Source organism: Triticum urartu, chromosome 6 (genome assembly GCF_003073215.2).
Source record: "Triticum urartu cultivar G1812 chromosome 6, Tu2.1, whole genome shotgun sequence".
In the NCBI taxonomy this organism is placed as follows: Eukaryota; Viridiplantae; Streptophyta; class Magnoliopsida; order Poales; family Poaceae; genus Triticum; species Triticum urartu.
This window is the reverse complement of record NC_053027.1, coordinates 213,879,978-213,952,066: the sequence shown is the minus strand read 5'-3', so window position 1 is coordinate 213,952,066 and position 72,089 is coordinate 213,879,978. Positions and strand designations below refer to the sequence as shown.

The 72,089-nt window shown below is 46.8% G+C and overlaps 1 pseudogene; it reads right to left on the bottom strand.

The window, feature by feature from the left end:
• Positions 1-47,443: 47,443 nt before the first annotated feature.
• On the bottom strand, positions 47,444-48,316 carry LOC125516706 (annotated as a pseudogene).
• Positions 48,317-72,089: the final 23,773 nt, after the last annotated feature.

Genomic DNA, 72,089 nt, shown 5'->3' with positions numbered 1-72,089 from the left:
CCAAATCAGTCATGCATATGTGCGAAGTATTCTATGGTTTGGTAGATTAATTACCTCCACTCCATATGTGTTCCTAGCACACTAAGCCACTGATTGACCTGTTCCAGCAAAAGGAGTTGTTGTGCTATCCTAGGTCATTCACAAGATTTCGATATCCTCAATGATGGTTCCCCACCAGAACTCGGTAGTGTTTTATTATAAGACTACTATGTGGTCATACTTGTCTGGGACAACGTGTTCACATGTTGTAGCAGAACCAGCTCATGTTTTGGAGCTTGCTATCGTAGTTCATTCCCCGAGAATCTCGCAACGTCATCTCGTCGATTTGTGCTGCAAAATTCATTTTTCTTTCTAGACTTGATGAGTCTAGAATATCCTGACACCAACCAGATCTGAATCTCAGGCAGACATGATGGATGGAACATTCCCAAAATTTGCATTTTGTTCCCAGCTTGCATCCCGTCGTGCCAATTTTCCATGGGATGCCCTTCTCAGCAGTTACTGTCCAGGATCATCTTCAACAGTGGTCCTGTCATGGGTCCCATCCATTTCCGGTGATAAGAAAAAGTCATCCATTGCGTTGTCTTCAACAAGGTAGTCCACATCATCCATTCTGGCATGGGTATGCCATTCGTTCGAATTCGTTCACACGATCATTTGTGATTGCCTTAGGCTGGTATAAAGAATTTCAATGATCTTTGTATCAAAATTAATTCTTTTTTCCACTTAAGGGAATACTTCTGCGAGTCACCTTCCATAAGATGTCTCGTTATGGTATCATGGCAACTCAACTCCTCGCTACATTGACAACTGTTCACCACCTTCTTAGGTGTGGAATTGTTGCCTATCTAGTGAACCTTTGTCATGTGTTTCACTCCATCCCTCTGGACGTATGCTTCGTGTCTCAGCTCGAGAGTTGTTTCAGTGTCTCGCTCCATGAGTTGATCTTGAGTTGTTCAATCTTCGATAAGATCGATCCCTCTAGAGTTTTCTCTTTCCTCTCATTGTCATGTTAGTTGGAGTTCTCGGGGCAAGACATCGAGACAATGATGGTGATCGAATCAATGCTCTAAAAGCAGTGCAAGTTGGATCGAGAAGCTTGTGTTAGCTTTGTGTTCCCTCTGTCTTCTTACCCCACGTCTTGAATCTCGGGACGAGATTCTGGTTTAGTGGGGGTGAGCTGTCACAGCCCCAGTTCTGGCCTTGCCTGTCATGCATTAGCCTCCATGCATCATGTCTAAATTTTTATGAAACTTTGAAATGGGGGCTGATAAAGCCTAGCAGCAAATGAAATGCAACTAGGGTCCAAATAAATTCATTTTCACTGAACCCAAAATGCCCTTCTAAAATGTTCATCATCTTTGCCTTGGTCCAGAACCCCCGACAAAAATGGTGCACATTTTACTAGGACAATAGAGGGTCACTAAATTAAATCATATAATACTTGCATTTGGGCATTTAAATAATATAGAATATTTCAAATGCCCAAATATTCATGAATTGAAATGTTTGCTGTAGGATATATCCCCAACAGTGGTCATGAGCAGTTTCATGAATTTTGGGATTGTTTCAATATTTTAAATAAAGCCACAAAGTTGCAGAATAATAGAAAATAGGAAATAATTAAAAGAGAGGAACCTACCTGGCAAAGGCACCTGGCCTGGTATTGTAGTGGCCCAGCTCCTCCAGCCGGCCCAGCCCACCTGGCTAGTGCCAGTCGTCTTCAACCTCTGCCAGTAGGCAGAGGCGAAAGCGGGCACGGCGCGCGCTGAGGCTGCCACCTCCTCCCTGCCTGCCTCACGCTCCTGAGGCTCTCTCCCAGCGCCACGGAGACGGCCACGGACCCCCGCTCTTTCTCTGGGTCTCTCTCCCTCTCGTTCCTCCTCATGACCGAGCCGGCCATGAGCACACCGCCGCCGTTCGCCGTACCCAAGGCCACCGACCACCCCTCGCCCTGCCGCTGAGCCTAGGCGCTCCGCCGCGTCTGCCTTGCCCTCTCCACCGAGATACGCGACGCCTGGAGGCCCTGCTTCGTCGCCACCGTCGTCTTATTCACCGACGGGCACCGAAGATTGCCGGCCCCGATTTGGCGCGTCCAGAGCTTCCCCGACTTCGCCGTCTTCCCCGCTAGCCCCCCCCCCCGGTGAGCTCTCCTACGTTCCCCCCTCTCCGTTTTCCCCTCGAGCGCTGTAGCCATCGCCTCACCTGCAACCGAATGTCGGCGCCGCCCCGAGCTCGTCTCCAGCGAGCTCCGGCCGTCCCTGCTGCCACCACTTGTCGCGCTAGATGCGGGTGAGCTCCAGCTCCCCGTAGCTGCCCTCGGCTGCTTGTTTGGGCGCTGGGGGAGCGAACCCGAGCCCCTCCGCCACGGCCTGTGGTCGCCGGCGTTTAGCCGTCGGTTAAATGCGTCGTTAGGCACTAATTACCCACCTTAATTACCCCCCTGACCCACTTACAGACGGGCCCCACCCGTTAATTAACCATAGGGTTATTCCCTGTTTAATTTAAGCTAATGGCCGTGGCCCCACCGGTCTGTTTGACCTTGCCACCTCAGCGTTGACCGACCCCACTAGTCAGCCTCTGCTGCTGCCACTGTTACACTGACATGCGGGACCCACTGGTCAAGGTTGACCTGGGTCAGCGCTGCTGACCTACTGATGCAGGCATGACGCAGTGCTGATGCAGTAATTGACTTTTGGGTTTTAAATAAATTAGGAAATTCCAGAAATTGCCAAAACTTCTAAAAATCATAGAAAATTATCTATGGCTCCAAATTAAATAAATTATATATGAAAAATTATAAGAAAAATCCAAGGAATCGGAATATGGCATTTTCATGCATGTTTGAACAACTTAACCTCACTGTTTAGTCCAAAACATGATAATGCACCATTTGAATTCATAGTTTGAATTTGAATTTGAACCTAGTGTTCAAACCAACTTCATTTAAATTGTTACTAGTTGCATTAGCTCAAATCACAACATATTGTCATGCCATGATCATGCATCATATTGTGCATTGCATTGATTGTGCTCGTCCTTGTTTGCCGGTAATTGTCCCCTCTCGGTAGACGCTGCTCCAACGATGTGATCGTTGACACTGATGAAGACTCAATGTTATCTTCAGAAGTGTCAGGCAAGCAAAACCCCCTTGTTCATTCCAATACAATCCCACTCTCTCGCTCCTGCTCTCTTTTACTGCATTAGGACAACACCGATTCAACTTTTACATGCTGCGGTAGCTGAACCCCTTTCCTCTGCATGACCTGTCGTTGCCACTTTAAATAGATGAAACCCACTAGCATGAGTAGGAATTGTTTGAGCCCTGATGTGCCTACTCATTCATTCTTGTTGTCATTCCTGCTACTGCTTAGAGTTGAGTCCATTCTAATTCATCGGGAATGAATTGGAACATGGTGAACATGTCCTACGTTGAGAGCTAAGTGTGTGAACACGATTTGGTAAAGGTAGCGGTGAGAGGCCATATAGGAGTACATGGTGGGTTGTCTCATTGCAGCCGTCCATAGGAACTGAGTCCTGTGTTTGTGATCCATGAACAGTTACTACCACACATTGGGTTCCGGTAACTCGGCCCCTCTCGGCTTATTAATCAACTCGATCTCTGTCCAGGAGTTGCAACTAGTTTCTGGTGTTTGTAGGTAGTGTTAGTAGTCTACCAAGTGGCACCCGGTACAGGTGGGCTTGGGACAGACTAGGCACAGTGGCACGGTGTACCAAGTGGCACCCGGATGGTGGGCTTGGGAACCCTGCACACATCGTTTGGGGCCATGAGCGACACCCCGGCCGGATCTCCTTGCGGATGGAACCCGAATAGGCGATAAACCTGGACTAGAGACTTGTTGGTTAGTCAGGTCATGGCCGACTCCCTCGCCCGGCTTTCGCTTGAAGGTTGCCGAGGTACATGATGTGTACAGGGCAATTAGTGGCGAGAGCGTGTGTGAAGAAGTACACCCCTGCAGGGTTATCATTATCTATTCGAATAGCCGGATTCCTCGGATATGGAAACTTGGACCCCTTGCATAGTTCATAGACAAGTGAAAGTGGATACTCTAAAACTCGCAAGATAAGCGTGAGTGCTATGGATGGCCTTCTCGTAGGGAGACGGGAGCGGATCCATAGTGGCATATTGATATGGTGAATATGTGGACTCGTGTGCACCACCTCAAAGAGTTGCTTGCAGTCGTAGTTCAGGTTAGCCACTGAGTCAAAGCCGGCCTGCTGCAGTTAAACTCCAGCACCCCCCCTTTATTGTTACCAATGCATATGTAGATAGTCCTGATATAGGTCTTGCTGGGTACATTTGTACTCACGTTTGCTTATTTTATGTTTTGTAGAGAGACGTCAGTCTCGCTAGTAGATCCGTGTGGACTTCGACATTTAGCTTGATACCTCAGCTACAATCTTGTACCCTTGGCAGGGTCTGGTAGATAGTCAGGCTCCTCAGCCTTCTTCATTTTTAGTTGTCTGTACTCAGACAAGTTAAGCTTCCGCATGTGTTTTGGCTTGTATGCTCTGAATGTTGGGTCATGAGATCCATGTTTCTAATATCTCGCTCCTCGGAGCCTAATGAATAAATACTTGAGTCGTAGAGTTATGTTGTGATGCCATGTTGTATTCACACATATCGAGCATATTGCCTGTATGATTGAAATGCTTGGTATGTGTGGGATCCGACAACCTAGTTGTTTATCCTTGGTAGCCTCTCTTATGGGGAAATGTAGTCTTGTGCTTCCATGAGCCATAGTAGTCCGCTACAGCCCGGTTCACCGGAGTCCTGCTAGCCGAGCACTACTGCTCCGGAGCAATTGACTGGCCGGCATGTGATTCACTTCGTTCCTGTGTCTGTCCCTTCGGGGAAATGTCACGCGGTGACATCCGGAGTTCTGCCTAGCCTGCTACAGCCCGGGTTCCCGAAGTCCTGTTAGCCAGGTGCTACAGCCCGGGTTCACATGCTGCTGACCGACATGCTCGATGTTGATTCATGTATGCCTGTCCTCGTAAGTTAGTGCCGCTTTGGGTTCACGACTAGTCATGTCGGCCCGGGTTCTCTATCATATGGATGCTAGCGACACTATCATATACGTGAGCCAAAAGGCGCGAACGGTCTCGGTTCAAGACGTGGGGTAAGAAGACAGAGGGAACACAAAGCTAACACAAGCTTCTCGATCCAACTTGCACTGCTTTTAGAGCATTGATTCGATCACCATCATTGTCTCGATGTCTTGCCCCGAGAACTCCAACTAACATGACAATGAGAGGAAAGAGAAAACTCTAGAGGGATCGATCTTATCGAAGATTGAACAACTCAAGATCAACTCATGGAGCGAGATGCTGAAACAACTCTCGAGCTGAGACACGAAGCATACGTCCAGAGGGATGGAGTGAAACACATGACAAAGGTTCACTAGATAGGCAACAATTCCACACCTAAGAAGGTGGTGAACAGTTGTCAATGTAGCGAGGAGTTGAGTTGCCATGATACCATAACGAGACATCTTATGGAAGGTGACTCGCAGAAGTATTCCCTTAAGTGGAAAAAAGAATTACTTTTGATACAAAGATCATTGAATTCTTTATACCAGCCTAAGGCAATCACAAATGATCGTGTGAACGAATTCGAACGAATGGCATACCCATGCCAGAATGGATGATGTGGACTACCTTGTTGAAGACAACGCAATGGATGACTTTTTCTTATCACCGGAAATGGATGGGACCCATGACAGGACCACTGTTGAAGATGATCCTGGACAGTAACTGCTGAGAAGGGCATCCCATGGAAAATTGGCACGATGGGATGCAAGCTGGGAACAAAATGCAAATTTTGGGAATGTTCCAACCATCATGTCTGCCTGAGATTCAGATCTGGTTGGTGTCAGGATATTCCAGACTCATCAAGTCTAGAAAGAAAAATGAATTTTGCAACACAAATCGACGAGATGACGTTGCGAGATTCTCGGGGAATGAACTGCGATAGCAAGCTCGAAAACATGAGCTGGTTCTGCTACAACAAGCTCCTAGACAAGTATGACCACATAGTAGTCTTATAATAAAACACTACCGAGTTCTGGTGGGGAACCATCATTGAGGATATCGAAATCTTGTGAATGACCTAGGATAGCACAACAACTCCTTTTGCTGGAACAGGTCAATCAGTGGCTTAGTGTGCTAGGAACACATATGGAGTGGAGGTAATTAATCTACCAAACCATAGAATACTTCGCACATATGCATGACTGATTTGGGATGATTCCAAGGGAAACAAAACAATCCTTTCTCAAATTCATGGCGGCAACTTACACCTAATGCACGTGAACTTAGAGAAAGTCACTTTTTTCACCCAAAAATATACCTCATGAGCGGAACACGAAGGCAATGATTGCAAAAGTTCCAACACTAGCTCAATGTTCAACATGAATCATGGAGGAGACAAGATGCTGCTGATGGGCTCAACAGCAACTCATCAGAATTTCCATATCACTGGACTTCCACCATCATGTGAACATGGTGCTAACATTGGTCAGACCAAGGATGTAATGGTGTATGCTCGAGGGATCAAACATGAGTAAGACAACATTACGAACATCATTGGTTCTGATTTGACTTGACGATAGCCCATACTCCAGTCAAAGTTTTGACAAGACAATAGATCCAACAACTGATCACGAGGACCAATTGGTGAAGATATCATCTTTCTTCAACACACGCACAAACACAAAGATATCCCTTTAGAAAGAACCAAATTCGGCAAAGCCTTTTATCTTCCAACTCTCCAAGTTGTTGTTTAGCTTAACCAACTAGCTCAGGGGTATCCAACACAGATTCTTGGAGAAGGGGTGGTTTACAAGAAACCAACTTGATCACGAACTCAACATAGCGGTCAGGTGACAACCTGGTAACACTTCCGAGAAGATATCCGGAAAATCACGAACCACCGATATGTTACTAAGCTCGAGAACAATCTTGCTTTTCAGAGCAAGACAATATGATCAGATAAGCAAGGAATGGAATAATCCTCACTCATTGATTGAGGAGTGCACCAGAAATAAGGACTAGGTAGCATGATCAGTCCTAGGATGGTGATTCAATAACCAACACACTAACAATGGGATTATCGTCCATTAACTACCAAGCAACATGGTAGCTAGGAGTATGGATTTCACACATCACAATTCACTTGTCGGTATCCTGGTTGCAACAACACGGAACCGAGGAGAGAATGATGATGGCGAGAAGTATCACTGCGTCAAGAGTGCATAAGAGATGGTGCAATTCTCATGAAAATCCTGACATAAAGGGGGTAATACTCCAGGATAGAACAGAGCAAAAGCTGGATTGGCATTTGATCTGCAGAACAGAACACAACTACTTTGACCCAATCCTGGATATGGATGAGATACTGGAGTTTGTTTCTCCTAGTCATTCCGGAATAGAATGGCTTGACGGACCACAAGAATAAAAGGGCATTGATGAACACAAATGCACACATACTCTTTGCTATCAACTGATAGAGGATGGTCGGGATACAACTGAAGAGGAACAACTCAGGGAACATATAATTTTCTGAGTTGTGGATGCATAGATTAGTATGTCGAGCAAAGCTCAAAATTTCTTCCGGACAACCCATGCAGAAGGGTAGGAGTGGAAGATTCACAATGCAGAATGGAGAACTCATCAAGAGCACTCTGGTTGTGATCTTTTGGTTCAAAGAACTTCTGCCATAAGCGGTTCGTAGTATTTGGAAGAAGGAACTACCACGGACCTCGAGGACTAATGCAAAGGTTACTAATATCCTAAAGGAACTAGCAAACACTATCGACATGAGGTAAGTAGGGTGAATCTCGGGTTCAAAACCCAGGAGTAAAATACCTACTACTAAGTAACATCATTGGATGCTTTCAAGAAAAGTGGCCAGAATCATCACACTGGGAACACCAAACATGGCTAGCTTACGAACTCTAAGATACCCTAGTGTCATAATAACAACTCCAACATATACGCCGAGGCAACGGAGTACCTCACAGACCGTGTAGTGTGCTTAATCTGGCCCAAAAGGACATCGGGAACGGAAAGAAAGGATTTGCAATTGCATCAGACTATGTAGAGACTTGGGATGACTCGGACAACATAACGACTGTAAATGCTCAAAAGATTTGAGGCATCCTGCAAAATGCTGGCATAACCACTCAAAAGCACAAAATCAAGGTTTCGAGACCAACTATGAACACACGGAAGTAGTAGGAACTGAACTGAGGCTTAATCCATCAATCCTATAAGCCTCTATCATAGTAACTCGTCATCCTGAGAGATAGAAGAGAATCCTAGTTCTTAACCCCGTAGAAAAGAAGAGGATGACTCAGATCAGAAGGGCATAAGGTAAAGGAGTAAAAAGAGCCTTACGTTCTCTTCCACAATCAATTCCCTTATATAACTAAAGCATTTCTAGACTCAACTTCGACAAGTATGGCTTGGTAATCCTACAGGCAGTCAGGCTATGATACCAAAGCTGTCAGGACCCTGATTCCAAGTCACGTCGATCTAGCCGGTAACACCTCATCTCACTTTGTGGCCTCACGCACGGTATTCCCACGGGTGTCGCCTTACCATGGCCCGGGACCGTTTGCGTCTTTTGGCTCACGTATATGATAGTGTCGCGAGCATCCATATGATAGAGAACCCGGGCCTACATGGCTAGTCGTGAACCCAAAGCGGCACTAACCTATGGGGATAGGCATACATGAATCACATCGAGCATGTCGGTCAGCAGCATGTAAATCCGGGCTGTAGCACTGGGCTAACAGGACTCCGGGAACCCGGGCTGTAGCAGGCTAGGCAGGACTCGGGATGTCACTGCGTGATATTTCCCCGAAGGGACAGACACAGGAACGAAGTGAAACACATGCCGGCCAGTCAAGTGTCCTGAGCAGTAGTGCTGGGCTAGCAGGACTCCGGTGAACCGGGCTGTAGCAGACTACTATGGCTCATGGAAGCACAAGACTACTTTTCCCCATAAGAGAGACTACCAAGGAAAAACAACTAGTTTTTCGGATCCCACACATACCAAGCATTTCAATCATACAGACAATATGCTCGATATGTGTAAATACAACATGGCATCACAACATAACTCTACAACTCAAGTATTTATTCACTAGGCTCCGAGGAGCGAGATATTACAAACATGGGTCTCATGACCCAACATCCAGAGCATACAAGTCAAAGCACATGCAGAAGCTTAACTTGTCTGAGTACAGACAACTAAAAATGAAGAAGGCTGAGGAGCCTGACTATATACCAGACCCTCCCAAGGGTACAAGATCGTAGCTGAGGTATCAAGCTAAACGTCGAAGTCCACACGGATCTACTAGCGAGACTGACGTCTCTCTGCAAAACATAAAATAAGCAAACGTGAGTACAAATGTACCTAGCAAGACCTATATCAGGACTATCTACATATGCATTGGTAACAATAAAGGGGGGGTGCTGGAGTTTAACTGCAGCAGGCCGGCTTTGACTCAGTGGCTAACCTGAACTACGAATGCAAGCAACTCTTTGAGGTGGTGCACACGAGTCCACATATTCACCATATCAATACGCCACTATGGATCCGCTCCCGTCTCCCTACGAGAAGGCCATCCATAGCACTCACGCTTATCTTGCGAGTTTTAGAGTATCCACTTTCACTTGTCTATGAACTATGCAAGGGGTCCAAGTTTCCATATCCGAGGAATCCGGCTATTCGAATAGATAATGATAACCCTGCAGGGGTGTACTTCTTCACACACGCTCTCGCCACTTATTGCCCTGTACACGTCATGTACCTCGGCAACCTTCAAGCAGAAGCTGGGCGAGGGAGTCGGCCATGACCTAACTAACCAACAAGTGTCTAGTCCAGGTTTATCGCCTATTCGGGTTCCATCCGCAAGGAGATCCGGCCGGGGTGTCGCTCATGGCCCCAAACGATGTGTGCAGGGTTCCCAAGCCCACCATCCGGGTGCCACTTGGTACACCGTGCCACTGTGCCTAGTCTGTCCCAAGCCCACCTGTACCGGGTGCCACTTGGTAGACTACTAACACTACCTACAAACACCAGAAACTAGTTGCAACTCCTGGACAGAGATCGAGTTGATTAATAAGCCGAGAGGGGCCGAGTTACCGGAACCCAATGTGTGGTAGTAACTGTTCAAGGGATCACAAACACAGGACTCAGTTCCTGAGGACGGCTGCAATGAGACAACCCACCATGTACTCCTACATGGCCTCTCACCGCTACCTTTACCAAATCGTGTTCACACACTTAGCTCTCAACGGTAGGACATGTTCACCACGTTCCAATTCATTCCCGGTGAATCAGACCGGACTCAACTCTAAGCAGTAGCAGGCATGACAACAAGCATGAATGAGTAGGCACATCAGGGCTCAAACAATTCCTACTCACGCTAGTGGGTTTCATCTATTTACTGTGGCAATGACAGGTCATGCAGAGGAAAGGGGTTCAGCTATCGCAGCATGTAACAGTTGAATCGGTGTTGTCCTAATGCAGTAAAAGAGAGCAGGAGTGAGAGAGTGGGATTGTATTGGAATGAACAAGGCGGTTTTGCTTTCCTGGCACTTCCGAAGATAACATTGAGTCTTCATCAGTGTCAACGATCACAGCGTCGGAGCAGCGTCTACCGAGAGGGGACAATTACCGGCAAACAAGGAAGAGAACAATCAATGCAATGCACAATATGATGCATGATCATGGCATGACAATATGTTGTGATTTGAGCTAATGCAACTAGTAACAAGTTATATGAAGTTGGTTTGAACACTAGGTTCAAATTCAAATTCAAACTATGAATTCAAATGGTGCATTATCATGTTTTGGACTAAACAGTGAGATTAAGTTGTTTAAACATGCATGAAAATGCCATATTCAGATTCCTTGGATTTTTCTGATAATTTTTCATATATAATTTATTTCATTTGGAGCTATAGATAATTTTCTATGATTTTTAGAAGTTTTGGCTATTTCTGAAATTTCCTGATTTATTTAAAACCCAAAAGTCAATTACTACATCAGCACTGCCACATGCCTGCATCAGCAGGTCAGCAGCGCTGACCCAGGTCAACCTTGACCAGTGGGTCCCGCATATCAGTGTAACAGTGGCAGCAGCACAGGCTGACTAGTGGGGTCGGTCAACGCTGAGGTGGCAAGGTCAAACAGACCAGTGGGGCCACGGCCATTAGCTTAAATTAAACAGGGAATAACCCTGTGGTTAATTAACGGGTGGGGCCCATCAGCGGCAGGGCGAGGGGTGGTCGGTGGCCTTGGGTACGGCGAACGGCGGCGGTGTGCTCATGGCATTCTCGGTCATGAGGAGGAATGAGAGGGAGAGAGACTCAGAGAAAGAGGGGGGTCCGTGGCCGTCTTCGTGGCGCTGGGAGAGAGCCTCAGGGGCGTGAGGCAGGTAGGGAGGAGGTGGCAGCCTCAGCGTGCGCCGTGCCCGCCTTCGCCTCTGCCTACTGGCAGAGGTTGAAGACGACTGGCACTAGCCAGGTGGGCTGGGCCGGCTGGAGGAGCTGGCCACTACAGTACCAGGCCAGGTGGCTTTGCCAGGTAGGTTCCTCTCTTTTTATTATTTCCTATTTTCTATTATTCTGCAACTTTGTGGCTTTATTTAAAATATTGAAACAATCCCAAAATTCATGAAACTGCTCATGACCACTGTTGGGGATATATCCTACATCAAACATTTCAGTTCATGAATATTTGGGCATTTGAAATATTCTATAGCATTTAAATGCCCAAATGCAAGTATTATATGATTTAATTCAGTGACCCTCTGTTGTCCTAGTAAAATGTGCACCATTTTTGTCAGGGGTTCTGGACCAAGAAAGATGATGAACATTTTAGAAGGCCATTTTGGTTCAGTGAATATGAATTTATTTGGACCCTGTTGAATTTCCATTTGCTGCTAGGTTTAATCAGCCCCCATTTCAAAGTTCCATAAAAATTAGACATGATGCATGAGGCTAATGCAAGACAGGCCAACCCAGAACTGGGCTGTGACAGCTGGGTACCCGAGGATGGCGTTGTACGGCAGGCGGATGTGGCGACGTCGAAGTCGAATGACCTCGGTGCGGTAAGTGTTGCGTGCCCCGAAGTGACAGGAGCGACCTGCCCATCGGGACCGTGGAGCCGTCGGTGACTCCGAAGAAGGGCTTGGTTGCGGAAGCTGGGCGTAGGGCACTTGGAGATTGTTGAAACGTTTCCCACGGACAGGACGTTGAGCCTGGCCCGACCGTCGATGAGGGTCCTGGTGACCAGTACCATTGCTGATGGACTGGGGAGCAAAGCATCGGAGACCGGCTGTGGCCGCGCACTTGAGCTGATCCGCTGAGCTGAATGTGGGAGCAGGCCGACCACCTGAGAGGGCACGTTTCTTCAAGCCTGGGGAGGACTGCATTCACTTCGCGGAAAACTGCTTGAAGATGCGTTGTGATGCTGGGGCTTGAGCTCCGCCCAGATGCAGGCGATTGCGTGGCTCCTGAAGCCCCAAGCCCCTCGTCTCGATGCGGTCCTCGTCTCCTTGCTGAGGCGGCAGTGAGGGGGCCTGCGTTTGCCCCTGTGGGCGATCCTCACGAGGCTGAATCCCTCCAGTCCCCCTCGTGAGGCAGGTCTCGCTAGCGATCCTCGCGAGGTTGATCGCGCCACCCTTGGCGTGGGCCGCGTCTTCCCAGCGTCCTGCGATTCTTCTCCTCCTCGACCGGTAGCCCCGATCGGCGCATTCGGAACGACGCCGAATCCTTCCTTCTCACACGGCCACGGAGTCTTGGCAATTCGTTGCTGTTGTGGGTGTGGAGGTCGTGTACACACAGTACTACCGCCCCTGAAGGACTCGGCAGATCTTTTGCCCCGCTTGGTGTCTGTTCTTCGCGACCACGGCAGCCCCTTGCGCTTCACGTCCTTGGCTTGGCTCTTCTCTTCCTGGGTCTGCGGCAGCTGCTCGAGAGGGAGAGGAATCCCTCCTCAGCTAGCGCACTTGTCGCCAAAGTGAACAGCTCTAGAAGGTGCCAGGTCTTCATGCATCGCCAGCTCCTCCTTCATCTTGACGTCGCGCACACCATCGGAGAAGGCCGAGATGATGGCCTCCTCGGACACCTTGGGGATCTTGAGGCGCGCGCTGTTGAAGCGCTGGATGTACTTTTGCAGGGTCTCTCCGGGTTGTTGCTTGATGCGGCGCATGTCGCTCACGGCGGGTGGCCGGTCGCGAGTACCTTGGAAGTTGGCGATGAAGCGGGTGCGCATCTGGTCCCAGGAAGAGATCGTGCCTGGAGCCAGATTCAGGAGCCAGGTGCGAGCTCCTTCCTTGAGCGCCATTGGGAACCAGTTCGCCATGACCTTCTCGTCCCCGCTGGCAGCTTCGATGCCCAGCTCATAGAGCTGGAGGAACTCTGCAGGGTCAGTCGTGCCGTCGTAACGAGGAGGCAGGTCTGGCTTGAACTTGCCGGGCCACGCGACGCTACGCAGCTCGGTGGTGTAGGCACGGCAGCCTGCGGTGGCCACGAAAGGCTTCGGCTGGTGGAGAGCTCGGTCTTGAGGGTCCCCACCTGCTGCAGCTAGGAGCAGCGCGGGGTCTTGGCGTGCCGGAGCCGGAGCAAGGTCGCGGCGTGCCGGAGCAGGGAGCGCCCGGGCAGCTCCTTGCGGGCGAGGGACTTCTTGGCAGCTCCGTTCTTGCTGCGCTGGCACCTGACGGAGAGGGTTCCGCCCAGGGGCCACGCGCCTTGGGGCCATGGCGTCTTCTTGGAGAGGAGGCGGTTGGTACGCCCCCGGAGCTTCGTTGCCCGCGTGGGGCGGGGTGCGGCGCAGCGGAACAGACGGCGCGGGAGAGCCCCCCGCGGCACGGACGAGCTCGGCGACGCGGTCGAGCCACTCTTCGTAGACGTCGTCAACGGGATGGTAGCGCAGGAGCTCGTTTGCCGCGATGAGCGCAGCTCGAGCCTCCAAGGGTGCGCGGAGCGCGCGGGACGAAGAACCAGCTGGTGTGAGTGATGGAGTAGCGGTGCGGCCGTCTTGCCACACGGATGGATGCTGAGACGACGCTTGCTGCTCGCCCCCCGTTGGGCCGGTGGCGGCGTTGATGGCAGGTGACGGGGAACGATGAGGACGTCCGCCGACGGGCGCCGTCTGGGGGACGCGGGAAGCGATGGCGGCCCGGCGCTTGGCGTGGGCCTGACGAGCGTCGGACATGGACGCGACGGTCGGAGGAGAACGGTGCGGTGGAAGACGAACTCCGATGCACCCCTACCTGGCGTGCCAAATGTCGGATTTCGGGTTACGGCAGACCCTTAAGGTTCGAACTCTGGGGTGCGCGCGAAGATTACGTCTTCTACCTCTCCGTCTCGCAAGGATCTAAATTACTGAAAGAACTGCACAAGGGACACAAGGTTTATACTGGTTCGGGCCACCGTTGTGGTGTAATACCCTACTCCAGTGTGTGGTGGGTGGATTGCCTCTTGGGATGATGATGAACAATACAAGGAAGAACAGCCTCCCGAGGGTCTGCTCTTGGCTGGGGCAATGAACTGCTGGGAGGAGTTCAGCCACCTTTCTCTCTCTCTCTATGCTTCCAACTTCACTATCGAGCCTCCCCTTCCTTTTTTCCAACCCCGTCGCTCTGTGGGCGGCTGGTCCTATTTATAGAGGCCCTGGTCCTCTTCCCAAATATTGAGCGGGAAGGGAGCCAACAATGGCGGGCTAATTTGAAGGGGGACAGCAAGTATCAGCTATCCTGACAAAAGTAGTCTTCGCCTGCACAAAGCTCTGGTGATGACGCCATCTTGGGCTCCACGGTGACCTCCGTCTCGTAGTCCTCCTGGTCTTGGTCTCGTTGAACCGAAATGGCAACCTTTGCCTGATGCCTCGGTACTCCGCGGCTGCGCTTTCTCCCTTTGCACCAAAGAGGAAAGGAGGACGTTGCGCGGGCTGGCACCCGCCTGGTGCCCTGAGTCGTCATGGCTTGCGTCACGGGCACCTCGCGAGGTACCCCGCCTTGATTTCTCCGCCTCCTCGTGCAATCCAGCCTGATGAGGTCGTGCCTGAGGAAGCTCCACGTCGTCCGCCCCGCGAGGCTTGGCCCCTCGCGAGGGTCTTGAGTCTTGTGTTGGGGAAGATGGGCCGTGCCGGGCCCCCTTTGAGCCACGCCGCAGGCAGTAGGCAGGCAAGTCTGGGGACCCCCGTTCCCAGAACGCCGACACCCGTGCCGCGTCACCGTCTCCATGAACTCTGCCGTCGTCGACTACGTCGAGTAGGCCGAGCCCCAAGCACTCGCCCTCTCTGGAGTCGCCGCTGACCCTGTCTCCCCCAACTCCGGCCGCCAAGATCGCCATCGTCGCCCCACTCAGCTTCGGCCTTTCCCCAAGCCGTGCTTCGACACTTCCTCCAATCGCCGTGAGCCCAGCTGCGTCCTCCCCCTCTCCACTAACTCCCTCCTGCACCGTGTGCACCGCACCACGCTCACGCAGCACCTGCCTGCCGAGCATCGTCGCCGACGTGACTCCGGCCACCCACCGGCCACACCATTGCGACTAACGCACTCACCGCACTCACAGGAGCCCGTAGCACCACTCCACGTGCCTCGCCGTGCCCCGCCTCGGTTTTGACCTCGCCCGAACTCCGGCAACCGCCAAGGTCGTCGCGGCGACGTTTCCGGCCACCCCAGCTCCACCCACTGCCACCAAATGCTGCGGCTTGACTCCAACAACGCGTATGCTCTTCGCCGCCCTTTTGGTCGCCGGAACGCGTAGATGCACTTCCACCGCCGTGTCTGGCCTCGCCGGTGCTAAATGCCGGCGGGTTTGACCCGTTGACTTTGACTAGGTGGGCCCAGGTTGACTCCCCTGAGTCTATGACAAGTGGGGCCCCCTCTGCTAATTAACCCAGGGTTAGAACTAACTAATTTTAGTTAGTTTAGGTCACTGACATGCGGGCCCAGGCCCCACTGACAGTTTAGTTAGTGTTAACCTAACCCTGTTAATTACTTGTTTCACTGACGTGTGGGTCCCAGCCGTCAGGTTTGACCTGGGCTGGCGCCTTTCACTCGCTGACATCGCAGTGATGCAGTGCTGACGCAGTTATTTAATTTCTGGATTTATTCTTATATAGGAAATTCCAGAAAATAGCCAAAACTTCTAAAAATCATAGAAATTCAACCATAGCTCCAAATCAAACAAATTATATATGAAAAATGATAAAAAAAATTCAATCTTTCCATCTGTAATGGTTTCATGCATGAAAAAACAATTTAACCCTGTTGTTTAGGTGAAACAAGCTAATTATATAAGAACTGAGATCTGTATGCGTGATTCAAGATTCAACTACTACCACACATTGGGCCCTGAAACATGACCCCGCTCGACTTACTGACCCCTCTCATCCTCTGTCTAGGAGTTGCAACTAGTTTCTGGTGTTTGTAGGTTATGTTTTGGCGGCCGTGCGTAGCGCTGACCCTAGGGGTGGGCTATGATGCGGTAGATACACCATGGCACGGTGTACCGAGTCGCCCGTTTGGTGTCTCGGGAACCCTGCACACATCGTTTGGGGTCATTGAGGACACCCCGGCCAGATTTCATTGCGGATGGAACCCGAATAGACGATAAACCTGGACTAGAGACTTGTGCGGTTAGTCAGGTTGTGCTCTACACCCACGTCGGTTCTCGCTTGAAGTCTGCTGAGCACATGTCATGTGCACACGCTAAGTGGTGGAAACATGTGTGATGAAGTACACCCCTACAGGGTATAAAACTATTCGAATAGCCGCGTCCGCGGTAAAGGACTACTTGGTTGCCTATATAGTTCATAGTCAAGTTAATGGTTACTACTAAAAGACTCAAGATAAGTGTGAGTATCGAGGATGGCCCTCTCGCATGATGATGAGGGAGGATCCCCGGTGGAGTATTGTGTTGGTGATTAGTGGACTCGTGTGCGAAAACTATTTTACTAGTGGTGTCTCGTAGGATAGCTAGCCAAAGAGTCAAGCTGGCTTGCTGCAATAACTCCACCCCTCCTTGAGAATGAGCATGTATAGTAGTTTCTGTTGAAGACTTGCCTGAGTACCTTTGTACTCATGTTTGCTTTAATTACTGTTTCAGACAACAACACCGCCCCCCTCCGATGGGTTTATGTAAGACCTCGACGTCGATGAGTGACTTGCCACCCAGGTGGTGATCCTGGCCATGGGGCCTTATGTAGATAGACAGGCTTTGAGAAGCCTTCTTTCTTCTAGTGTCTGTACTCAACTATTTGCTTCCGCATGTGCTTGTATGCTTGTATGACTGAGTGTCGGGTCATGTGGACCCCTACCTGTATGAACATGTTATATGGCTCTCTAGAGCCTTAAATAAAGTACTTGAGTTGTAGAGTTTTGTTGTGATGCCATGTTGTATTTGCGCATATCGAGCATATTGTGTGTATGATTGAAATGCTTGGTATGTTGGGATCCGACAATCTAGTTGTTTATTCCTTGGCAGCCTCTCTTATGGGGAAATGTAGTCTAGTGGCTCCTGAGCCATAGTAGTCCGCTACAGGCCCGGTTCCACCGAGTCCTGCTAGCCCAGCACTACTGCTCAGGACACTTGACTGGCCGGCATGTTTTCACTTTGTTCCTATGTCTGTCCCTTTGGGGAAATGTCACGCGGTGACATCCGGAGTCCTGCCTAGCCTTCTACAGCCCGGGTTCCCCGGAGTCCTGTTAGCCCAGTGCTACAGCCCGAATTCACATGGTGTTGACCGACATGCTCGATGTCATTCATGTATGCCTGTCTCCATAGGTCTGTGCCGCTTTGGGTTCACGACTAGCCATGTTGGCCCGGGTTCTCTGTCATATGGATGCTAGCGACACTATCATATACGTGAGCCAAAAGGCGCAAACGGTCCCGGGCCAAGGTAAGGCGACACCCATGGGGATACCGTGCGTGTAGCTGCAATGTGATATGAGGTGTTACCGGCTAGATCGATGTGACTTGGAATCGGGGTCCTGATAGCGTTGGCATCAGAGCCGGACTGCCTGTATGTTCGTTGAGCCAAACTAGTCGATGTCGAGTCTAGAAATGCTTTAGTTATATGTAGGGGAATTGATTGTGGGAGGGAACGTAAGTCTCTTTTACTCCTTTACTTTATGCCCTCTGATCTGAGTCATTCTCTTCTCATTCTATGTGGGTTAAGGACTACGCTCTCTCTTTCTATCAGGTTCACGTGTTACTAATCCGTAGTAGCTTATAGGATTATTGTTACAAGCCTCAGTACAGTTTCTACTAATTTTAATATGTTGCCAGTTGAATCGAAACCTTGATATGATGTTGTTGAGTGGTATTGCAAACTGTTGTGGATGTCTCAAATCTTTTTCTGAGCATTTATAGCCGTTATGCTGTCCGATTTCCCCTAGAAAATTCTGATGCCTTTGCATTATTCTGTGCTTTCAGATGGCCACCCGTTCCCAGAACCAAGTGGTTCGTCTGACTCGGTTGATAGATGTGCCCGGCCACACGGCCATGTTGGTTCGAGTGATGGTCGAGTCAGGCTATCGGTGGTATCCGGAATATACCGTCGAGGAGCAGTTCAGAGACTTCAACTAGAGCCAGTACCTTTGTACCGTCAAGATATATCCCTCTTATCCTGGAGCCACTGAGCCCCTTCACTGTTCCTATGGACTTGGGGTCACTCTTGAGATGTCTGTGCAGGATGCAGCCTATTCAATGATGACTATCATTCGAGCCAGGACTGCCTTGCTTCGGAAAATCGATTTCCGCTACATGCCAGCCTCACTTCCTGGAGCATAGGGGTACTATCAGGCTTTGTACTATGACTCTACACATGAGGAGTCACTACTCCGCACCACTGCCAAGATGCTCGAGGATAAGGACCGCGAAAATCAGGCCTTCCGTATGGAGCTTTTCAACTCTCGTGCTGATCACTGGGCCACTTTTGACTCGGTTTGCACATGCTGTACAGGCAGGATACATGGACCTGAGGGACCTGTACCCTGTGCGGTCTGGACTGCCAGATTGTATGGAGTGGCGCGATGTAGGAGGCATCACCCCTCCTCGTGGTCCCCGTCTGCCACCGCCCGTGGGACCAAGGCCACATCCAAGCCCCTATGGTCCGCAGGCTCCGCAGGACCGTCTGTTCCCAGATGATCATGTTCCACTTACAGGCTTTGGTGGTGACTTTTATGAGGATTACTACGGAGCCGTCTGAGCTAGTAGTAGTTTCACTAGTACTGTAATAGATGTATTCTCCACAGTCCTGCGTGACCGTGGGATACGACTTGGTGTGTATCACGCTCCGGAGGTGTAGAAAAATAATGTATAGGAGCTTGGAATGCCTCCGATGAGATGTAATATCTTTCACCGTAGTTGTACTCTAGCCTGGGCTTGTACTAAACTATGTAAGGTGTGTATGACCAATGGTATATATATGGCAGTTTCTATATTACCATGTCGTGCAATGAACATCTTAGCATTCCATGTTATCCATTACATTCTGCACTTCCTTGCTAAGTTTGTGCCATCCTTGTCTAAACCGTTGTCTTGTTTTTCCTAGGATGGTCAACACCCGTAGCAACCCCGCTGCCCCGGAGCAGGGAGAAGCCAGTGCAGCGAGGGGTGAAAATCTTCCTCACCCGCCTTCTCTGGCCGAAGTTATGCTGGAGGCGGAAAGAAACAAGCGTGTGACTAACCGCTTGTTGGAGCGGATTGAGCAGAACACTGCACGCCATCAGCAAAATGACTTGGTGTCAATCAATGACTTCATCAAGTTGTACCCACCAAAGTTTAATCATTTCGTCGAGCCCCTCGACGCGGATGACTGGCTCCGCAGGATCACACACAAGCTACGTTCTGCCAACATAGCCAAAGCTGATAAGGTTACCTATGCTGCCTATCACCTCGAAGGCACTACTAGCCTTTGGTGGGAAAACTTTGAGGCTATGCGCCCGGTCGGCCAAATCACTACTTGGGCTGAATTCAGTGAGGCTTTCTGTGAGCATCACATCCCGGAATATCTCATAGATCGGAAGAGGGAAGAGTTCTGCAATTTCACCCAAGGAAGACTGACTGTGGATGCATATAGTCGTGAATTTGGGAATCTGGCACGATATGCTCCTGAAGAGATATCCACCGACGCTAAGAAGCAGGCAAGGTTCCACAAGGGACTTAGCCCCGAGCTTCACCACGATCTTCGTCTGCACGAGTGCACCTCCTTTCAGAAGGTTGTCAATAAAGCCATCAGTGCTGAGACAGGACAGTCTGACTAAGACGCTTCACGCAAGCACTCTTGTGATTTTGGTTCTTCATCCCACTCTGGATCTCAGAAACGCCGGGTGTGGATCCCAAGAACGGCACTGCCACCCAGGTTCATTCTGAGGCCATCTTTTGAGGCGCCTCGCCCCAACCAGCAGTTTGCACCGTCTAAGCCCTATGGTGGCCCCGCTGCTAATGTTGCTCCACGCCCCAATGTTGTGACATGTTTCAAGTGTGGAGATCCGGGTCACTATAGTCGAGAGTGTCCCCAGAACAACAACCCCAATCAGTCTGGAAAGTCCGTTGTCCGTGGTAAGCCAGCGGGAAAGACCTTCTACGCCAAGCCAGCCACCACTGCATGTGGCCATGTCAACTATGTCTCAGCTGAGGAGGCTCATGAGGATCCTAATGTCGTCCTTGGTACGCTCCTTGTTAATTGCCATCCGGCATCTGTTCTTTTCGATACTAGAGCATCTCATTCATTCATATCTGAGAACTATGCTCGATTGCATAACACGACATTCTGTGACATGCCCACTTCCATGGTAATTCAAACTCCGGGTTCCAAATGGAAAACTTCTAGAGTAAGCCATGGGAATGAAATTCTAGTCGATAGAATTGTCTTCCTTGCATCCTTAATAGCTCTCAAGTCCTCGAACATAAACATCATCTTGGGTATGGACTGGATGTCAGCTCATTATGCTACAATTGATTGCGCCACTAGAACCATTCAACTTACTCACACATCGGGCAAGACAGTCAATGTCTTAACTCGAGTGGCCAGGCGCCAACTTTACTCCCTAAATGCCAACCCCCTTCGAGACCATGAAGATATTCTGGTAGTCCGGGACTTCCTGGATGTCTTTCCAGAAGAACTGCCAGGTGTTCCACCTGACAGGGATGTCGAGTTTGTGATAGACCTTGTTCCAGGAACCGTTCCAATTTCTTGGAGACACTATAAGATGGCAACCTTAGAACTAGCCGAGCTTAAGAACCAACTCGATGAGTCCTTGAAAAAGGGTTTCATCCTTCCTAGTTCCTCTCCTTGGGCTTTCCCCGTCCTCTTCGTCAAGAAGAAGGATGGAACGGATCGGATGGTTGTAGATTACCGACCTGTCAACTTGGTCACTATCAAGAACAAGTATCCGCTCCCCAGGATCAATGATCTGTATGATCAGCTCGCTGGATCCTCAGTCTTTTCCAAGATGGATTTGAGGTTGGGCTACCATCAAATCAAAATCAGAAACGGGAACATTCCAAAACGGCCTTTGTTACTCGTTATGGCCAATACGAGTACACCGTTATGTCCTTCGGTTTAACCAATGCCCCAGCCACCTTCTCTTGGTTAATGAACTCGGTCTTCATGGAGTACTTGGATAAATTCGTCGTAGTATACCTTGATGACATACTCATCTACTCCAAGAATGAAGAGGAACATGCCGAACATCTAAGGCTGGTATTGACGAAACTTCGAGAGCATCGCCTTTATGCCAAATTCTCCAAGTATGAATTCTGGTTGCCAGAAGTGACCTATCTAGGCCATGTAATCTCTGGTAAGGGTATTGCTGTCAATCCCGAGTGAGTTCAAGCCATCCTTGATTGGACTCCACCTGAAATGATCAAGCAAGTTCGGAGCTTCCTTGGCTTAGCGAGTTATTGCCAACGCTTCGTCGAGAATTTCTCCAAGGTTGCTAAACCTCTAACTGAACTCCTCAAGAAAGATAAAAAGTTCGAGTGGACCCCACAGTGCGAGTTCAGCTTTTAGGAACTGAAAAGACACCTGACGTCTGCTCCCGTACTGGTACCACCAGATTTCTCCAAGGACTTTATTATCTATTGCGACGCCTCGCGACAAGTACTAGGTTGCATACTCATGCAAGATCGTCAGGTAATTGCCTATGCTTCACGGCAATTACACCCCCATGAGGAAAACTATCCCACACATGATCTAGAGCTTGCAGCTGTAGTCCATGCACTCAAAACTTGGCGACATTACCTTCTCGGTAATCGTTGCGAGATCTTCACCGATCACCAAAGTTTGAAATATATCTTCACCCAACCGGATTTGAATCTCAGGCAAAGACGTTGGGTCGAGTTGGTCTTGGATTACGACTTTGGAATAACTTACACCCCGGGCAAAGCCAATGTCATGGCTGATGCGCTAAGTCGTAAATCCTATTGTAACAACCTAATGTTACAACAAAGTCAACCACTTCTCCATGAGGAATTTCGTAAGCTTAATCTTCACATTGTTCCTCGAGGATTCCTATCCAGCCTGGTGGCGAAGCCTAACCATACGGATCAAATCATAGCTGCCTAGAAGCGTGATAAGGACATATCCCGAATTAAGGAAAACATTACTAGCAGAGTTGCTAAATGTTTTTCCATGGATGAGCAGGTGTTGTCTTCTTCGAGAACCGCTTGGTGGTTCCCAAGAAACAACGTCTACGCCAGTTGATTATTAAGGAAGCTCATGAGTCCCCTCTCACCATTCATCCCGGTAGTACTAAAATGTATCAAGACCTACGCCAGAGGTTTTGGTGGACTAGGATGAAGAGAGAAATTGCTCAGTACATTGCTAGTTGCGACGTCTGTCGTCGTGTTAAAGCAGAGCATCAACGGCCTGCTAGCACCCTTCAACCTTTGGCTATTCCTAAGTGGAAATGGGATAAAATCAGTATTGATTTCATTACTGGGTTTCCCAGGACCAAGAGAGGGAATAATGCTATCTTCGTCGTGATCGATTGTCTTTCCAAAGTAGCCCATTTCCTACCTGTTCATGAGAGTATCACCGCTAGCCAGCTAGCTGATTTATACATCTCCCGAATAGTGTCTCTTCATGGTGTCCCATTGGAAATTAACTCAGACCGTGGGAGTCTCTTCACCTCTTGATTTTGGGAAAGTTTCCAAAATGCTATGGGAACTCGTCTGTCTTTTAGCACCGCCTTCCACCCCCAATCAAGTGGTCAAGTAGAGCGAGTAAATCAAATTCTGGAAGATATTCTCCGAGCTTCTGTTATCTCATTTGGAATGGATTGGGAGAAATGCCTTCCATTCGCGGAGTTTGCTTATAACAATAGTTATCAAGCTAGCTTGGGCAAAGCTCCTTTCGAAGTTCTCTATGGACGAAAATGTCGAACGCCTCTTAACTAGTCAGAAACCTGGGAAAGACAACTCTTTGGCCCGGATATGATTCAGGAAGCAGAAGAGCAGGTTCACGTTATTCGTGAGAAATTGAAAACAGCCCAATCTCGTCAAAAGAGCCAATATGATCGTAAACATAAGCTCATGACTTATGAAGTTGGCGAGAAGGCTTACCTTCGGGTTACTCCATTAAAGGGAACCTATCGTTTCGGTATCAAAGGCAAATTGGCTCCTCGTTACATAAGACCATTTCGCATTCTTGCCAAACGAGGAGAAGTTGCCTACCAATTGGAACTACCTCCGCATCTTTCTAGAGTTCACGATGTCTTCCACGTTTCTCAACTCAGGCATTGCTTCACGGATCCTATTCGTGGAGTGGACCACGAAACGCTTGATCTACAAGATAACCTCTCATATCGGGAATATCCCGTTCGTATCCTTGATCAAGCCGAGCGTACCACTCGACACCATAACATCAAGTTTCTCAAGGTTCAATGGTCACACCATTCCGAAAAGGAAGCCACTTGGGAAAGGGAGGATCGTCTTCGACTCGAGTACCCCACCTTCTTCCCAACAGATCCTAAATCTCGGGACGAGATTCTTTTGAGTGGGGGTGAGTTGTCACACCCTAGCAAGTTCATGCATTAGAGTGTTTGCATCATGTGTTTTTTCTCCCAGAAAGATGAAATGGGGATAATAGAACCCCCAGCACCCCCCTTAAACCAACTAGGGTTTACTAAAATTGGCTTCAATGAACCCAAAATGCCCTTCACAAAATGTTCATCATTTCTGGATTGGGCTAAAACCCCTGGCAAAAATGGTGCACTCTTTTCTAGGACATTCTGGATTTTTTGAATCAGATCATAAGTATTTGACTTTGGACATTTAAATGCTATAAAATATTTTAAATGATCAAATAATTCTAGAAATAAGTGTGGGCTGTTGGAAATAATCTAAACAGACCCTATGATTATTTTCAAGATTTTTGTAAGTGCCTAACTATTTTTAATAAAGCCACAAACTTACAGAAAAAAATAGAAAAAGAAAAACAAAGCAAGCAGAGGCTTACCTGGCGCCCACCTGGGAAGCCCACCTGCCGGCCCAACCCAGCCACCGCTCCAGCGAGCTGCTTGGCTTGGCCAGGCAGGCAGGTAGGTGCTCGACGCCGGCGCCTGCGCACGCCACGCAGCTGCCCGTCGCCCTGCTTCCTCCCCTCGCAGTGCTGCTGCCCTGGTTCGGTCACACACCTCTCCCCCAAGCTCGCAGACACGCCTCTCTCTCCCCAGCTCCTCTCACTCGCTCTCCCGCACCATGGCTAAAGCTGCCGCGCCCGCGCCACCGTGCTAACCGTGTCCGCCGACGTCCCCGTGCCGCGTCACCGTGTCCACGAACTCCGCCGTCGTCGACTATGTCGAGCAGGCCGAGCCCCGAGCGCTCGCCCGCTCTGGAGTCGCTGCTGACCCCGTGTCCCCCAACTCCGGCCGCCGAGATCGCCATCGTCGCCCCGCTCAGCTCTGGCCTTCCGCGATCCCGCTTCGACGCTTGCTGCAATCGTCGTGAGCCCAGCTCCATCCTCCCCCTCTCCACTAACTCCCTCCTGCACCGTGTGCACCGCACCACGCTCACCCGAGCACCCGTCGCCGCCGAGCTCGTCGCCGACGTGACTCCGGCCACCCACCAGCCACACCATTGCGACTAACGCACTCACCGCACACGCAGGATCCCGTAGCACCACTCCACGAGCCTCGTCGTGCCCCATAGCCTTGGTTTCGACCTTGCCCGAACTCCGGCGACCGCCAAGGTCGTCGCCGACAACATTTCCGGCCACCCCAGCTCCACCCACTGCCACCAAACGCTGCGGCTTGCTGCCAACAACGCATATATGCTCTTCGCCGCCCTTTTGGTCACCGGAACGCGTAGATGCACTTCCACCACCGTGTCTGGCCTCGCCGGCGGCTAAACGCCGGCGGGTTTGACCCGTTGACTTTAACTAGGTGAGCCCAGGTTGACTCCCCTGAGTCTATGACAAGTCGCCCCCCCCCCCTCTGCTAATTAACCTAGGGTTAGAACTAACTAATTTTAGTTAGTTTAGGTCACTGACATGCGGGCCCAGGCCCCACTGACAGTTTAGTTAGTGTTAACCTAACCCTCTTAATTAGTTGTTTCAATGATGTGTGGGTCCCAGCCGTCAGGTTTGACCTGGGCTGGCGCCTTTGACTTGCTGACGTCACAGTGACGCAGTGCTGACGCAGTTATTTAATTTCTGGATTTATTCTTATATAGGAAATTCCAGAAAATAGCCATAACTTCTAAAAATTATAGAAATTCAACCATAGCTCCAAATCAAACAAATTATATATGAAAAATGATCAGAAAAATTCAATCTTTCCATCTGTAATGGTTTCATGCATGAGAAAGCACTTTAACCCTGCTGCTTAGGTGAAACAAGCTAATACACTTTTTATGCATAAGAACTTAAGCTTCCATTTGAATCCTTGATTCAAATGGACCCATTTCAACTTGTTTCACATTGCATTAGGCAGGACACCTCATTTTTCCATGTCATAGCATGCATCATATTGTTGCATATTGCCATGTGTTGATTATATTTTGTGGTGTCGTTCGTGGTAGGTTCTGCCTCCGAGGATATCTCCGAGTATCCAACTGAAGGGTAGTACCCTACTACCACTCCATCAGGCAAGCAACCCCATTGATCATATTGATACAATCCTATGTTCTCGCCTCTGCTCTCATTTACTGCATTAGGACAACAACGTTTCAAACTGTTGTGTGCTATGTAGTTGAACCCTTATCCTCTACAAGACCTGTCATTGCCACAGTAACTAGATGAAACCCACTAGCATGTTTAGGAGTTGATTGAGCCATGTATGTGTTTTCCTACCTTGCTATGCCTGCTATGCTTAGAGTTGAGTCAGGTCTAGTTCATCTGGGTGATGGGCTAGAGTGAAATGATTATGTCGGTAATGTGAGGGATGTGTTGAACATGTTTTGGTAAAGGTATCGATGAGAGGCCACGTAGGAGTACATGGTGGGTTGTTTCATTGAGGTCGTCCATAAGAACTGAGATCTGTATGCGTGATTTAAGATTCAGCTACTACCACACATTGGGCCCTGAAAAATGACCCTGCTCGACTTACTGAACCCTCTCGTCCTCTGTCCAGGAGTTGCAACTAGTTTCTGGTGTTTGTAGGTTATGTGTTGGCGGCCGTGCGTAGCGCTGACCCTAGGGGTGGGCTATGATGCGGTAGATACACCATGGCACAGTGTACCGAGTCGCCCGTTCGGTGTCTCGGGAACCCTGCACACATCGTTTGGGGCCGTTGAGGACACCCCGGCCGGATTTCCTTGCGGATGGAACCCGAATAGGCGATAAACCTGGACTAGAGACTTGTGCGTTTAGTTAGGTCGTGGTCTACACCCATGTCGGCTTTCGCTTGAAGTCTGCCGAGCACATGTCGTGTGCAGACGCTAAGTGGTGGAAACATGTGTGACGAAGTACACCCCTGCAAGGTATAAAACTATTCGAATAGTCGCATCCGTGGTAAAGGACTACTTGGTTGCCTATATAGTTCATAGACAAGTTAATGGTTACTACTAAAAGACTCAACATAAGTGTGAGTACCGAGGATGGCCCTCTCATAGGATGACGAGGGAGGATCCCCGGTGGAGTATTGTGTCGGTGATTAGTGGACTCGTGTGCGAAAACTATTTTACTAGTGGTGTCTCGTAGGATAGCTGAGCCAAGAGTCAAAGCTGGCTTGCTGCAATAACTCCACCACCTCCTTGAGAATGAGCATGTATAGTAGGTTCTGTTGTAAGACTTGTTGAGTACCTTTGTACTCATGTTTGCTTTAACTACTATTTTCAGATGACAACACCGCCCCCTCCGATGGGTTTTATGTAGACCTCGACGTCGATGAGTGACTTGCCACCTAGGTGGTGATCCTGGCCATGGAGGGCCTTATGTAGATAGACAGGCTTCGAGAAGCCTTCTTTCCTTCTAGTGTCTGTACTCAGACTATTTGCTTCCGCATGTGCTTGTATGCTTGTATGACTGAGTGTCGGGTCATGTGACCCCTACCTGTATGAACATGTTATGTATGGCTCTCTAGATCCTTTAAATAAAGTACTTGAGTTGTAGAGTTTTGTTGTTATGCCATGTTGTATTTGCGCATATCGAGCATATTGTGTGTATGATTGAAATGCTTGATATGTGTGGGATCTGACAATCTAGTTGTTTATTCTTGGCAGCCTCTATTATGGGGAAATGTAGTCTAGTGCTCCTTGAGCCATAGTAGTCCGCTACAACCCGGTTCACCAGAGTCCTGCTAGCCCAGCACTACTGCTCAGGACACTTGAGTGGCCGACATGTGTTTCACTTCGTTCCTATGTTTGTCCCTTCGGGGAAATGTCACACGGTGACTTCCGGAGTCCTGCCTAGCCTGCTACACCCCGGGTTACCCGGAGTCCTTTTAGCCCAGTGCTACAGCCCGGATTCACACGCTGATGACCGACATGTTCGATGTGATTCATGTATGCCTGTCCCCATAGGTCTGTGCCGCTTTGGGTTCACGACTAGCCATGTCGGCCCGGGTTCTCTGTCATATGGATGCTAGCGACACTATCATATACGTGAGCCAAAAGGCGCAAATAGTCCCGGGCCAAGGTAAGGCGACACCCGTGGGGATACCGTGCGTGAAACCGCAATGTGATATGAGGTGTTACCGGCTAGATCGATGTGACTTGGAATCAGGGTCCTGACACGTCCATGATGGAAAAAATCGTGGTAGAAGCGAGAGCGAGGAAAATTTTGGGGAGTTCCCGGTTAGGGTCGGTGGTCGGAGCTGAGCGATGCATGTAGGTTTGCGCATTTCACAACCCAAGCGAGGCGTTGGGCTCTAACTGAACCCGAGCGATTGCATTGGCTACGTTACTGAACCCCGATCGATCACTTTCTGTTAACTGAACCCGAGTGATTCGTTCGCTACTGCTGCTAACTGAAGCCGATCGAAGCTGCCTCTTGATAAATAGTTCCTTGTGGGGGTTGGATGAATAGTTGTCGTTGGGGGTTGGATGAACAGGATCCCGTGGCAGTAGAGGCCGTTGCCGCTGGATGAACAGGACCTCGATCGAGGAGGTGGGGGTGGAGGAACAGTAGGCGGTGGAGGGCTGGTTGAATAGTAGTCGGTGAAGGCTAGATGAACAGGACCTCGTGGAAGGCTGGATGAACTGTAGCCGATGGAGGCTGGATGAAAAGGACTCCATGGATGAACAGTAGCTGGTGGAAGCTGAAGGAAGTTGACAGTGGTTGAACAGTAGCAGGTGGAAGCTAGAGGAAGTCGACGGTGGATGAACAATAGCCCCTCCTGATAAACAGAACCCCGTTTGGATCGTAGCGCTCCAAAGCAGTTCGGTTTCCTCCATTTTCCGGTATGCCACACCCCTCCCAATCAACAAAACCCCAATAAGCAGGGTAATTAGCCTATTATTGACAATCTATGTACTAATCAAATTGATATTTCTTATAAAACACACCAGATATTTCATATCCGTATAACAGCAACCAGGATTTCATAATCGAATTAGATTAGATAGCTTTGGCACTCAGTTACACCATTACACAATAGCACCATGTTTCACATGCAACATCAAAAACCTTTGGAAAGCAGCATCATACACGGTAAATAGACAGATGAATCTCATCTAGGAAACTGCAGAAGCGGAAGGCAAATATTGAGCCTTCAGTGATGTTGAATGTCCTTGCAACTTTAGGCCGGTGGCTATGGATAATTCCCCGCCCAACCTTCATCCTCTTCAGCAAGACTTCAATATTGTATCATGGGTGTTGAACGAATACCTTCCTCGCCTCTTGACCATGCAGGTGGTTTGAGAGGTAATCATCGGTGAACTGCATTGAAAAGTACTGAAAACAAAGATATGCATAAATCATTTGGGCGTCGTGGGTGAATTTCTAGGTTCCATGCAAGAAATGGGATTGAACTTCAAACATTTGGGCGTCGTGGCTCAGCCGGAAAGATTGAGAAACTTGGTTTTTTAATTGCTGTAAATCCAAAACACAACTGAAAATCATGAAGCTTGGCATAGTGTCATGACATGGCACCAACATGCTACGGTAAATTTTTTGGCCGAATTGGGACAAGCTTTGGTGTAAGCTTCTTGCAGACCGGAGTTTCTCTTAAGAAGGCTTGTGGTTCCGAGAGGGAACGTGTCACCTCCATGTATGAAACGACATACGTACACTGCCTTCTCCCACCTTAATTTTTTTACACAGGTAGATATACCAAATAGAAGTATCGTGCTAAATTCTGGAATTATTCTGAGTACGTTTGGCCTTTTTATAAATTAATTGAGTTTCTGGGCATTTAATGTGCATAATTGAAATTCGAACTACAAGTACATTCTCCAATGCTCATAAGTTGGTTGAAAAATCACATGTGTGTCCTTGGGTGAATTTCTAGGTCCCATGCAAGAAATGGGATTTAACTTCAAACATCTAGGCGTCGTGGCTTGGCCGGAAAGATTGAGAAACTTGGTTTTTAAATTCCTTTAAATCCAAAACATGCCTGGAAATCATGAAACTTGGCATGGTGTCTTGACATGGCACCAACATGTTGCGGTAAATTTCTGGCCGAATTGGGACAAGCTTTGGTATAAGCTTCTTGCAAACTGTAAATTCTCTCAAAAAGGCTCGTGGTTCCGAGAGGGAACGTGTCACCTCCGTGTTGGAAACGACATACGTACACTGGCTTCTCCCCGCCTTGATTTTTTTACACGGGCAGATTAGACCAGATAGAAGTATTGTGCTAAATCTTGGGAATATTTCGGGCTCGTTTGGCCTTTTTTATACATTAATTGAGTTTCTGGGCATTTAATGTGCATAATTCAAATTTGAACTACAAGCACATGCTCCAGTGCACCAAAGTTGGTTGAAAAATCACATGTGTGTCCTTGGGTGAATTTCTAGGTTCCATGCAAGAAATAGGATTGAACTTCAAATATCTGGGCGTCGTGGCTCGGCCGGAAAGATTGAGAAACATGGTTTTTCAATTCCTATAAATCTAAAACACGCCTAAAAATCATGAAGCTTGGCATGGTGTCATGACATGGCACCAACATGCTACGGTAAATTTTTTGGCCGAATTGGGACAAGCTTTGGTGTAAGCTTCATGCAAGCCGGAGCTTCTCTCAAGAAGGCTCGTGGTTCTAAGACGGAACGTGTCACCTCCGTGTGCGAAACGACATACGTACACTGCCTTCTCCTGCCTTAATTTTTTACGCAGGAAGATTAGACCAAATAGAAGTATCGTGCAGAATTTTGGAATTATTCCAAGTTCGTTTGGCCTTTTTATACATTAATTGAGTTTCTGGGAATTTAATGTGCATAATTCAAATTTGAACTACAAGCACATGCTCAAGTGCACATAAGTTGGTTGAAAAATCACATGTGTGTCCTTGGGTGAATTTCTAGGTCCCATGCAAGAAATGGGATTGAACTTCAAACATCTACGCGGCGTGGCCTGGCTGGAAAGATTGAGAAACTTGATTTTTTTAATTCCTTTAAATCCAAAACACGCGTGAAAATCAAGAAACTTGGCGCGGTGTCTTGACGTGGCACCAACATGTTGCGGTAAATTTTTTGGCCGAATTGGGACAAGTTTTGGTATAAGCTTCTTGCGAACCGTAGCTTCTCTCAAGAAGGCTCGTGGTTCCGAGAGGGAACGTGTCACCTCTGTGTGAAACGACATAAGTACACTGGCTTCTCCCCACTTTAATTTTTTTACATAGGCAGATTATACCAAATAAAATTATTTTGCTAAATCTTGGAATTTTTTGGGTTTGTTTGACCTTTTTTATACATTAATCGAGTTTCTAGGCATTTAATGTGCATAATTCAAATTTGAACTAGAAGCACATGCTCCAGTGCACCAGACTTGGTTGACAAATCACATGTGTGTACTTGGGTGAATTTCTAGGTCCCATGCAAGAAATGGGAATGAAATTCAAACATCTGGGCGTCGTGGCTCGGCTGGAAAGATTGGGAAACTTGTTTTTTTAATTCCTGTAAATCCAAAACACGTCCGAAAATCATGAAACTTGGCATGGTGTCAGCTTTGGTGTAAATCCAAAAAACATGTTGCGGTAAATTTTTTGGCCGAATTGAGACAAGCTTTGGTGTCAGCTTCTTGCAAACCGGAACTTCTCTCAAAAGGCTTGTGGTTCCGAGAGGGAACCTGTCACGTCTGTGTGCAAAATGACATACGTACAGTGCCTTCTCCCGCCTTAATATTTTTACACAGGACGATTAGACCAAATATAAGTATCATGCTAAAATTTGGAATTATTCAGGGTTCGTTTGCCCTTTTTTATACATTAATTGAATTTCTGGGCATTTAATACGCATAATTCAAAATTGAACTACAAGCACATGCTCCAGTGCACCAAAGTTTGTTGAAAAATCACATGTGTGTCCATGGGTGAATTTCTTGGTCCCTTGTAATAAATGGGAATTAAATTGAAACATCTCGGGTCGTGTCTTGACCGGAAAGATTGAGAAACTTGGTTTTTAATTCTTGTAAATCCAAAACACGCCTGAAAATCATGAAACTTGGCATGGTGTTAGGACATGGCACCAATGTGGTGTGGTAATTTTCTGTCCGATTTGCGAAGGCGCACACATTAAAAATCAACAATGTCATTTTGGAACAAGTGTTGTCACGTTACAAATCAGAAACACAAGTATTACTGAAACCATGGGCGTTCAACTTACCAATTACATGCCGCCACGCGTCCCTTTTTTTATTGGCTAAGAGGTGTTGTGTGGGGTAGCTATTTGAGTACGGGAGGCGTGTGATCAGATCCCTGCGCGTGATCATCGAGAGGAGAGCCCTTTGACCTATAACCGTCGGGCACCTCCCTCCCAACGTCTCCTTTAATGGAGCCCGAGCCCCTGTTCTACGACGGGGCTATATGTCTCAATCGACTGAGATTGAAGAGAGAAAAATGAAAATCTGAAAAGAAAGTTTTGCACGGATCTTGATGTAAGATGGACCTATATAGCATCGACTATGACTTATAGCAAGCATGATGAATTGAAGGACGATGACAGTGGATAATAATTTTATTACATATTTAGCAACATAATTAAAAAAGCCACATGCGGCAACACCCGAAATACACAAGGGCAACACCCGAAATACACAAGGAACACAACGATCTGGCTCGCTGATCTCTACTTTCTTGATGTGTTGCTGCAGGCCGCGTGAAATAGTGTCCGCGGCGAGCGGCGATGAGCTCTTTCTTGTCATCAAGATGCTACTTGAGAGAATCCATGGATTCCTCCACCAGCCTTCTATGCTCGGTGCTCGGCATGTCATTCTTGTCCATAAGTTTCTCGACGATTACATCGGTCCACTTAAACAAGGCAGGGGTCTCCTCCTGCTGCTCCGCACTTGTGATGCTCTTCTGTAACGCCCCAAGACTAATGCTCCAGATGCCTAACTTGTATTCCGAGATTCGTCATGTGATTTGGTTTATTCGTTGCATTTATCTTTGCGTCAGTTGCATTGTATCATGTCATCATGCAACCCTTTTTAAAACTCAGCTAAATAAATTGCATAGATCGTTGATCTATTTAAATCGGGGGAATTCACATGGTGATTTCTTTTTATAACTTATCCTCCCAATATTAGGGGACTATTATAAAATATTCCATTGATGTGGAATTACCTTTGACACACTTGCAAAATAATTCCCCTTGCCTTTGTTATATCACTTCTTGACCTCAAACTTTGTCGTTAATTTTTTTGTCCCTTATCCAAGCTCCACCCAAAAACCGAACATTTTTGGACCTTCGTAGCACCTACTTCCTATGCAAAACCATTTGAATTAAATTCAAATGAGTTCAAATTCTAACCTCAAACACATGCTTTCTATCTTCTTGGGTCAAACTCATTTTTGCGAGTCTAGGAAAATAATCCCCATGCCCAAATTCTATCTATACCTTCCTTTCTTCTCATTTTTCTTCTTTGACATTTTCTGTTTTTGCGAAAAGAAGAAGGAGAGGAGCCGCAAGTCGGCCTGCACGCAACAGCCGGCCCAGTCCACCGTGGCCTCCCTAGGCCCATCGCACCTAAGGCCCAGCAACCGCCTTCTCAACCCTAGCCAGCAATCCCTTCTCTCCCTCAATCCCTTCCCGGTCCTCCCAACAGCGCCACCACCTCTTTCCCTCTCCCATCAATCTCCCTCTCCCCCTCGTCCTCCCACACCATCGCCTCACAGCACCACGTCAAGCCGCACTCCCACGCCCAGTCCCCCTTGCAGCCTCTGCTTCTCCTCACCGGCAGGACCCCTGCGCCTCATCCATAGCCTTGCTGCCACTGTCGTCCCTCAACTCCTTCTCCAGCGAGACCCCGTGCCCGATCCCCTCGTGCCCAACGCCCGATTCCCCATGCTCCTTCCTCTCCTCTGTGTCCGTCCCCGCTCAAGCCTCACCGTCGGAGCTGATCCGTCCGCCCCGCGCCGGAGCTGTCATTCCCGCACGCCGCCATTGCCTCCTGCTACTCACCCCGACCTCAAGCTCATCCACGCCGTCTCCTTCCGGACCCGACCGACCCCGCGCCTGTGCCGGCCTCGCCGAAATTCGCCAAGTTCAGTGCCGCATCACGCTTGCTTCGCAGCGACCCTCGCTCGCATTGACCTCATACCTCTGCCCTCGTTCTAGGAGATGACGACGGGCATCCAGTCCCGTTCCGCGCCTTGCTACTGTTGTAGGCCGTGAGCTCGCCGGCCAGCGCAGGGACATGGTCGAGACCACCTCCTTGCTGCTTTGACCTCTGATAAATCTCTACGTATCTAAATTTTTGATTGCTCCATGCTATTATATTATCTATTTTGGATGTTAATGGGCCTATTTTTACACTTTTATATTATTTTTGGGACTAACCTATTAACCGGAGACCCAGCCCAAATTGCTGTTTTTTTGCCTATTTTAGAGTTTCGCCAAAAAGGAATATCAAACGGAGTCCAAACGGAATGAAACCTTCGGGAGCATTATTTTTTGGAACAAACGTGATCTAGGAGACTTGGTGTGGACATCAACAAACAACCGAGGAGGCCACGAGGCAGGAGGCGCGCCCACCCCCTGGGCGCGCCCTCCACCATCTTGGGCCCCTCGTTGCTCCACCGACGTACTTCTTCCTCCTATATGTATCCATATACCCCGAGAACATCCAAGAGCACCACGAAACCCTATTTCCACCAACGCAACCTTCTGTACCCAAGAGATCCCATCTTGGGGCCTTTTCCGGAGCTCCACCGGACGGGGCATTGATCACGGAGGGCCTCTACATCAACTCCATGGGCACTCCGATGATGTGTGAGTAGTTTACTTCACCTTCGGGTCCATATCTACTAGCTAGATGGCTTCTTCTCTCTCTTTGGATCTCAATACAAAGTTCTCCTCCATTCTCTTGGAGATCTATTCGATGTAATCTTCTTTTGCGGTGTGTTTGTTGAGATCCAATGAATTGTGGGTTTGTGATCAAGTTTATCTATGAACAATATTTGAATCTTCTGTGAATACTTTTATGTATGATTGGTTTATCTTTGAAAGTCTCTTCGAATTATCAGTTTGGTTTGGCCTACTAGATTGATCTTTCTTGCAATGGAAGAAGTGCTTAGCTTTGGGTTCAATCTTGCGGTGCTCGATCCCAGTGACAGAAAGGGAACCGACACGTATTGTATTGTTGCCATCGAGGATAACAAGATGGGGTTCACATCATATTGCATGAGTTTATCCCTCTGCATCATGTCATCTTGCTTAAGGCGTTACTCTGTTCTTAAGAACTTAATACTCTAGATGCATGCTGGATAGCGGTCGATGTGTGGAGTAATAGAATTAGATGCAGAATCGTTTCGGTCTACTTGTCACGGACGTGATGCCTATATAGCATGATCATGCCTAGATATTCTCATAATTATTAGCTTTTCTATCAATTGTTCGACAGTAATTTGTTCACCCACCGTAATACTTATGCTATCTTGAGAGAAGCCACTAGTGAAGCCTATGACCCTCGGGTCTATTCCATCATATAAGTTTCCATCTACTTTATTTCGCAATCTTTACTTTCAATGTATGTCATAAAAATACCAAAAATATTTATCTTATTATTATCATCTCTATCAGATCGCACTCTTGCAAGTGGTCGTGAAGGGATTGACAACCCCTTCATCGCGTTGGTTGTGAGGTTCTTATTTGTGTGTGTAGGTACGAGGTGACTCGCACGTGGTCTCCTACTGGATTGGTACCTTGGTTCTGAAAAGCTGAGGGAAATACTTACGCTGCTTTACTGCATCACCCTTTCCTCTTCAAGGGAAACCAACAAAGTGATCAAGAGGTAGCAACCTCCCCTGGTTCAGCTCGTTCCCAACGAAGAATAGCCCGATGTCTTCTCCTTTCCAATTGCCCTCTGCGTGGCAAGGCCCAGTGCACCCCTGGACTAGCCAAACACCACATCGCAAGCGCCAAGTACCACGACGGCCCTCGAAGTGTTCGGATTCGACAAGTCCGACGACACTCTTATACAACTACGTTACCAAGACTGGCAAGACCACTGATGCCCGAACGACTACCGCACCAGATCGCCAAGTTCAGTGATCACCAAGTACCTCTACCGACGGCCCCGAACAGCTACGGACGTGTACGACCACCGTTGCCCAAAGAACCGTGGGTTACAAGCGTTGTGAATGACTACCATTGAACGTGGATTCGTCAAGTTCCTCGATGAACATGTACCACCACCGCTTCCCGAACAAGAACGACTACTTCCTCTTTGGGATGTGTACCACTACCTCCACTACCATCGCGAGAACGTCTACTTCCACTACTGCTACTACAAACTCGATCCGCTCTGAAAACGCACGCTTCAAAGGTATAACCGTCGAGATGACTGTCCATGAATGAAAGCATACATTGTATGAGATGCATGTTTAGATGTTGTATCCCCCCGTGAATGTTAGTTGTTCCCTCGTTTGGCACCGCTGTCGACCCGTGGGAACCCGGTATCCGGAATCACCCCACCATCCTTGCATGACACGCTCCCTTCACACATTCTTTTGCACCGGCATCTCAATCGAGTTACCGAAACCGGAATGTGGCCGTGGCATCATTTCCATTATCGTTACCGTGGCCCCCTTTTCTTTCTGCCATGGTGACAAATGCTCCCTGTCATTTTAAATGTCAACTTTTTCATAAAAATTGCATATAACCTATCTATGTCTTCCGCATCATGAGAACAACATTTAAATGTTTAAAATTGTTGCTTGCATTAATTGCTAAATGCACGTGGGGATTTACCAGAATTGTTGTTTCTTGTTTCCGGCCTCATTTAAATTGCCTAGATAGGTAAATTTAATTATGCTTCACCACTTGCCATGTTAAACAACATTTAATATTGTTGAGTAGCATAAACGGGAGCAAACTAAATAACTTGAATGTGGTGTTTCGTCAATATGCAACTCCTTGCATATCGAGCTCCATTTAATTTGTAGTATTGTTTGTTGTACCTTGCCATGCCATGCCTCTTTAAAATAGTCATGCATCATATTTTCTTGTGCATCATGCCATGATTATGCTTGCTTGTTTACCGCATTGTTTGCTTCTTTCCGGTGTTGCTTCTTCTTGATAGTTCCGGTAACATTGCGATTGTGAGGATCCGTTCGACTACGTTGGTTCGTCTTCTTCATGGATTCGGGCTTCTTCCTAGCGGGATTTCAGGCAAGATGACCGTCAGCTTGGATACCACTACTATCTTTGCTATGCTAGTTGTCTTGATGCTATCGCTATGTCGCGCTACCTATCACTTGTTTATCAAGCCTCCCAATATGCCATGAAATAGCCTCTAACCTTTTCCACCAACCGAGCAAACCGTTGTTTGGCTATGTGACCTCTTTGCTCAGCCCCTCTTATAGCGTTGCTAGTTGCAGGTTGTTCCATGTTGGGGCATGGATATCATGGGATATCACAATATCTCTTATTTAATTAATGCATCTATATACCTGGTAAAGGGTGGAAGGCTCGGCCATAGTCGGATCCTACTCTTCTGTATGATGATTGCTATGTATTGATGTACGGTTGTGTTGATGTAGTATCTTGTGGCGAGTGTAAGCCTTTATCTTGAATCCTCATCTATTTAGTACATGGTATGTTGTAATGATATCCACATTGCTAACCGCTCGAAATGCGATTGTGCCCCAATCATGAGTTCATCACGTGATTGGGATAGAATCGCATCTTGGGCACTACATCCCCACCCTTAACAGGTCGCGCTCGGCTAGGAGCTTCGCATTGCTCTCATTTAGTTGCTGGATAAAGTTGATAGCCTATTCAAAAGAGGCTTTCATGTCGTCATGAAACCTCGCCCAGCCGGAGATCTGATCCATATGGCAATGGACGTTCACATGCATGCGCCTGTAAGAGTCCTCGCCTGCCCGCGAGACATTTTCCCAGGCCGCCGCGGCGCGGCAGGACATCTCTGCTGCATCCGAGGCGCGGTGGGACATCTCTTCTGCTTTGCGGCGTGGTCGCACTAGTCTGCTGCATCGACAGCATGGCGGGACCTCGGTGCTGCTTCGGGAGAGCCGTGGGACCTCTGTGCTGCTACGGCCGCGAGGCGGGACATGCCGGCTTCTTTCACGGTGAGGCGGGACATCTCTCGTGCTTCCGCTTCCATGTTCGCATCTCCCTGGTGGCAATCTCTCGACCCAGAACTCACGTTGGCTATGGCAGACACAAGGGAACGATGATGAATGACTTATTTGTTTTTGTGGATGATGAGTTGAGGAGGAATGTGCAGTCATCTCGAAGTAGTAGTATTTATAAACGAGTACTAATACGCTCCTAAGTGTGAAATCGTTTAGGATTTGATCGGTGTCAACAGGTTTGCAATTAAGTATAGCGTGGCAGTAATTTGAATGTGACAGGACGCAGGCTCAAAATTTATTGACGGTTATAAGTGCGTCACTATTCCTGAAAGGCATAACGTGGGCATGCCTTCTCGGCCGTGTACGTGGCGTTTGCACCATAGGGTGCACCGCAATAGGCAATGTCAGCACACGTCTTGTTTCGACAATCGTGCGCGCTCGTTATTTCCATCGCGCATGTTTATTTTAATTAGAATGTGTGTGCCTGTCTAGCGCACACACATTGATCTATCTAACTATTTCTGTTTGTTGTGGATAATCGCAAAGAGTTCATCTGTGTGAAGTGCATGCCATCAATCGCAGACACTTTGATCTGGCTGACCCGTTTCTGTTCTGTTGCCTAATCGCAAACTGTAGGATCGAAAGTATGTCTAGAGGGGGGTGATTAGACTACTTGACCAAATAAAAACTTAAACTTTTCTCAATTTTAGTTCTTGGCAGATTTTAGCTAATTTAGGACAAGTTAAGCAATCATCAGATGATTCAAGCAAGCATGCAAAGAGTATATTGGCAGCGGAAAGTAAAGCATGCAACTTGCAAGAATGTAAAGGGAAGGGTTTGGAGAATTCAAACGCTATTGGAGACACGGATGTTTTTCCCGTGGTTCGGATAGGTGGTGCTATCCTACATCCACGTTGATGGAGATTTCAACCCACGAAGGGTAACGGTTGCGCGAGTCCACACAGGGCTCCACCCAAGGGTAACGGTTGCGCGAGTCCACACAGGGCTCCACCCACGAATGGTCCATGAAGAAGCAACCACCCACAAAGGGTCCACGAAGAAGCAACCTTGTCTATCCCACCATGGCCATCGCCCACACAGGACTTGCCTCACTAGCGGTAGATCTTCACGAAGTAGGCGATCTCCTTGCCCTTACAAACTCCTTGGATCAACTCCACAATCTTGTCGGAGGCTCCCAAGTGACACCTAGCCAATCTAGGAGACACCACTCTCCAAGAAGTAACAAATGGTGTGTGGGTAATGAAATCCTTGCTCTTGTGCTTCAAATGATAGTCTCCCCAACACTCAACTCTCTCTCATAGGATTTGGATTTGGTTGAAAGAGAATTTGAGCGGAAAGCAACTTGGGAAGGCTAGCGATCAAGATTCATATGGTAGGAATGGAATGTCTTGGTCTCAACACATGAGTAGGTGGTTCTCTCTCAGAACATATGAGTTGGAATGGTGTGTGTGTTCTGATGGCTCTCTCATCGAATGAGAAGAAGGTGGAGGGGTATATATAGCCTCCACACAAAATCCAACCGTTACACAGTTTTCCAATCTCGGTGGGACCGAATCAATAATCTCGGTCGGACCGAAAAAGTAAACCTAGTGACCGTTAGTGATATTCGGTGGGACTGACATGCAACTCGGTAGGACCGATATGGTTAGGGTTTGGGCATAACGTAATCTCGGTGAGACCGATTACACAAACTCGGTGAGACCGAATTTGGTAATTATCTAACCAGAGAGTTGGTCAGGCAAACTCGGTGGGACCGATTTGCTCTTTCGGTGAGACCGAGTGGAACTCGGTGAGACCGAAAAGTTACAAAGGGGAAACACTGAGTTTACATTGCAATCTCGGTGGGACCGATTCGCTCTTTCAGTGAGACCGAAAAGTTACGAAAGGGAAACAGAGAGTTTGCAACCCCATCTCGGTGAGACCGAGATCCTTATCGGTAGAACCGAATTGCTAGGGTTTGGCAGTGGCTAATGACAAGTGAAACTCGGTGGTGCCGGATAGGAAGAATCGGTAGGACCAAGTTTGGCTTAGGGTTTGGGTCAAATGTGGATATGGGAAAGTAGTTGAGGGTTTTGGAGCATATCACTAAGCACATGAAGCAAGAGGCTCATTAAGCAACACCTCATCCCTCCTTGATAGTATTGGCTTTTCCTAAAGACTCAATGTGATCTTGGATCACTAAAATATAAAATGAAGAGTCTTGAGCTTTTGAGCTTGAGCCAATCCTTTGTCCTTAGCATTTTGAGGGTTCCACTTTCACATCCATGCCATGCCAATCATTGAGCTTTCCTGAAATAATCATCTTGGAATAGCATTAGCTCAATGAGCTATATGTTGTTATGAATTACCAAAACCACCTAGGGATAGTTGCACTTTCACAAACAAGTAATCCTTTCGAAGCGTATGCCCTCATTCGCACACACCTCTATCTAGCTACCCATTTCTATTGTTTCTCCTCATCACAAACAGTTCATCCGAGTGAACCGCCTTTGTATATCGCACACGCCTTCATCTGGCTGCCCGTTTCAATTGTTCCGCCTCATTGCAAACAGTTCATTGAACTGAATCGTATGCCCTGCATAGCACACGCAATTAAAAAACGGAATTGTGTTTGATGCATCTGGCATCGCAAATATTTTGCACCTTTTTTGATGGTTCTTTTACACCACCGTTTGTGATTGTTGCATCACACATAGTTTCATCAAAGGGTCTCTGATCGTCATGTCGCATTAGCTACAACCTGCAGTAGTATGTGTTGGGGACACAAGAGACTTTTTATTATTTGGTTGCAGGGTTGTTTGAGAGAGACCATCTTCATCCTACGCCTCCCACGGATTGATAAACCTTAGGTCATCTACTTGACGGAAAATTGCTACTGTCCTATAAAACTCTACGGTTGGAGGCCCAACACAAGTGTACAAGAACAAGTTGTGTAGTAGACATTAAGCTCTTTTCTGGCGATGTTGCCGGGGAGGTGAGTGCTTGAAGGTATATCTTTAGATCTTGCAATTGAGTGCTTGAAGGTATATCTTTAGATCCTCAAGTAAGTTATCATCGGTGCATAAAGCAATAAAAATTGCTCCTAAATATGTTTGATGTTTTATTTTAAGGGAAAATTGAGCGTTGTACAAACTTGTGATGGCAAAGTAATAAAAGCGATGAACTACATAATAAAGGTTGCTATCATAAGGGGCAATATAATGTGACGTTCCTTTGCATTAAGAGCTTGGGCATCCAAGTAAAAAGTGCATGGCAACCTCTGCTTCCCTCTGCAAAGGTCCTATCTTTTACTTTTCAGTATTTACTTTTATGCAAAGAGTCAATAGTTTGCATTTTCATTTCAACCTCAATTATTCTCTAGTTGGCAAGCATAATGTGGTGGGGAAAGATCTAGGAACATATGACCAGTCAAATATATTTGATCATCATTTATTATTGTTGACAATTATCTCTATGATAAATGAGTTGGGAGGTGAAATATTAAGCCCCTATATTTCTCTGTGTTCGATGGATGCCATTTGTTCTAAGAATATGCTTTGAGTACTAGCAATCATGGAAGACTATATGATGATTGAGTACGTGGAGCTCTTACTTAGACTTTGTTCAATAAGTTGAATTGCAATTGTTTGCTGACTAAGAACATAGGTTGTTAAGTTTCAAGAGAATTCATTGTTTGAACCTTAACATGTGAATTGGTTGCTACTTTACCATGATGAGTTTTATGAGAAAGAGTTGTTGTTATGATGCTAGGAAAACTGATCAAATTTATCATTGATCAAACTTATCACTATGCTAGCATTCACACTTCATAAATTATTTCTTTTATCATTTACCTACTCGAGGACGAGTAGGAATTAAGCTGGGGGATGCTGGTACGTGTCCAACGTACCTATAATTTATGAAGTCTTCATGCCATGTTTACAACAATTTTATATGGTTTTGGTATGATTTTCATGGAACTAACTCGACTGATGTTGTTGTCAGCAGAACTACCGTGGTGTTGTTTTTTGTGTAGAAATGAAAGTTGTCCAAATGAGCTGAAACTTTTTGACGATTTTTTGGAACAAAAGAAACCCCCGAAGCTTCGTGGAAGGACCAGAAGGTGAAGAAGTAGGGCACAAGACACCGGGGTGCACAAGGGGGCCCAGGCACGCCCTGGTGGGTTGTGCTCACCTCGAGGCTCATCTTTGCGTGAAACTGACGCCAACAAATCCTATAAATAGAGAAACCATCAGTGAGAACCCTAGAGCAGAAGTTCCACCCCCGCAGGCCTCTGCAGCCAGGAAAAACCAATCTAGACCCCGTTCCAGCACCCTCCAAGAGGGGGAAATCATCACCGGTGGCCATCTTCATCATCCCAGCGGCCACCATGATGAGGAGGCAGTAGTCCACCCTCAGGGCTGAGGGTTTGTACCAGTAGCTATGTGTATAATCTCTCTCTCTCTCTCTCGTGTTCTTGAGAGGTCACGATCTTGTGGTGAATTGAGTTTTCCCTTTGAGATTTCGTTTTATCGGATTGAATACTTTATGGATTTGAGAGCACTTGATGTATGTGTTGCTATGAATACCTGTGGTGACAATGGGGTATCATATTGAATCACTTGATATGTGTTTTGGCACTCAACTTGCGCATTCCCGAGGTGACATTGGGGTAATCTATGCATAGGGGTTGATGCGCGTTCTCGTCTTTTGTTTCTCTGGTAGAGATCTTGCGGAACTCTTTGAGGTTCTTTTTGTTGGATTGAGTATTATGATTCTGAATTTGCTTTGGTGTTATTTTAGTACGAACTCTTGATAGATCAACCGGAAAGAATAACTTAGTGTTATTTTAGTATGAACTCTTAATAGATTGATCGGAAATAATAACTTGGTGTTATTTTAGTACGAAATCTTGGATAGCTTGATCGGAAAGAATAGCTACAAACTTCTTATGTTCTCTGCTAGATAGGAACTTTGGAGTGATTCTTCATCACACGTTGAGGGATGGTTATGTGATCCAATTATATTAGCATTGTTGAGAGATTTCACTAGCGAAAGTACGGACCCTAGACCTCATTTTCAAGCATTGAAATATCGTTTGTGCTCCATTTTATCAATTGCTACATTGCTGTTTTTTATTGTTCCTATTACAAGAATCAATATCTACTAGCATTACTTCGCTTGTATCACAATCTCTTCGCTGAACTAGTGCACCTATACAAATTACCATTGTATTTGGTGTGTTGGGGACACAAGAGACTTTTTGTTATTTGGTTGCAGGGTTGTTTGAGAGAGACCATCCTACGCCTCCCATGGATTGATAAACCTTAGGTCATCCACTTGCAGGAAAATTGCTACTGTCCAACAAAACTCTGCGTTTGGAGGCCCAACACAAGTCTACAAGAACAAGTTGTGTAGTAGATATCAAAGGCCGTTTCCTCCGTTCTGTGGTACGCCAGACCTTGTTTCGGCTGTTCCGTTCAAGCTGGTTGGCTCCCGATGAACACATGACACTGTTTACTCTGTTCCGACTCAGCCAGGTGGTTGTCGATGAAAAGGATGACCTCGTTGTACCCGTTAGAGACCCCGCCCGTATGTACGTACGTAGCCGTATTTACTATCTTGCAGCATGGTCGTACGTACGTGTACATGATATAGACGGGACTGCGTGACTTGCTATGTCGGCGCCTCTACTTCAACATGTGACGCTCCTTACTCAGCCACGGTACTCGCTACAGAGAAACCGATCGACCACTATGTACATACGCATTCATGGTGAGACAGATAACGCTACCTTTGCTTCAACCTGGTGGGTCCTAGCTGTCAGGGGGTAAGAAGGCAGTTCCTTTTGTGCGAAGATAAAGCCGGTGGGTCCTAGTTGTCAAGGGGGAACGTTTTTTCATGAAATACAAGGCCCTTCCGGTAGGTTCGATGTGTCAAGTGGAGGAATCATTATTTTGCGCGTAATAAGGAGGCACTTCCTTGCGTGCAGCCATGGACACAGCTGTCAGCCTCTCCACTTAGAGTACTCTTCTGATGGTTGTCGTTCATTGACCATGTTGATGATGCCATACCGCCCGAGAGCACCAAGGTGGTGGACGATGCCGTGACCTAGGAAGGGAGCGACCCAGAGCCAGGGAATACGCAGCAGTGGATGCCCACGCAGAGGGGAGTACGAGGGTTGACTGCTTCGACTGCGGTTTGAGGCTTCCGTCTCTAGATAATAACAGGGGGTGTGGGTAAGTAGAGGGAAGGCCTAGCCAGCGATGGGAGTAGGGTGGGGCGGTGAGGCCTACATGGGAGCATAGCCAGCCACAGGAGGCAGGAGCAGGTGGCACAGCCGGTGCTGGTCTAAGCGGCAGGAGCAAGAAGACAAGAGTTTGAAGAAGCACGACGACCGTTGGATGGGCATCATACGGTCACCGCAGCTGGAATTGTTTATATTGACTATGTTGACAAAGCTCTACGTCCGTGTCAACTTAGTAGGCCCACAGGTCAGCCTCCAAATATGTTGGGATCGACCTAGCAACGGGGGTATTCATTATTTTTGTGTGTAATAGCTGGTGGGTCTGAGCTGTCACTGGGGGGAATGTTTTTTCGCGAAAAATAAGGGCCCTTCCGGTGGGTCCTAACTGTCAAGAGGAGGAATCATTATTTTGCGCATAATAAGGAGGCACTTCCTACATGCAAAAAAGGAGGCACTTCCTTGCGTGCGGCTGTGGACCTAGGTGTCAGCCTCTCCACGTACAGTCCTCTTCCGATGGATGTCATTCGTTGACCACGCCGTGCCGAGAGCACCAAGGCGTTGGACGACGGCAAGGCAGAGTAAGGGAATGACCCAGAGCCGAGGAAGACTCGGTAGTTATTTCCCACACGGAGTGGGTACGAAGGTTTACTTATTCGGCCGTAGTGTGAGGCTGCCATCGCCGAAGAATAACAGGAGGTGTCGGTCAGTAGAGGAATAGCCAGGCCAGGGATGCGAGTATGGGGGGCCGTGAGGTGTGCCCGGCAGCACAGCCAGCCACGTGAGGCGTGAGCAGGAGGCACAGCCGGCGCTGGTTTGAGTGGCAGGAGAAAGAATACCAGAAGTTGAAGAAACACGACGACCGTTGGATGGACATCATACGGTCACCGTAGCTAGAACATTTATATTGACTAAGTTGACAAAGCCCTGCGTCTGCGTCAACTTTCTAGGCCCACAAGTCAACCTCCAAATCTAGTGGGACCGACATAGCAGCGGGGATACTCATTAATTTTGTGCGTAATAGCTGGTGGATCCAAGCTGTCAGCGGGGGGAATGTTTTTTTCGTGAAATACAGAGGCCCTTCTGGTGGGTCACAGCTGTCAGTAGGAGGAATCATTATTTTGCACATAAGAAGGAGGCACTTCCTACACGCAAAAAAGGAGGCACTTCCTTGCGTGCGGCTGTGGACCTAGCTGTCAGCCTCTCCATGTACAGTCCTCTTCCGATGGATGTCGTTCGTTGACCACGCCGTGCCGGGAGCACCAAGGCGGTGGACGACGGCGAGGCCAAGTATGGGAATGACCTGGAGCCGAGGAACACTCGACAGTTGTTTCCCAAGCGGAGTGGGTACGAGGGTTTACTTGTTCCGCAGCATTGTGAGGCTGCCATCGCCGGAGAATAACAGGAGGTGTGGGTGAGTAGAGGGATAGCTTGGCCAGGGATGAGACTATGGTGGGGCTGTGAGGCCTTCCTGATGCTGGTCTGGGCGGCTGGAGCAGGAAGATCAGAGACTGAAGAAGCATGATTGCAGTTGTATTTACATCTAACGGTCTGACGCTCGTAGAATCGATTGTTGACTAAGTTTCTTTTTTTGAGAAACCATGAGTATGGATGAACTTAGTAGGCCCACAAGTTAGCTTCGAAATCTGTGGCAGACAACATAGAGCCTATTTGCTATTTTTTATAATTAGCAGCACATTTGCTAATTCTTAAGGAATTTATTACATCCCATTTTTTGCCCAGGACCATGGTCAAAAAGTTCAACCTTATTTTACATATTTTGGTGGAGTCCAAACTATTTTAATCCAGAAATGATAAACATTTATCTTTAATAACTTATTTATTTGCCAAATAAAATATATTTTTTGTTTTTGTAAGCAAATAAGACGTGGGACAATTGAGTTGGTTTTAGGGAAAACCGGTGCTAAAAAATCAGCACTGGGAGGGGAAACAACAAACAATAGGGATGTAAAGATGAAAAGGGAACTTTATGTATTTTCAATATAATAATGCGTGTATATGAACTAGAGAAACTATAGGTACATATTAGAAAACGGAAGTAGGACATGGCATTTCAAGAGGAAAATAGAACTTGGTTGTGTGTTTGATTCAGTAAAAAACGGCCTATAGATGTTCGAAAAGAAATATAACTAAGGCTGGCGGGCCAGAGGCCAGTTGATACCTGCAGGATCTTTGTGCCCCGTTGTCGTCATGGGCTAGGCCTCTTAAAAATAAAACCAAGTCTGGGCAGTCTACAGCCTAGTTGAAACTTGCTCGACCTAAAAAAACAATATACCTGCAGGATTCCAGTTATCAATCTGTACTTGCAGAATTCTCTCGTTTATTGACTACGATGAAGACTTCATGGGTCTCACCGTCTCAGACGTTAGCATTATTTTTCCATTGTGACAATAAGTGCATGCACTTGCTTGCGTACGGCCATGGACCTGCATGGAGAGCCGTCTTGTGGTACCACGGACGAATTTCATGCAAATTGGATGGTTTTCAGTGAAAGCGGACTAAATTCATTGCATTTTACATATATATTTTCATTATGGAAAATTTTACATATTTCAACTAATAATAATGGACTAGGCCTTTTTTAGTCCATGGGTGGCGCTTCACGATCGAGGTCGCGACACTTAACTGTTCTGGAAGGCCCAAATCCATCGCTCCTCTCTTTGAACAATTTGCAGCTGGGCTTGTCATGCCACATCCCAGTTTCAACGTGCCGCGTCCAATTATCAGCTCGTGAAACTGGATGGATCCCCTGCGTACTTCGAAGATGTAATTTTTTTGTAGAACTGGGAATTCGAACGTCATGTGCTTATGCTACCAATCAAATAAAAATCAGGTACCTGAAAATTCGTTTTGAAACAAATGATTTAGCTTTATATCCACGTCGACCCTCGACATGATGGTTGGAAGAAAATTCCAAATTTATACCGAAAGATTGTTAACAACAATACCAACTTGCAGACGACTAGGTTGTACAAGTACTAATACCAACTAACTTATAATCATTTTAGTCCCGGCCCTAGTGTTCGTCAGGTAGAAAATCTTGCAGAGGACCAGCTCCGGCTCCTTCTCTTTCTCTAGGTCCCCGAGGTAGTACTGGTGCATCACCTAGTTGGTCCTCTGCTGGTTGAAGTTCTTTTTGGTGTGCCGCACAAGAACATTTTTGTTGCCCGTCTACTGACCGTTGACCATCACTAACAAGGTATTGCCAGTCTTGTGCCACATGGCGTGCATTCCGCGCTCCGACTATATCTTGCGACGCAACCAGGTGACCCTTTTGAATGCCCTGCAGTTGTGCTAGAAGCAATGCTTGCTTAGGCCACTCAGTGTGATAACTATAGTATTGTCGAATACAGGTTTTATTGTACGCAGTTGGCATTTTCATAACATCTTTGGCATGCTGCAGTCACTTGTTTCAGTTTTTATTAACTGTCAAACTGTAATTGCTTCACTAGGTCTACGTCTAAAAACAAAAATAGAGATATAAACAAGGGAATATGTTTGTGCAAGTAGACGGCTGATCGGTGTCTCACTTGGAAGTTTCTCAAGATGGGTGTAGCATATGCCGTGCTCGCCGTCGATGTTTGGTATGAAATAATTGATGAGAGCGTGAGATCTCATGCTGTCAGCACTCACTTTGGCCTCAAGGTGCTCGATCAGCTCCTGATCCGTGGGATCGAACTTGACGCCAGCCGGCAGCACCAGCCAATCCTTCTTGGACTTGCATCGGTTAATTCCATTTATATGGTAATCAATGTATGATCAATTGACCATTTTAAGTGAATGATGAAATATTTCAACAGATAAGTGGTACTCCAAATCTGAAGTCCACAATACCCGAAAAAATTGGGGTCTCGGCTTCATTACTACATGTAGACTCTAAAGAGTTGAAACCCCCCATAAAGATCGAAATCATAATACAGGGCGACCGGACGAATACTCACTAGAGCGGCTAGCTTGAAGAGCATCCTTGTTGAGATTGATTTTTGAGCGTCTTTCTTTTGACTACATGCAATGAAGTATAGCAACTCCAATAGCTCATCGCTCATTGTACCTAATGGATTGGAACAAGGCGGCTGGGAGACCGTGAGAGAATGGGAGAGTGACTTCGTATAGAATGAGAGAGTGTTGTCTTAGTATGAGAGGGGTGGGCCGAACACGCCGCCAGGACTATTATGTCACCTCACGGGAAGCATGTTGTCACGTAAATTCAATGTGAGGACATAATGAATAATTTGACAGACGTATACTAGTACTACCATTGTACTACTTACTAGTCGTATTTAGTGTCGCATTTTAACAATAGGTTTAACTAAAAAAAGGTCAATGCATGTCACTGAAAATTATACCATTGGAAACTATGTTCAAATATGAATCAAACGATATAATTTTTTGTGACATGCATTAAAATTTAGTTAGTTAAATTTATGGTCAAAATTTGACACAAATTACGAAGGGGACCAATAAACTAGGAGGGAGGTAGTAGTACGAGTAGCGCAATACACGGTATAGAGGACTATACAAATTTAGAAATGGAGTAAGAAGTTACAAGGCTATGCGACAGACTTTGTAGGCTACATGAGTAATACAAAATATAATTCCCATTGGACAACACTATCACCAACAAGTATGCACTTGAAGCCTAATATATATATATATATATATATATATATATATATATATATATATATATATATATATGGCTTCTACACAACATCTCCATCATCCTTATCAGTACATCCTACGCAAGTGACTTAGGATGCACTTGATCCCAGAAAGGTCAACAAAAGAGGGTGAGTTAGTATCTATCCTTCAAACTAACTACAATACATAATATCCAACAAAAGAGGATCATGCTACAGCAGCAGGATACATGGCTCAGTCTAGATATCAGTACGAATCAAGTTGTGCATATTTGCTGCTGGCATGAAGCACATCGCTGCATGTCGGTTTTGCAAAATCCATTCATCGCATGGAAGCTTGATGCCTTTCACACACTGAAGATTATCTGACAACAAGCTGTGTCAACGAATATCTGAATATGGTGATTCATGAAACCCATGGTACGATGTGTAAACACATTTCCCCTAGCGAATAAAGGTTGCATAGCACGGTAATCATCGCTGATGATATGATCGATGATTGATTGGATAATCGAATAATTGAGCCCGGGGAAGATGGAGTGGTTGCCGAGGCTGTAAACCCGCCTCTAGTTGAATACGCCTGGCCCAACGGAGCTGGGATCTTTCTCAAACACGAAGCAGCCATAGCCATCACAATCACGAACGCCCCAGGAATTGTACTGCATGTGGTTTGATGAAATGGTTTGGTCAATTTGGTACGTGTGAATGAGCATCAAATGACCACTGTCAGTTGAACGAGCGATAAACCACCACCCATTGAATCGTATATTTCCAGGTCCTGGAATCATGAAGGCCAGCGCATTTGCGTCTGCTGCAACAAATCAAATTGGAGAACAAAAGGACAAAAATATACAATCATGTTCAGAGTATCTGTGGAATTAAGATTCATATAATAGTGACACATATCATAGATAGAGAATTGCAATGCCATGGTCATAATCATTACCCAAGTTTAAAAAAACTTAAGCCAATGGCTTTCATATTGTAACAATATGTCATGGTTCAAACATCATGTAACAATGAGAGGAAAACAACTATGACAAGGCCTACTCATATTCTACCATAGCACTTACTACTGTTCTCATATCGACTCCAAACAATAACATGCGTGGTTATAAAAATCTTGTAAATGAGAGTAACATATAAAATCATGAGGTTATACTCATAATATCTATTCTAACAATCATTAGATGCCAATTGTTCTCATATCAACTCTAACAATAACATGTGTGGTCATAAAAATCTAGAAAATGAGAGGAACATATAGCAATGATGTGGTTATAGACATACTATCTATTCTAAATTTCTAACAATCAACATGCATTCGTATTCATAAGGTAAAGATGACATGAGATAGAACAATTACACGATGATAGATTCCACTAGTACAGGAAGCCAATCTGTGTGTCGACCTCGTAAACGATGCCATCGTGCACTATAGCATCAGACAGAAATGGAGGGTCAACGGGATTGACAGTGAGCCATAACCATGTATGGCGACCGGATTCCATATAGACTAATCCCATGTCGAATAAGGAAATGAGCTTGTAATCCATGTAGTCTTCTGATGGTGTGGGAACTTCACAGATTACAACCTTCAGCAAACAGAGGTCACACACAAAGCTCGACACGTCTCGCGCGTAGTCAGCGGGAGTGTCCGGCGGGCAGCGAGGCTCGATGGCGGTGGTATCCAATGATGGAAGGGTGATCTCTCGCTGGGTGTAGATATCTACGAGACGCCACAGACTACCGGATTGGTGGATAAGGACGATCCAGTTGGCCTTCATGCCCGCCCAGTTGTGGTCGCGCATGAAGGACAGGTGGACGGTAGTGGTAGCATGTTGAGGGGCACCATGGAAACCTCCGTAGGATCGTCATGTCGGTGTCTGGGCCACCTGCAAGGATCGGGCATCAGCAAGTAGGGTGTCTTGAAAAGGGCCAACTAGTTGCAGATGTGTAGATGCTACAAAGACACCGAGCATGCGGCCAGATGCATGATGCAGATGATGTCCATACGATTACAGATCTGCTCCAAGAGAACATTGGGGAGGGAATTCCAATCGCGGCTATGTGTGTCAGTCGGTTCTGCCATAGGATTTTTTAGGGTGTTGAGTGATTGGGGTTTTCGGCGCATGCGAGCGAGTGGGGAAGTGGATTCGGGTGGGCGAGCGAAGAAGATGGCATGTGTGGCCGAGCAGTGAGTGGGGCGATATGGTACGCGCGAGCTACCAAGGAAGATGGCATGGGCGGGCAAGCCGTGTGGGGGGGGGGAATTATGTGCGGCCAACGAAGGGGAAGAGAAGAGGAAGAAGAAGAGAATGGGGAAGAAGAGGGAAAGACAGGGAAGAAAGTGCATTAAATCTCAATTCTACTAGTACTACTACCAGGATATACCGTCATTTGGAGTGTAAATAGATAAGACGATGACATGTGGGTCTACCTCGAGAGGGCCCATAAGTTAGTTTATGAAAGAGAGAGGTGCGTAGGAATATTTGCGGAAGCGTGCTCCATTGGAAAACATGATGGCGGTACTAGGTAAGGACGATTTAGTAACACCAACACGCTGGTTCAACTTATTAGTTAAGTGCCCCATCTACTGCAGCGTGTATTGTCACTTCACTGTGAAGACTAGTTGAATAGTTCTCTCTGACCGAGATGAGGAATAATGGATCACCAAGACTTCCTATCTACAGTATCCCTATGCCTCTACTCTCAGCCTGTCCAACAAGATGAAACATTGGCCAAGGCACCCGATGCCAATAATGTGGGAGTACTAGTAGTATTTTGTGTCAAACTTTGACCATTTTAACTAATAAAATGTTAATGCATTTCACCAAAAATCATATCACTTTATTCATATCTGAACATAGTTTTTAACAGTATAGTTTTTTATGCCATGCATTGACACTTTGTTAGTTAAATTTACGATCAAAAGTTTACACTAAGTACGAAGGGGACCATTAAAACAGGAAGGAGGTTTATATACAGGTCAATAAAAAAAATAATCGACCAAGGTAGTAGTAAATGATGAGTGCCTGAAGATTTTTTTTGAAAGTGCACAATAGTGGGCTTGTTTTCCTCAAGAAAATTGTGTTTACGAGCGTATTAATTGGAATGCATGTGTGAGGAACAAATGACCATAACTTTTCATGCATTGGTGAGTTTTCTCTTAATTCTTGCATGCAATGTTTTAATGAAGCTTGAAATATGAATATGTCAATGCGAGGGAGTAAAAGCCTCATGCATGCATGCATGCAACATGCAACACTCACACGTACACATGCATGCACGCAATACTCATGGATCCATGCGGCACACAACACATGATGCAACACACACACTAATGCTCAAGTGCTCAACCTACTCCCTCCGTCCGTGAAAGACTGTACATATAGAGATTTACACATTGACCAAGAGGAACCAGAACTTCATGGCATAATTAACCCCCAAAAGTAGCAGACTTATGTGTGCATGCGACCATTCAGAGAAGAATATTGAATGAAGGTTGTTGCATGCTATAACTAAGGATAGACTTGTAGCCTATAGCTAGAGCACAAGTTGGTGCCTTAGTCAATCAATATCGATTAGATTAAAGGCTAAGTGCATTGGAAGTGTAGATGTCCACACTTTGTTGGAAAATTTTCTAATGCTAGATGTATAGTTTTTCACGGACTGAGGGAGTACATGTGCATGTACTCACATACATAGCCAGGGCGGTTTGCGTGCAAGGGTTGGACTCCTATCACGCCTGTGTAAAGTTTTGTTTAACTGATTTCTTTGCTATGTGATACGTCTCCGTTGTATCTACTTTTCCAAACTCTTTGGCCCTTGATTTGGACTCTAACTTGCATGATTTGAATGGAACTAACCCGGACTGACGTTGTTTTCAGCAGAATTGCCATGATGTTATTTTTGTGCAGAATAAAAAGTTCCCGGAATGACATGAAACTTCACGGAGATAAGTTTTGGAATTAATAAAACATATTGGCTAAAGAATCAGCAGCAGGGGGGGCACACCCTAGCCACAAGGGTGGGGGCGCGCCCACCCCCTGGGCGCGCCCTCCGACCTTGTAGGCCCCTGGACCTCCACCGACCTCAACTCCAACTCCATATATTCTCTTTCTGGGAGAAAAAAATGAGAGAGAAGGATCCATCGTATTTTATGATACGGAGCCGGCACCAAGCCCTGTTCTTCCTCTGGAGGGCAGATCAGGAGTCCGTTTGGGGCTCCGGAGAGGGGAATCCGTCGCCATCATCATCATCATCATCAACCATCCTCCATCACCAATTACATGATGCCCACCGCCATGCGTGAGTAATTCCATCGTAGGCTTGTTGGACCGTGATGGGTTGGATGAGATTTACCATGCAATCGAGTTAGGTTTGTTAAGGTTTTAACCCTAGTATCCACTATTTTCTAAGATTGATATTGCTATGACTTTTCTATGCTTAATGCTTGTCACTAGGGCCTGAGTGCCATGATTTCAGATCTGAACCTATTATGTTTTCACGAATATAATTGTGTTCTTGATCCTATCTTGCAAGTTATAGTCACCTACTATCCGTTATGATCCGGCAACCCCGGAGTGACAATAGTCCGGACCACTCCCCGGTGATGAAAGTATTTTGAGGAGTTCATATATTCAGTAAGTGCTAATGCTTTGGTCCGGTACTCTATCAAAAGGAGGCCTCAATATACCTTAGTTTCCAATAGGACAACGCTGCCACGGGAGGGTAGGACAAAAAATTTCATGCAAGTTATTTTACATAAGCACGTATGACTATATTCGGAATACATGCCTACATTATATTGATGAACTAGAGCTAGTTCTGTGTCACCCTATGTTATAACCGTTGCATCATGAATGCCATCTAACATAATTATCCATCATTGATCCATTGCCTACGAGCTCGTTTCATATTGATCTTTGCTAAGTTACTTTTCCGTTGCCACTTTTAAGATTGCTACAATACTGCTACTGTTACTTTTTCCACTGTTACCGTTACTTCCATACTACTTTGCTACTAAATATTTTGCTGATGACATTAAGTCTTTTAGGTGTGGTTTAATTGATAACTCAACTTCTAATACTCGAGAATACTCTTTGGCTCTCCTTGTGTCGAATCAATAAATTTGGATTGAATACTCTACCCTCAAAAACTGTTGCGATGCATGAAAAATCCCACAATTGGGTAGTCTTAGTGAGCCTCATAAATCTGAATATAATGACTTCCTTGCTAGCATCACTGTTGGAGAAACTAGAAATATCACACAAGCCTCCATGGGGAGCATTCATTTTCTTGCCCGACATTATTTTGCTCTCTTTATAGGATGATGCATTAATGGTAAACATCATCATAGCCACCTTTGTGCCTCAGATCTTTGTGTCCTCAAGTGTGCGCTGTTAGGTGATAAACGATATAATTTGGAGGCCATTATTGCTAGGAGTTATATCTTAATGCTAAGGACGGAGATTTATTTGGTGGGATTTATGCAAGTCGTTTAGCTAATTATTTCGGTGTATCCATAAGAGGGAACGACATGGATTTTCCACCTGCCTTGCTAGATTATGAGGCTATGGTACGATATCAGTTCCTTAAGAGGAATGAGCAGTTCGTCCAGTACAGACTAATCTTTGATAGACAGCGTGTCGTCCATGTCACTCTTCCTGCTCCTCCTTTCTTTAACTTTCAGGAAAATGGGAGATATTTTATAAAGTGAGAGGAGGCAAACGAGTATGAGAGAACAGCGGAAGCTGCTCGCCTCCATGTTGTAGCCCTTTAGGCAGTAGTTTATGCCTCTCAGGACAACCCCAACTACAACTTTCGATATACACCAGGCCAGTGGCTCTAGACCAGCTTAGGCCAAAAGCCTAAGGTTGGGAGAGTATGTATTTCTCACCAACATTACATTCATGTTCACACACTCATTCTAGTTGTTGGTGCTCATACTTTTTCATTGTATTATCCATGTTAGTTTATGTCTTTTTCCGCTTTCTTCTTGTGTGTTTGAAAAACCTTAAGAAAAAACAAAAAATAGTAGTAGCTAGTTTAGTTTCTATGCATCTTTAGTTGTAGAATTAAAAGAAAACCCAAAAATATTTCTCGTTCTTCTTTTGCTTGTTGGGAGCTTTCCAGTGTAAATAGTTTTTCTCGTTCTTGTTTTACTTTCTTCAGAAAAACAAAAACTCCAAAAACATTTCAGTGTGTTTCTTTGAAATTCTTTTATTTTCTTTGGGGGTCGAGGGGAGAAGACCACGATGAAAATGTTGAGTGGCTCTCATATGCATTATTGTTCATCTAACAAAGAGCCCATATTACTTGTCTTCTCCTTTGAATAAATGTTTGCAGATTCCAGCTTAGTCTAATGCACATGCACTATTATTATTTATCCACATTGTTTGGTCATGCAAGTGAAAGGCAATAGTGACGATATATGATGAAATGATTGAGATGAGGAAAAGCTGGTATGAACTCCACCTATCTTGTTTTTGTAAATATGATTATTTCATCATTCATGATTTAGCCTATTATGAATGAAACATGTTTGCAATGACCATTAGAGATTATAGTTATTCATGCCATGCTTAATTAGATAGGAGTTTATAATGGTTTACCTTGCGTGCCAACATGGAAATTAAAATGGTTGTGGTGTAGTATGATAGGATGGTCCTCATTTGATGATTCAAGTGGCTTGACTTGGCACATGTTCATACATATAGTTGAAACAAAATCAACAGAGCCTCCATGATATTTATGTTCATGGTGATTTATATCCTACTCATGCATGCACTCAATGTTGGTAATCTCAATGCATGTTTATGACTGTTGTCACTCTCTAGTTGGTCGGTTCCCAGTCTTTTTCTAGCCTTCACTTGTACTAAGAGGGAATATTGCTTGTGCATCCACTTCCATGAAACCCTAAAGTTGTTCCATATGAGTCCACCATACCTTCCAATATGCGGTATTTACCTGCCGTTCCAAGATAATTTGCATGTGCCAAACTCTAAAACTTCAAATGATAATATGTCTTGTATGATCGAATCACTCATGTACCAACTAGCGTTGTCAATATCTTCCATGCTAGGTGGGTTATTCTCACGATGAGTGGACTCTGCTCATCATCCACGAGAAAATGGATGGTAACCGGGATGCCCAGTCCCATGCTCAAATCAAATCAAAATAATTGCAAACGAAACTCCCCCAGGACTTTTGTTAGTTGGACGGTAACCGTTGTTTCGGACCAGCCATGGTGTGTGCTTGTTGGTGGTGGGGGAGTATAAACTTTACCATTCTGTTTGGGAACCGCCTATAGTATATGTAGCATGGAAGATACCGAGATCTCTTGGTTGTTATGTTGACAATGAAAGCATACCGCTCAAAATATTATTCAATCTCTATTTTCAAAACTCGAGCTCTGGCACCTCTGCAAATCCCTGCTTCCCTATGCGAAGGGCCTATCTATTTTACTTTTATTGCTAAGCCATCCTCTTATAAAAAGCACCAGTTAGAGAACACCACTGTCATTTGCATGCATTGTTATTAATTTATATTGAGTATGACTGTGACTGGATCTCTTTTACCATGAATTACAATATCTAGTTAGTTCTTGATCTTTAGGGGTTCTCTGTATTTATGTTTTGCGGTCTCAGAAAGGGCTAGCGAGATACCATCTTGTTATATCATATCATGATTGTTTTGAGAAAGCGTTATCATCTGAGATTTATTATTATTGCTCGCTAGTTGATTATGCCATTGATATAAGTAAATATGAGACCTAAAAGTTATTGTGAATATGGTTAGTTCTAATCTTTGCTGAAAACTTGAATGCTGGCTTTACATATTTGCAACAACAAGATCAAACAGAGTTTGTAAAAGTTTTTCTTTATCAATTTCAGTTTGTCAACTAAATTGCTTGAAGACAAGCAAAGGTTTAAGCTTGGGGGAGTTGATATGTCTCCGTCGTATCTACTTTTCCAAACTCTTTTGCCCTTGTTTTGGACTCTAACTTCCATGATTTGAATGGAACTAACCCGGACTTACGCTATTTTTAGCATAATTGCCATGGTGTTATTTTTGTGCAGAATAAAAAGTTCTCGGAATGACCTGAAACATCACGGAGATAAGTTTTGGCATTAATAAAAAATATTGGCAAAATAATCAGCAGCAGGGGGCCCACACCCTAGCCACAAGGGTGGGGGCTCCCACCCCCTGGGACGCGCCCTCCGACCTTGTGGGCCCCATGGACCTCCACCAACCTCAACTCCAACTCCATATATTCTCTTTTGGGGAGAAAAAAATAAGAGAGAAGGGATCATCGCGTTTTTTATGATACGGAGCCGCTGCCAAACCCTCTTCTTCCTCGGGAGGGCGGATCTGGAGTCCGTTCGGGGCTCTGGAGAGGGTAATCCATCTCCATCGTCATCATCAACCATCCTCCATCACTATTTCATCATGCTCACCGTCGTGCGTGAGTAATTCCATCGTAGGCTTGCTGGACCGTGCTGTGTTGGATGACCTTTACCATGTAATTGAGTTAGTTTTGTTAGGGTTTGATCCCTAGTATCCACTATGTTCTAAGATTGATGTTGCTATGACTTTGCTATGCTTAATTCTTGTCACTAGGGCCCGAGTGCCATGATTTCAGATCTGAACCTATTATGTTTTCATGAATATATTTGTGTTCTCGATCCTATCTTGCAAGTTATAGTCACCTACTACGTGTTATGATCTGGCAACCCCGGAGAGACAATAGTCGGGACCCCTCCCAATGATTACCGTGGTTTGAGGAGTTCATGTATTCACTAAGTGCTAGTGCTTTGGTCCCGTACTCTATTAAAAGGAGGCCTTAATATCCCATAGTTTTCAATAGGACCCTGTTGCCACGGGAGGGTAGGACAAAAGATGTCATGCAAGTTCTTTTCCATTAGCACGTATGACTATATTCGGAATACATGCCTACATTATATTGATGAACTGGAGCTAGTTCTGTGTCACCCTATGTTATAACCGTTGCATGATGAATGCCATCCGACATAATTATCCATCATTGATCCATTGCCTACGAGCTTGTTTCATATTGTTCTTTGCTAAGTTACTTTTCCATTGCCACTGTTATGATTGCTACAATACTGCTACTGTTACTTTTTCCACTGTTACCGTTACTTCCATACTACTTTGCTACTAAATATTTATCTACAGATATTAAGTCTGTCACGTGTGGTTGAATTAACAACTCAGCCACTAATACTTGAAAATATTCTTTAGCTCCCCTTGTGTCGAATCAATAAATTTGGGTTGAATACTCTAGCCTCGAAAACTGCTGCGATCCCCTATACTGGTGGGGTTTCACTCTGCCAACTGACAGGTGGGACCCAGAAACCAGGTGTCAATTTAACCAGTCAACAAACTGCCATGTCGACTATGTGGTCGGTCAGTAGGGTGCAATTCGGTACTCTACGGTGAGCTAGTGACCGTATAATCACCGCAAAACTATATAGTCACCGTAATGAGCGTATCGGTACATACGTTACGTATGTTTCAAATTAAGCCATATTAACCGGAAAGGGTGCCGTATGGACTAGTACTACTTTGATGTGTCCTGTCAACTTGCAGAACGAGGAGAAGCTTGCTTACTATGCCCTCTCCCTCACCCACGCGCGGTGGCTCATAGCATGACGAGAAGCTTGCTTACTACGTACGCCTACGCCCTCTCCCTTACCCACGCGCCCGGTGGCTCACAGGACAAGGAGAGGGTTTTGATTACAGCGCCCTCTCCCTCTCCCACACCCTCGTGGTGGACGTGCAGTAGTTCATTCGGTGTCATATTGCCAGAAGCATATTGTACTATAGTATCATCATTGTTGGACTTTCTGAAGAGGCAAAGAGCCAAGTGCAAGGTTCACACGAGTATGAACTATTGAACCTCCCGAAGAGGCAAAGAGCCAAGCACAAGGTTTTATAGGAGTTGTCATCCTAGTAGGAGTACTACAACTATAGCGAACGATGCTACTGTATGTTGCCACCATGTTACTTATATCCAAAGTTGTGCCACCTTTTTTTCTCAAAGAGCATGTTGGAGCCCATGAAACAACCACACAAGTTGCACGTACACATAACACATTTAGTAGTAATAAATTCTAAAGGACAAATGCCATTATGCCACACAAGTTCATCTCCACTTCATGTGATAAATTTGTGCACGACTAGTCTACATATATTCACAGTGCTACCATTCACAATTTACCATACTCCACTTACACGTTATCCACGGGATCCATGCCCTCCTCCAGGTTCTAGTCCCAGGTGTTCTTCATGCATGGCATGATCCATAGCGGTGGGCAACAGGAATCATTGTGGCAGCTGTCGGTGTCAAAACGGCGGATCTCAGGTAGGGGGTCCCGAACTGTGCGTCTAAGGCGGATGGTAACAGGAGGCAGGGAACATGATGTTTTACCCAGGTTCGGGCCCTCTTGACGGAGGTAAAACCCTACGTCCTGCTTGATTTATTCTTGATGATATGAATATTGCAAGAGTTGATCTACCACGAGATCGTAATGGCTAAAGCCTAGAAGTCTAGCCTATATGAGTATGGTAATGAGTATATATCATGTCCTTTCCGGACTATCCCCTTCGGTTTATATAGACACCGAAGGGATCTAGGGTTTACATGGAGTCGGTTACATAAGAAGGAATCTTCGGTCGCCAAGCTTGCCTTCCACGCCAAGTAGAGTCCAATCCGGACACGGTACAGTCTTCGTCTGTCGTGTCTTCATAGCCCATCAGTCTGGCCCATAGATAACAGGCCAGGCGCCCGAGGACCCTTAGTCCAGGACTCCCTCAGTAGCCCCTGAACCTGGCTTGAATGACAAGGAGTCCGACATCCAGATTATCTTCGCAATTTCTAGGCAGGTTCCCCTTTCTCTGAACTCCAAGATAGTCATCGGATGCAATCATGTTATCCGGACCTGTCAAACACACAACCGTAGAGAGAATATAATATTTGCACGAATCTAATCTGTTGACAGCTTTTTCCCAATGACATGACGTCTGTGTGGTTATAATTTCGAACTGTTTTTCTTCAGCCAATCCACGCTACGAGGCATGGTTGCTACTGGCACGTCTTGTCAAAACAGAGATCGTGTCCCCTTATTGCGGGATTCTCATCAATGCGGGCATGGGTAACTCAACCGTGCCATTTATGCAGTCCTAGGGAACAGGCGAATCCTAAGGTGAATGAGGAGGCGTTTAATATTTACTGCCTTTATAAGGGGATAAGGATTCCCTCTTCCTCTCCTCATGCTCTCCCTCTGCCTCCATCTTTCCGATCTCAAGCTCCAACGCCCAAGCTCTCATCTCCTTTCCACTCATGCAACCATGTCCGGATGTGGTGGTCAGGGCAAGTGGATGGTCTCCTCCGTCAAGGAGGAAGACATTACTAAGCTCCGAGTAGCCGGATATTTGGCGAAGGAGATCGCCCATCATCTACCAGCCGAGGGACAAGTTGTCCCCACGCCGGAGCCCACAGAGAGGGTGGTATTCATCCCCCATTTCTTCCGCGGGCTAGGGTTTCCACTCCACCCTTTCGTCCGCAGGCTGATGTATTACTACGGGATAGATTTCCATGATATGTCCCCAAACTCCTTCCTCAACATCTCGGCATTCATCGTCGCGTGCGGGGCCTTCCTCCGCGTCCATCCCCACTTCGGGTTGTGGCTGAAAGTCTTCAACATGAAGCCGAAGGTGGTGGAGGGACAGCACACGGAGTGCGGAGGGGCCATGGAGAGGAAGCTATCCAACGTCTCATGGCCCAAAGGCACCTTTGTTGAGACAGTAAAGGAATGGCAGAAGTAGTGGTTCTATATTACAGAACCTCACGGCACCACCTGGGCTGCCGCCGCTGGGTCGAGAAGAGTCCGGACTGGTGTGCACCTGATGTGCTGATAGCGCTGCAGACGCGCATCCAAAGTATGGTGACCAAGGACATCAAGCTCGTCGACGTTATCCAGGTGATGCTAATCCGCCGGATTCTTCCGTGCCGGCGCCGCACTCGCCCTTTATGGGGATTCAATCCGAAGAAGCACCAAACCTTGAAAAGGCTCTTCGACACTTCTCACGAAGGGGCCTGGAAGTTGCTCTTTAAGGGCAATGAGAGGCTACCGGCCATGGACTTAGACCGTGGTCACAACTGTAACTGCCCTACCAACGAGGTATGTTACTTGTGATGTATTCCCAACTTAAATGTTTCGAGGATTATGTCTGAGATTTTAGTATTGCTTCCTCAGGATTGGGTGGAGAGGGTGAAGCGGATCCAGTGTCCGGCTCCGTTGCCCGAACAACCAGTCATCCCGCGCCTGGTGACGATGCTGGTGCCGGCGACATATACGGCACCGGAGAAGAAGGCTAAGAAGAAAGCCAAGGGGGCCAAGAGCGGCCCCCGTTGCAAGGGTACTTCGGGCACGGCGTCCGAAGACGGCGAGGCCCATTCCTCTGTCCCTGAGGAAAATGACAAGGAAGAGGAGGGGGAGGAGGAAAACAACCCTCCTCCCGAGGAGAAGAAGAAAAAGAGGGTGGCCTCGACACATCTGGTGGCGCAAGCGCCCAAAAAGAGTAAGGGCGCCCCAGCGCTTGACACCGCGTGGGACGTCCGGAGTGTCGCCCCCGTACCGGGCCCAGGCCGAATCGTAAGTGACATGACTTATTTGTGCGCACATCCAGCCCTTTCTTTTTTATTATTCTAACATGGTTAATCCATACTATTGCAGTCCGGCCCGTGACCTTACCCAGCGATCCTCATTTGGAGGTTTGTTGGCTCCGTCGGAGATGGCGAGCATGTCGCCACCGCCTTCTTACTCCCCCGGGGCCAGGGATGACACCGAAGTGTCATCCCGGAGGACCGCTCCGAACGGAGGAGCCCATGACATTGTTCGGGAGGCTCCACAAGGCGGGACCTCCACTGCCAGACACATGGGGGAGTCAATCCCCATGGAGACCGGTGAAGAGGGTCGTATCCAGTTCGGCCCTTAGCCCAATACGATTCCGGAGACCCATGTGGCTCCGGAATCGGGCGAGCAGCCCCCTTTCAAGGAGGGGGGTGCGTCGCCTCCACCGGTGGCTCCTGTCCATCCAGGAGCGCCAGACGACCTGATGGGGGCGCTACGAAGCGCCTCCGTCATCGACGAGCATCGTATCCTTATGGGTGCGGTGATTGAGAAGGTTCAGTCTGCCAAGAGCGGACTCAATGAGGCCTGCAGCAGCCTATTAACAGGTTTCGAGGTAAGAAAGAGAAAAATCCCGTATAGACCGTAGCCCCTGAGACGCTGTCCGGTGTCCGGCGAGGAGGACCGTATAGGGGATCAATCCTTAATTATAAGAGGCTGACTGAATATGTATTTATAAGCAGGCATCCCTGTTGGCCGCGACCTCGCATGCTGCCGAGGTCTCCGAGCTGAAGCGGAGGCTGGAGCGGACCGAGAACGAGCTCGGCGAGGTTAAGGTTCGGCTCCAGGAGAAGCAAGGTGAGGAACGACTTGCTATATGTTCGGGAAGGGATAAATGCTGTATATTGACAATGGTATTGTGATATGTGCAGAAGCCGCAACCAAAGTCGAGGCCCTAAGGAAGGCCTTGGGCGAGGCCGAGGAGCAGACTGTCCAGCAGCAACCCACCCGTAATAAGCTAAATGCCCAGGTCAAAGAAGTCCACCAGGAGCTCCAAGATGCGGTGAAAAAATGCGAGGCCTTGGAGCATGATGTGTCGGTTCGGGGGACCGAACTCACCAAGGCTCGTCAGAGCGCAGAGACCGCATGGAATGAGGCCCAGGCCGCCCTCTAGGAGATCCAGGAGGCCAACAATATCACAACGGGTAAGGCATTTAAGATGCAAAGAAAGTATGCGGAGATGCAGTACCTTTTACTAACCCGGGTTCGGAGTTCCCCAGGGGCTTTTGCGGATTTGCCACACAGTGTATCAGTCGCCGTGGAGTTCTATCGAGCTGAAGGAGGGGGTTCTTCGGAGAGGCTCTTTTGGTTGTAGTATGCGGCACCAGAGCATCCCGTGTCCTTCACCGATCAGCTGAAACAGCTGGTGGAGCTGCATAGGGTGGCCGAACTAGCCATTAAGGATGTGATAATCCGGCTGTGGCCAGCCGAAGCTATGCCTAGTAGCTACTTCGGACTCGTGAGGCGGATGGTGGATGCCTGTCCTCGGCTAGACGTTATCAAGCGCTCCATTTGTATTGAAGGTGCCCGTATGTGGGGACCCCGACTCATAAGTCGTGATCACCGAATGCACGTGTACAGTGATCCCAGAGATCAATGCTCACTGAACACACAGAAGCTGAATAACAAGAGTCTTACATCCATACATACCGTATTACACAAGTAGGACCATTATGGTCAAGTCTTGAGTATAACATCGCAGCGGAAATCTTCGTCGATAACTTGGACCCATGCCATCTGCCTTAACCCTACAGGCATTCTGACTGGGAAGCCTCCTAGTTCGCATGTTCGTCTCCAAAGAACTCTTCTTCGAACTCATGTTCTTCCATGTCTGGCCAATTAAATAACCAGTGGCAAGCCAATGAGTACTTTGAATGTACTCGCAAGCAACCCATGTTTTGGTTCATGGTACAACAATGTATGATATAGCTAATTTTTTGCGGAAAGCTAGTTTTGAGTGCAATGACATGTTCGACAACTTGTAAGACATGCATCAGGAGAATTCAAGTAACCAAGAGGACAGGTTACAGATATCAACACAAAAGGGAGTGGGATCCAACCCAACTCATCCATGTCAAGTCCTTTGACTTGATCCAAGTAGTTCTTCCCACACACACTGGTTTGTAAACAAGTGGACGTAGCCCAAGAGCGGTTACCCAACTGTCCTTGACCGTGGACACGGCTATTCGATAGTTTTACACTCTACAGAGGTTGCACACCTTACCCACAAACTCCGGGGAACTTCCGTGTCATCCACCACCCGCGGTACCTCAAGTACCCGAGGTAGGCACCCGATCACTATCTTTCCCTAGACGACACTAACAAGGAGTCCACTCGTTGTTCCGTATCCTCACGATGTACATCATACAAGACTTACTCGAGACCGTAACACCCGAGAGGGGACACAACGGTGTATCCGGTGCCCTGTGAAAACAGTCATGGCCGCCCTACCTGGCACGACCCCGTCCCGAGAGAGAGCACCAACTCTCCCCTATCACTAGTAATGCGGGCTCCAAGCTAGTATCGGCCTAGGTAATCAATAATTCCCTTTCCCATATAAGGGTAGAGTGGTTGCGCATGTAAGGTTGGAATGACGGTCGCAAGTACAACCAATCCGTTTTTGAAAACCACACACACACTTGCCTTGGTACACCACTTCGTCATCAAGTGGTTACCCAACTCAACATCTCCCTCGGGCATAAGTGGCACACGACGGGGTTTTCAAAACGTCCTTTGAAAATACTTTGTCTCCATCACTATGCATATTCCCGTCCCTTTTTGCGTAGCACTACTTTAGCATTCTATCTACTCCCACAGGCATAACCCTCATAAGGAGGTATGGTCATGCACAATGCAAGTATCAACGAGGAAGTAATAGAGGCAACCCATTAAAGTGGTTACCATCTCATCATGATTCCCATGCAACACTAATAAACTGCTATATGACATGCATATAAAGGGTTTCATAGACATGGTCAAAGGGCTGCTTGCCTGTTTTAACAAAGTCTTCGAGGTCTTCAAATATCTCTGGTCCAACTCCGAGCATTTCGTCTACTTCGTCAACTATCGTTGAAAGCAACCAAAATAAGCAACAACAAGGTAGAAAATAAAAGTGCTCTAAAAATGTGACTTGGACTTTTCTAGGATACCTCTAGTCATATGAGGAATGACCAAAGTGATTTCAATGGAATTGGATAAGTGAATATTTCTAAACGTTTTGATATGATGGAATCAAGGGGTTTATGGATTTGCATGAAGTGTATAGAAACATATTTTTGAAAAATGAGCAAAGGCACCCATTTAACAAATCATGATTTTAGAAGCATCTGGGAGTTGGTTTCACTGGATTTGGAGTTCAAATGAATTTCCTATGAATTTGCAAAGTTGACAAATATGAAGAAATGGCTCATTATTTTATGTGGGATAGAAAGTATTAATAAAAATGTTCATAAGCTAAGTTATGAACTTGGAAGCATCTAGGAATTTTAATCATGGCATTTGGATCAAATTTGAGCCCTCTGTGATTTTCTAAAGTTTATCACAGAAATGGAAAATGGGATTTTATTTAATTTGTGTGAGGAAAATTGTTCTAGAAAATGTGCATGCTGCACCAATAGGTAGATCATGATTTATGGAGTCACCAGAAATTTGAATCATTCAATTTGGAGTTAATATGAATATTTGGTGGATTTTACAAATTTCTGGAAAAGGAAAAGACAAAGGAAGTGGGGAGGTATACCTATACCGCACAGCATAGCGCCGCAGCGCATTGGGCCGGCCCAGTGGCTCGGCCACGCGGACGACAGGGCGATGCCGAAGGCGTATTCGGGGAGCCGGGAAGGCGGTTCCCGCAGATCCCGCCTCCACTTAACCCGAGTGGGTCCGGCTGGACACGTTGGTAGAGGTTGACCGGTGGCGTCGCCGGTCCACCAGCCGGCCTTCTTCTTCCTCGTGCAGCGTCCCGTGCCGCAGGAAGAGAGGGGCGAGGCCGAGCTCGTCCCCGACGACCAGGGGCGCTGCTGCGGGTGCCCGGCGCACCGGCGAGCTCGGGGGACTGCGCCGCGCCCGCTCCCCGCTATCAGCACGTCCAACGGAGGACGAAGGCGAGTGGGGCCACGGCCACGGCGGAGGGTGGCGTTGGCCATTGCCAGCTTCGAGCGCAGGGGCGTCCCGAGGAAGGATGGAGGCGATGGGGGCTTCATGGTGGTGGTTAGGGAGTACTGGAGTGGGTAGGGAGAAGAGAGAGGGGCTGTGGTGCCCGAATCCGAGCGGCGGTCGGCGGCGGCACTCCAGCCATGGAGACGGTAGGAGAGCACTAGGGGGAGAGGGATGTTGTCTGGGAGATTGCTGGGGAAGAGGGAGAGCGAGAAGAAGCCGTAGGAGAGCTCGGGAGGGCCTCTAAATAGAGGGGCCGTGGTGCACCGTGGACGCGGCCTACGGCGCACTCGGGCGGCTCCATGGAGGAGAGAGGGGAGAGGTCTAGGAGGGGGCCGGCAGCTTTCCGTGTCCCAGACGCCGAGGCGGCCTCGTGAGACACACTGGGGAGGCCCGAGGTGGCCGGAGGCGGTTGGCAGGGGGCGGCTACAGTGCGGGAGCACACTGTAGCACGCTCCAGAGCGTGCAAATGTCCGGCATGCCATTTTTTGGCAAAGTGGGCATGGCAAAGCATGTCAGGTAGCTCTAGGGAGGAGTAAAGAATGTGGGGAAAGCCTTGGATGCCTTGGGTGGCCACTAGAGTGAGGAGGGAGATGAGGAAGAGGGGTGCAGGGGCTGTCCAGAGGGGTAAATGAGGTGGTTTCACCCCTCAATCATTGAGCTGAGATGCAACCATTGCTACTGGAGGTAGAGGAGGACTAGGAGGGGATGTGGTAAAAAGTTGAGCTCAAGGAGAATAGTGTAAGTGGTCAAAATGGTGATTTTTGAAAAGTGAAAGCAGGTGTTTGATGCAAATTTGGTGAAGCAAATTAACTCCAATTGACATGAGAATTAACAGGATCAAGTGTCACACATAATTGAGGTTGACCACCAAGTTTGAGTCCATTTGAAGAAAGTTGCCAATGTAACTTTGGTAAACCCTAGAAATCAACAGAAATGGCTTTACCAAGATTTAGTCATGCAAATCTATTCTCCTTGATGCACCACTTGGTGTAGTTTCATCATTTGAGGTTATGAACATGTCCACAAAAGTTCAGATCAAAAGGAGAAGATTGCCAATGTAGAGTTGTTCAAATTTGGTTCTGAACAGGAAGGGTTTTGGGGTACGTTGATCAAGATAACATTCTCTCCAACTTGTGCCATTTGGTCTAGATGAATAATTAAAACATTTGAGCATGTTCACAAGGTTTGAGAACATTTGGACATGTTTGGCAATGTAAAGTTGCTCAAACTTCAAAATGGACAGAAATGGTTTTGAGGAGATTTCATGGGGTTATACTATTCTCCATGACATTATACTTGGCAAGATCATCAAACATGTCATATGTGACATGCTAGAATTTTGTTGGAATTTCTGGGGAATATTTCCTGTAGAAATATTTCAAATCCTTGAAATGGGCAGAAATGGTTTTTGAGGGATTTGACTAATATTTTGAACATGACCATGTGTTGAAACTCTTATATATGGACAATATATGTCCATTGAGTTTCCCTGATTTTTGTTAAATATTTTTGAAACAATAAAATAATTTTTCCCTATTAAAGACCATTTCTGGCCTTAAGAAAAGGCTTTTAAATAAAATAGGAAAATAACTTTTAAAATTATATTTTTGTGGTTTCTGGGTATCCTATATCTAATAGGAGTCAAATATATTTTTGGAAAGATTTTTACTGCCCTTAATTAAGTACTTGTAGTGCAAGCCTTAACTCAGGGGTTTTTGGAAAACCAATTTTTGAAAATACTGTTGGGCCAAATTATTTTGCAAGAAATTATTTTTATGTCCTATACACATGGCATGATCATTGGTTCAAGAGTTTGGAGCAAGGAGATGAAGTATAGGAGTTGAAGGATTTATTTGATTTTTAGAGCACTTGCAAACAACAGACAAAAATCCAATCAAGGCAAGGTCCAAAACACTCAAAAGTTTTTGTCAAACCACATTTTATCATGATTGTTAGCTTAAGTGTTGTTGCATGAAAATCAGGGTGTGACAGACCTACCCCCCTTACAAGAATCTCGTGCCCGAGATTCCCAGACTAGGCGCGGAAAGGAATACGGAAACTTGGATTTGGGGTAGTCTTCACGTCCTCATACTGCTTCTGCTTCCGTTCGGTGCTCCATTGAACCTTGAAGTACTCGATGGCATGGCTTCGTGTTTGTCGTCCTGCTTGATCCAGATTGCAATTGGGATCTCTCGCGTAGGTCATATTGGGCTGGAGGTCGACGGCTCGGTGATCGATGTCCTTGTAGAGGTCGGGCTAGTTAGGAAGTTGGAAACGTTTCCGGAGTGGTGTCGTGTGGAAAAACGTTGTGCTCAGTGGGTGACTCAGGTGATAACTCTAGCTGGTAGCCGTCTATTCTTCGTCTTGCGGTGATCTTGGAGAGGGCCGATAAATCTTGGTGTGAGCTTCCCTTTGACATGGAAATGCTTGGTTCCTCCGAGAGAAGTGGTTTGCAGATATGCCTGGTCTTTGATGCGGAGGTATACTTCTTGAAGATGGTGGTTGGTGTAGTTCTTCCTCCTAGACATGACGATCTTCAGATGTTCCTTGACCAGCTCAACGATTCTTCTTCCGTCTTCGGGTAGACAAGTATGTCATCAAAGAAAGATGACAACTAACTTGTCCAAGGACTCCATGAAGTCTATGTGGTACGTAAAGTGGGCTGAGGCATTGGTGATGGTCACGGTTGAGCATTGGCCAAGGTCTTATCGATCTAGAGCCAAAGCCCAAGGTCAGGATCCGACCATGTTGTGGCTTGGTAAGGCATAAGGGTTTCAAGGATCTAGTGTGCGAGCGAATGTTTGTCACCTTATCCTTAAGCACGGTTCCTGAGATGCCGGTTGTTCTATCTAGTCCTTTAAACAAATAACCTTATACCACCGAAAGCATCAACTCTTGTGCTATATTAGGATGATAATGTGCTCGTTCACTATGTCCACTAGTTCCATAATGATCCCAGTGATGTGCAAGGTTTACAGAGGCTTAACTGGTTCTCTTGCAATTCTGTGGGTTAAGCACATGGTTAAGGACCCGAGCTGGGGTATCTCGTGAAGTCTCAAAGGGTCTAGGAATGGGTTTCTAGTCTGGGGGCGGGGGGGTTAAACACAACTCTAGGGGTTTTTTCTTGGTCGAGGAGGGTGTAGAAAAGTTCTTCAGTGCTAGTTGGTCGCCGAGGTAGAATCCTTGGTGTATCTTGTCTTGCTGGCCTTCAGTTGAGGAGAGAGATGATAGGGAAAAGTAGCATAGAGGAGGGGAATACCTAAAGGGGGTTCTATAGTGCAAGTTCAAGCAAACAGGTCCGTTAAGGCCACGCAGATTCATTATGATAAGATAGGTGATATAGTCGCCTACAAGCTTCCTAGGGAAAATGTGCAACTTATATCAAAACACAAACAAGTAAAAACAAGCAACACAAAATGTGGTTCCATTCGAACCATCTCACGGACTCGACTACGCATATGGGGGTACACGACTCATCCTACCCTAGGGGTCCTCGGACTCGGTAGTCACGCTTGATCGGAGAGAAGGGCGCTCGGTCTTCAGTTTCTGGGTCCCCCTTGTGGTGCCAAAGGGTATGCGACAGTCAGCTGCTTGTTGGGACACATCCTTTTAATGTGCCCAAGTTCACCACACCCGTGACATGTGACGGAAGCACAAGGGTTTCTATTCAATCTTGGGTATTGTCGTCGGGGGCCTGAAGATGATCCTCTATGAGGTGGATACGGAAATCCATTCCTATGCCTTCTGCGTGGGGTTGGGTTGCGAGCTTTCCGAAGTCCCTTGATTTGCTGCTCTTGATTACAAATGTGGGCTTCTAAGGCAGTGATTTGTTGTTCTTGCTCGACCACCTTCTTCTTCTCGAGGCAGTGGAGGTGACGAAGTGAAGGGAGGTCTTGGCGAGCCTTAAGGAATGCTTCGGTAAGGTGACGTAGAAGGTAGTCTCCGGCGTTGATGAAGCGGATCTGGTACTTGAGGGTTGGATCCTCATCTTCTGGGGAAATCATCACTTGAGCTGGGGCTTCAAATCCGTTCTTTCCAGGTAGGTAGCGGGTGGCGTGTTCTTCTTTCATTTCTGGAAGGAGGCCTCGAAGACGGAGAAGCGCTTCATATGCCACTTGCTGAATGGCCAGGTCTTGTGTTGGCATGGGTGGTCCAATGAAGAACCACCCCTGGGGTGAGGTCTTGGCAGGCACAAAAACCTTGGCATAGAACTCCTTCTCGAGCACATCATTTTCCAGTTCATGCAGGGTGTATATGGGCAGCAAGGGATAGTGGCATTGTTGGAGGCAGTCTTTTAGGAGTGATGGAAATCCTGTCATAAGGAGTCTCAAGGGGGCGACAGCCATCTACAAAAGTTGAATAGGGGAGGTCAATATGGAAAATATCCCTCGGGCTTGGTAAGCTTAGAAAAGAAGAGAAGTTTAGAAGGTCTCAAGCTAACTAACGTCCATGCTAACTAAGGCTTCCTACAGTCAGGATGGCTCTGATACCAGCTCTATGGGGACCCCGACTCATATGTCGTGATCACTGAATGCACGTGTACAGTGATCCCAGAGATCAATGCTCACTGAACACACAGAAGCTGAATAACAAGAGTCTTACATCCATACATACCGCATTACACAAGTAGGACCATTATGGTCAAGTCTTGAGTATAACATCGCAGCGGAAATCTTCGTCGATAACTTGGACCCATGCCATCTGCCTTAACCCTACAGGCATTCTAACTGGGAAGCGTCCTAGTTTGCATGTTCATCTCCAAAGAACTCTTCTTCGAACTCCTGTTCTTCCATGCCTGGCCAATTAAATAACCAGTGGCAAGCCAATGAGTACTTTGAATGTACTCGCAAGCAACCCATGTTTTGGTTCAAGGTACAACAATGTATGATATAGGTAAATTTTTGCGGAAAGCTAGTTTTGAGTGCAATGACATGTTCGACAACTTGTAAGACATGCATCAGGAGAATTCAAGTAACCAAGAGGACAGGTTACAGATATCAACACAAAAGGGAGTGGGCTCCAACCCAACTCATCCATGTCAAGTCCTTTGACTTGATCCAAGTAGTTCTTCCCACACACACTGGTTTGTAAACAAGTGGACGTAGCCCAAGAGCGGTTACCCAACTGTCCTTGACCGTGGACACGGCTATTCGAATAGTTTTACACTTTGCAGAGGTTGCGCACTTTACCCACAAGATCCGGGGAACTTCCGTGTCATCCACGACCCGCGGTACCTCAAGTACCCGGGGTAAGCACCCGATCACTATCTTTCCCTAGATGACACAAACAAGGAGTCCACTCGTTGTTCCGTATCCTCACGATGTACATCATACGAGACTTACTCGAGATCGTAACACCTGAGAGGGGACACAACGGTGTATCCAGTGCCCTGTGAAAACAGTCATGGCCGCCCTACCTGGCACGACCCCGTCCCGAGAGACAGCACCAACTCTCCCCCGTCACTGGTAATGTGAGCTCCAAGCTAGTATCGGCCTAGGTAATCAATAATGCCCTTTCCCATATAAGGGTAGAGTGGTTGTGCATGTAAGGTTGGAAAAACGGTCGCAAGTACAACCAATCCGTTTTTGAAAACCACACACACACTTGCCTCGGTACACCACTTCGTCATCAAGTGGTTACCCAACTCATCATCTCCCTCGGGCATAAGTGGCACCCGACAGGGTTATCGAAAAGTCCTTTGAAAATACTTTTTCTCCATCACTATGCATATTCCCGTCCCTTTTTGCGTAGCACTACTTTAGCATCCTATCTACTCCCACCGGCATAACCCTCATAAGGAGGTAGGGTCATGCACAATGCAAGTATCAACGAGGAAGTAATAGAGGCAACCCATTAAAGTGGTTACCATCTCTCATGATTCCGATGCAACACTAATAAATTGCTATATGACATGCATAAAAAGGGTTTCATAGACATGGTCAAAGGGCTGCTTGCCTGTTTTAACAAAGTCTTCGAGGTCTTCAAATATCTCTGGTCCAACTCCGAGCATTTCGTCTACTTCGTCAACTATCGTCGAAAGCAACCACAATAAGCAACAACAAGGTAGAAAATAAAAGTGCTCTAAAAATGTGACTTGGACTTTTCTAGGATACCTCT